This window comes from Thunnus thynnus, chromosome 11 (genome assembly GCF_963924715.1).
Source record: "Thunnus thynnus chromosome 11, fThuThy2.1, whole genome shotgun sequence".
Classification (NCBI taxonomy): Eukaryota; Metazoa; Chordata; class Actinopteri; order Scombriformes; family Scombridae; genus Thunnus; species Thunnus thynnus.
The window spans coordinates 1,786,139-1,858,227 of record NC_089527.1 but is presented as its reverse complement, the minus strand read 5'-3'; the positions used below and the strand labels follow the sequence as shown (position 1 = coordinate 1,858,227).

The 72,089-nt window shown below is 39.5% G+C and overlaps 4 protein-coding genes across 6 annotated transcripts in view; all 4 read left to right on the top strand.

Moving 5' to 3' along the window:
* The window catches only part of mylka (myosin, light chain kinase a), a 95,553-nt gene extending 91,636 nt beyond the window's left edge, over nucleotides 1-3,917 (top strand). Inside the window, exons 38-39 of one of the 2 annotated variants that reach the window (XM_067602777.1) lie at nucleotides 1-2,688; nucleotides 2,724-3,917. The exon at nucleotides 1-2,688 is cut by the window's left edge and continues 2,583 nt beyond it. The gene's annotated coding sequence lies outside the window, so the exon portion shown is untranslated. The other variant, XM_067602776.1, reaches the window with a different exon arrangement.
* Nucleotides 3,918-8,979: 5,062 nt separating this feature from the next.
* On the top strand, nucleotides 8,980-10,760 carry LOC137192072 (olfactory receptor 11A1-like). Its single transcript, XM_067602606.1, has one exon. The coding sequence runs from the start codon at nucleotides 9,692-9,694 to the stop codon at nucleotides 10,640-10,642; it is 951 nt and encodes a 316-aa protein (XP_067458707.1). The 5' UTR covers nucleotides 8,980-9,691; the 3' UTR covers nucleotides 10,643-10,760.
* A 2,711-nt stretch (nucleotides 10,761-13,471) lies between these two features.
* On the top strand, nucleotides 13,472-25,143 carry ube2g2 (ubiquitin-conjugating enzyme E2G 2 (UBC7 homolog, yeast)). Of its 2 annotated transcripts, none has more exons than XM_067602771.1 (6): nucleotides 13,472-13,652; nucleotides 14,682-14,717; nucleotides 15,359-15,404; nucleotides 21,071-21,189; nucleotides 23,014-23,154; nucleotides 23,265-25,143. In XM_067602771.1, exons 1-6 carry the CDS (start codon nucleotides 13,610-13,612, stop codon nucleotides 23,375-23,377), a joined length of 498 nt encoding a protein of 165 aa, XP_067458872.1. In that variant the 5' UTR covers nucleotides 13,472-13,609; the 3' UTR covers nucleotides 23,378-25,143. The 2 variants fall into 2 exon arrangements, with proteins under 2 accessions (XP_067458872.1, XP_067458873.1); XM_067602772.1 differs by lacking the exon at nucleotides 13,472-13,652 and adding an exon at nucleotides 14,373-14,391.
* A 13,132-nt stretch (nucleotides 25,144-38,275) lies between these two features.
* Nucleotides 38,276-71,208, top strand: LOC137192237 (thrombospondin-type laminin G domain and EAR repeat-containing protein-like). Its single transcript, XM_067602770.1, has 15 exons — nucleotides 38,276-39,063; nucleotides 42,977-43,041; nucleotides 43,376-43,537; nucleotides 44,019-44,251; nucleotides 44,369-44,459; nucleotides 45,496-45,649; nucleotides 51,461-51,592; nucleotides 54,179-54,296; nucleotides 54,405-54,519; nucleotides 58,462-58,642; nucleotides 60,089-60,147; nucleotides 62,752-62,928; nucleotides 67,090-67,268; nucleotides 67,742-67,843; nucleotides 67,960-71,208. The coding sequence occupies exons 1-15, from the start codon at nucleotides 38,982-38,984 to the stop codon at nucleotides 68,111-68,113; spliced, it is 2,004 nt and encodes a 667-aa protein (XP_067458871.1). The 5' UTR covers nucleotides 38,276-38,981; the 3' UTR covers nucleotides 68,114-71,208.
* The last annotated feature ends 881 nt before the right edge of the window (nucleotides 71,209-72,089 follow it).

Below are 72,089 nucleotides of genomic sequence, written 5' to 3'. Positions count from 1 at the left end.
TTTATGAGAAAGGAAATGCATTCTACATGTTAATTATGATTATAATTATTATTTATTAATAATTATAATTATTAATGAGTTTTGGTGAGAAACTCTGAATTTAAACAGAACTTTGTTTACAAGAAAAACTCCACAGGAAGCTTTAACAAGTTGGCATTTAACAACTACAGATCCCATGATGCTCTACGACATGTGGGAGTTGTAGTTGTTGAATACCAACAAAATAACGAGGTGTTAAAACGTTGTCAGAATATTAACTAAGAACCCCAAATTAACGTTTCATCTCTGCAGAAACACTATGACACAAACCTTCTGTGAGAAAATAACTTGAGAAACTTTTCAAAATTTAAATAAAAATACCGTTCAGGTACAGGTCACATGAGCCTCTTCCTCAAAGAATCATGGGAGCTGTAGTTGTTGTCGGTAGGATGTGCTGACAGACAGGAAGTAACCCAGACCTGCTTCCTGTGTGAGTCCAGGGTGAGGAGGAAGATGGTACGATGGAAGAATGATGAAGGCAGAGTCGGTCAGAGCCCGATATTCACAGAGTTCGGTCACCTGACAGTAAAGTGTCTTACTGTGATCAGACGTAGTTTATTAGTTATTTCCTGTTTTTCATCCTCTGACCCGGTTTGCTTGTTAGCTAACAAGTATTGAAGAAATTACAGATAACCAATCAACAATTAGTTATTGACTGAAAATGAATTAATGACTGTGATTATGTGTTAATCACAGTCACAAGTAAATATCACTATTTGCATTTTTTAGACCATAAAGATATTTGTCATTTTTTACATGTTGCAATCTGAATGACTTGATTCAAAGCAGTCAGTAAAAAAAAAATTAAAACTGAAGCTAATGTCATCAGAACATTAAATGACTCAATTTAGTTACTAACTGGATTAATCAGTAACTAAAAATAATATGGATGCAACCCTGAGGCTAAATTCAAATAGAGAGCAAACTGTTTGTTAGCTAACATCAACCTGACTCATGTTAGCTTGATAGCTAATCAATATCAGCTCAGTAGCAGTGGAGGGTGTGGCTGTAAGAAGTGGATTAAAACTAAGCTTTGGTCATCAAAGTACATGTTAAACTAATGTTTGTTAGCTAATGTCGTCCAACTGATTTAGTCAGTGGTGGAAGGTGAACCAGTACAACAATGTAAAAATGCTCCATTACAAGTAAAAGTCCTAGTAGTGGTTTGGTTCCTCTGACTGATATATTATTATATATGACATCATTAGATTATTAATAGTGAAGCATCAGTGTTAGAGCAGCATGTTACTGTTGTAGCTGCTGGAGGTGGAGCTAGTTTACACTACTTTATATACAGTTAGCTAGTTTAGTCCCGTGGTTCCCAACCTAGGGGTCTCATACAACAACTCATGGACATCTGAAATGTGACCCCGACTACACGCTGTTACCTTCCACCACTGCTTTAACGCAGTAGCTAACAAACATGAACTCAGTGAGGAGAGAATTAGAAGTTTAGAACCATCAGAATAAACTGTTTACTTTCCCTGAGATCAAACCACAGAAACAGTAGCAACATGCTAACGAAGCCTTAATGCTAATGTGACCCGACTGTCAATATCAGGCTCAGACCGGGAACCAGAGTGATGACCGTGGTGATAAATTATAAAGATAACCCATTTGTTTTCAGTCGATAACGTAGCTGCTCCCCATTTGCATCTGATGTGTTCAGCTGATGTTGAATCTGTCGGCTAATCTCTTCTCTTCTGTTTGAGCACTTTTCTTTTCTGTCTTGTTTGTATTTTTGACTTTGACAGCAGATTCACCCCGAAAATGTTTTACAGCCAGCATTCACCTGTGCCTCACATTGTTAGCCTTAAAGCAACACGCTATCATTTTTCTACCAGACATTTTCACTCTGTGGGGCCAAAATCATTTCCAGTTCTTCCTCTGTCTGCCCTGAAAACATTTTAGTAGCAGAGTTTGCACTTAAAGACGCTTGTTTAAAATGTCCTCCCAGCTCACTGTTGAAGTTTTTAAACTAAAAACAGTCCGACAGTTGATTTGTGAAACTTCAACAGTCACCTGAGACATTTTTGAGATTTTAAGAAAATCAGATCGTCTCTAAAAGTCAGTGTGGAAACATTTAATGTTGATATGGAAGCGGACTGCATTCATCAAAGACAGATTTTCTTATAATTACGAGATACAGATCTCGTAATTATAAGATAGTTTTTTATAGTTATGGCAGAATATCTCATAATTACGAGTTTTTATCTCATAGTTACGAGATACAGATGTTGTAATTATCAGATCTTTTCTAGAAATTGCGGGATCCACATCTTGTATTTACGAAACACAATCTCGTAATAGTTTGAGATACTACAATTTCTTAATTATAAGATTGTTTTATTTTAATAATGACTTTGCATCTTATAATTATGAGATTCAAATCTATAAAATTATCTTTTTTCAAAAGTACAAAAGATTCTTACTTGTAATTACAAGATAAAAATATCTCAGAATTATGAGATATCCGTATTTCATAATTACAACATAGTTATGAATTACGGATCTTGTAATTAAGACAATATTATAATTGTTGTATATTATATAATATGTATCTCATCATTATGAAATACTGTGTCATAAAGCAGAGATCTTTATCTCTTATTTAAAATATACATATCTTGTAATTTTTAGATAATTATTGTTATATTTCATAATTTTCATTTTATAAATACAAGATATTCATATCAATTATAGAATCTGATCTCATAGTAATGAAACAATCTTATTATTATTAAGCATCTTGAACTGTTAAGAGATCATATTTCATATCTTGTAATTTTGAGAAAAGTTCAGATAATTACAAGATAAATATGTTATAAATACTTTTTATAAAACTGGTGAATGCAGTTCACAAATAATACAAATCATTAGAAGTTGTTTGTGCTCTAATATTAAATGTTACGTCCCATGAAGAAGGAAACTCTTTTAGGAATTTCAGCAAACATCACGTTTGACAAAGAAAATCAGTTTAATTAATTATATTCAGTTTATTTCTCTTTGAGCTTTCAGCACAACTGACAGGGAGGGAGTTGAAATATTTGTGTCCATATTGACAATACTGGGCTCAACGTTCCAGAGAAACATCAGCGATCAATCATGTCTTGTTTTGTTAAAAATAGTTTTAAATGAAACTGGCGGCAGATTCAGGCGTGAGAACAGTGCGTGTCCCCTCGGTGCGTCAGGTAGAAACCAGATGTCAACATGTTCATGACAGCCGGGAATCTGCACTGATGTCGAAGTCTTTAAACTGTTTTTTTTTTTTTTTTTTTTTTTTTTTTTTTTGCCACATTCCAGCTGTTTGTTTGTGCTTTAAACCATTTATTTAAAGGCTTTGAGGGCTGATTCAGTTTTCAACCAAAAAAACCAAAGAAACCATCTTTATAGTTCACAGGTGTGTGTTTGTGTGTGATCCATCTGCATTACGCCTTGTTGTTGTTGTTTCAACTTTACCTGGGCCTGTTTGTGTGTTTGGTGGTTGTTTGTTTTTAAGAATGTTTTATTTTTAGACTTATTTAATGCACAGATTCATAATTATAATATTATCATTTGAGCATCCGTCTTCTTGGAGTTCTTCTCGCCAGCACTTCATTTGTCACAGTTATTATGACTCCCCGATAATAAACCAACCAGCGGACTCACACTAGACTGTTTTGTTTTTGTATTAGATGTATGTAGATTATATTTCTCTAATTTTTATAAATATATATCAGTTTGATGAACTGCAGATGACATGTATGAGAACACTACGACTGTAGTTACTCACAGATACCAAATAAATTTTTATCACAAAACCAAAGACGTGCTGTGTGATGTAACATGATCACATTTTACTGTTGTTCGAATATTAAAGACACAAATACACTTTCTGACCAACTGGTTTTGAATTTGTGAGGCCAATATTGATTCATCAGCTGATATTAGTTTTTAAACACAAACATTTTTGATAAGACCCTAAAATTTGTTTCTTAAAGAACATATATCAGAGGTGGAGGAAGTATTCAGATACTTAACTGCAGTAAAAGTACCAATACAACAATGTAAAAATACTCCATTACAAGTACAAGTCCTGCATGAAAAATCCTACTACAGTAAAAGTACATAAGTATTATGAGTTTGATGTAGTTAAAGTATTGCAGTAAAAGTACATAAGTATTATGAGCTTGATGTAGTTAAAGTATTGCAGTAAAAGTACATAAGTATTATGAGCTTGATGTAGTTAAAGTATTGCAGTAAAAGTAGTGGTTTGGTCCCTCTGACTGATATATTATTATATATGACATCATTAGATTATTAATAGTGAAGCATCAGTGTTAGAGCAGCATGTTACTGTTGTAGCTGCTGGAGGTGGAGCTAGTTTACACTACTTTATATACAGTTAGCTAGTTTAGTCCAGTGGTTCCCAACCTAGGGGTCGGGCCCCTCCAAAGGGTCAGCAGATAAATCTGAGGGGTGGTGAGATGATTAATGGGAGAGGAAAGAAGAAAAAACAAAGTTCTGATACACAAATCTGTTTTGGACTTTTTCCCTAATCTTTGATTTTTGCTGAAATATTGGATCATTTGAACATTTATTGAAATGAAAGCATGTGAGAAGTTTAGAGGGAAAAATCACTATTTGGTGGAGCTGTTAACAACTCATAGACATGTGAAATGTGACCCCGACTACACACTGCTTTTTGTAAGACGTCAAAAGACAAAAAGGTTGGAAACCACTGGTTTCATCTTTAACAATGTGTTGTATTTTAAAAGCTTGTTATATTATCCATTGTGTCAAATCTTCATCTGAAAAGTAACTAAAGCTGTCAAATAAATGTAGTGGAGTAGAAAGTACAATATTTCCCTCTGAAATGTAGAAAGTAGCATCACATGGAAATACTCAAGTAAAGTACAAGTACCTCAAAATTGCATGTAAGTACAGTACTTGAGTAAATGTACTTGGATACTTTCCACTGCTGCTTTTAGAATGTCCAAGAGTCCAAGCTGACATATTTGAAGGTCTTGTTTTGTCCAAAAAATATTCAGTTTATCAGAGAAAACTCAGAAAACCGACTGACCATCACATTTTCGAAGGTGAAATCAGAGAATTTTTGGGCATTTTTAATTAAAAAATGTCTTAAATGTTGCTGATTCATTTTCTGTCATTTAACTTATTGATTAAATGACTGGACTAATGTCTCCAGCAAAGAAAATTATTAATACAGAACTGATCAGTTGTACACACTGATTTTATACAAGAGCCTAGAAGACAAATTTTTAAACAAAGAATGAAACGTGTAGTAGAGACAGTGAGTTGTTTGTGCAGCTGTCGGTGACGGACAGCAGCAGAGTTAATGAGGTCACCTGAGAGCAGCTTGTTAATCAGCTCTCATTAACAGCAGCAGCTCGTTAGTCCACAACGTCCACAATAACTGGCTCTCCGGACACACAGCTCATTACACACAACATGAACATCATTACATCATCTACAGTTTGTTTGTCAAACTCTCTGTGACCTCTGACCCTTGACATTACAGCTCATGTTCACTCAGAGTAGACGGTGTTCAGACTGGTGGATGTTTGAGTGCACTGTGCTCCCACAATGCATTGCACGGGGGAAATGGAGATAAAAAATAAGATAAAGGCAGAATCCAAGTGTCCACCCTCTTTGGTCGTATGTACCAGGACATGTTCACCATCATCACATCAAGTGTGCGCTGGGACGCGAGGGGTTAATATGTGCTACGAGACGGACTTCAGACCTCAGTTGTTATCTTCACAATAAATATAATAATGAGAGTAATTAATAATTATTTAATTATTTATTGGCACATTTACATTTTGTCATTACGCAGACAGGGATAAAGGGAATAAAGTGTTCAGGCATTTCTTGAATGCACCGGGAGAGCCAGCACACAATGCATGCTGGGAGTCCAACCAGGAGCGAGTTGCAGTCGTCTGATCGTGAGATGACCAGCGTTTGGACACGTACGATCAAATCGTCCTGATGTTGTACAAAGTGAACCTGCATGACCGGGAGATGTGTTCAGCAGCTGATCATCAACTATAACCCCAAGATTAATAACAAGGCTGAACTGAGCTGTACAGTCAGCTGAGCCTGCAGGACTAGAAGCTCCGTCTTGGACAGGTTCAGCTGGAGGTGCCAATCTGTCGTCCAAGCAGAGATGTGGGCTCGACAAGCTGAGATGAATGCTGGGACGGTGGTATCCTCTGGGGGGGAAGGACAGGAACAGCGGGGTGTCGTCAGCTTAGTGGTGTTATGAGAAGTCATGTAACTTCATGATGGAGCCCAGAGACTGAACAGAAAGTTCTGTTCTGTTTAACAAAGAGATGTTAAACCTGAGTTAACTGATGTTTAGTTTTTATCAGAAACATGTAGTGAACACGACACTGACACATCATCACTTTCTCAGTTGATATGTTGAACTTATTAGCAAACAGTTGTTTATTTCCACATCCAGCAGTTACGGAAAAACATCATCATTCATGTGGAGTCGTGTTTCTGTCCACCTGGTGAATGTAAGTCCAATATTCACTCTCTTTTAGCTCTTTTCTTGCTCTCTACCAACTCCTGAGGGAAATATCTGGCTCTTTAGCTGCTAAATGCTCCACTATGTTCACCAGCTAGTCTACAGCTAACTGTGTCTGTTTGCCGTTTGGTGCTGAGCAGGTAGTGTACGGCGGCTTTTTACAGCTTTTCCTCTGAAAACAGCTGCCTGCCCCCAAAACGACACTATGAGAGCGCTGAGAGTGAACCAGAACAGTAAAGTTGCAGCCGGACAGATAAACAATGAGCTGAAACTCACTATAAAGCTCCGTAAAGCCGAGAGGAGCTGCAGAGTCTCTGATAATTCTCTTCATCACTACGAGCCACGACCAACACATCACACACTGTATAGATCAGACTGGTATTTCAGAAAATATCGATTATAGCTGCATTAAAGAAAGCAGAGTGTGTTCAGGGTGACGGCGACTCTACATCCTCAGCTTCACATTTCATCTTCTGCTTCAGTTTTTAGAGTCACATCATCAAAAACTCTCGATTTCACTGACAGAGAACATAAACCTACTCTGGACCCAAAACCTAGACTCCTCCAAATTTCACATTATTTACACATTTATACATTTATACTTGTTTTGTATTTATTTGATGTTTTTATATTTATATGTTGTGTCCATGTGCTTTGTGTGACTCTGCTGATCAACCAGTTTCTCTCTGAGGACAAATAAAATAAATGATTGATAAATCCTCGACTGAGGAGCGTCACATTGAAGATGGACAAAACCAACCTTTGCCTGACTCGTTTATCAGATTATAATAAACAAATGTGAATATTCTGTGTTACAAACTTCTACAATAAAACTAACAAGAGTGATAAATGATCCTCTACTTACTGTGGATTCAGATTCCACCTCTGTGCTTCTATTACTGGATCCCAGTGCAGCCTCTGACACCATTGATCACTGTTTACCATTAGACAGACTAAATTGTAATTTTGGTGTCTCTGGTCTGATCCTCTCTTGGCTTAAGTCCTACTGTCTGTTATAATAATATTACATCTAAATTCTCTGATGTTAAATGTGGAGTACCTCAGGGCTCGGTTCTTGGCCCTCTGCTTTTTTATTATTATTTTATACATAGTCATGGAATAAACTTCCATTGTTACGCTGATGATACTCAGCTGTATGTGTCTATAAGGGCTGACGATCAGATGACTGAATTAGAGGCCTGCTTGGCTGCTGGTAAAAATGGAACGTCATCAAATTTCCTGCTTCTAAATTTGGATGAAACTGAGATGCCGGTCGTAACAGTAACACTCGACAACTGTTTGATTTCACAGCGTGGCAGCCAAGAATCTTGGTGTGACGTTTGATCCCCAACCTTTCCTTTGATAGGCACATTAAAGAAATCACTAAGACGGCCTCTTTCCACTTACGTAACGCAGCTGAAATTCTGTCTTTTCTTCCCATGACTGACAGAGACTCTGATACATGTGTTTCATCCAGACTTGATTACTGTAATGTTCTGTTCAGGTCTGCCGTGTGCTAGTATTAAATACTTTCCACCACTGTATGAAACAATATCAAACACCTGCAGGAGAATTTGGTTAAAGCGACAGCAACAAGTGATGAAATGTAAACAACATAATCACATGACTACAATAGAAGATGTAGAAACACTAGAGATAATTCCCAAATATTAAAAAGAAAGTAAAAGATTATAAATGTCTCTATTACTGAATATGTGACGCACATAAAAAGTTTTTAACTGGACTTTTGTCCATGTTGGGATCCCGTAGGAATGATGACTCTGTTTTCCCAGTGATCTGATTGGTCAGCGGTCACACAGACGTATGATATATGACTGAGCACTTTATTATGTCCACCTTATTAACATACATGAGGGTGGACAAAATATTAGAAACACGTTTCAACATGAGGCGACCACGACCACCTCAATAATAAACATAAAGTAGAATTATCACCTTTCCGACAACATAAACAAAAACTGAAAACGTAGAAGCTTCATAAAAGTAGAATTCATGGCAGAGATGTTGTGTTGGATTGTAGGTAATATAAATACGCCAACAGATGTTCAGGGTCCAGATTTGAGTCAGAATCAGCTGTTTGCTCTTTGAAGATACTTCAGGGGTCTGATGTATAAAACTCTGTAGATTCATTCTATATGATAGATTATGTGTGTCATCCTGGTTCTGTTTTATAAATCTCTATGTAATCATCAGCACTGATTCGCTACTCTGAACAGGAAGTGCAGCGACAGACACGTTCACAGCTGATGAAACCTTTCACACGTGTATGTTTGATGATGAGATGATGTCACTGTAAATGTCAACCTGCTGCATCTTAACATAATGAATTTCATTCATTGGATTCTGAGCGTAAAAGGACTTTAATCTTTCAATTAAGGTGCAAATTTAAAGGAGTTCACCTCAAATTTAGAGTTAATGAATGAATACATGAATTCTTGTAATAAGTGAAATGTTTTAATGTTTTTTTTCTGCAGTTTAAGGTATTTTAAGTGGTTAATTTTAATCTTTAATGGCCTTTTTATTTATAAATCTATTTATTATTAATTATGGTCAGTTTTGAGAAGTCTTAAAAAGACCTTAAACCCAGCAGACAAACCTGTAAAATACTTTCATTTATCTGTTAACACCCCTAAATATACTTCTATCCATTCATTGACCTGCAGTCTAAAATCCTTCAGTCTGCACCTGAAAACCAACTAATGTGAACCAAAATCCCTTCATGAATGGATTTGTCAATTAATTGGATGTTTTTCATTTTATTTGGTGAAATTTAATACGTTTTTACCCTTAAAAAGCCCCGAAACCAGGAAATCATTCATGTTTTATAATCCAGTGATTCTCCTGAACACAGCTGGACTGCAGGTGAGTCCTGCTGCTGATTAATGAGCTCCGCAGAGACGAAGCAGCTCTGATAAAAGCAGCGGACATGTTTCAGGATGAAGGAGCTGCTGTGTCACCTGTTGACCATGATGAGTGTGTGTGATGTTCATGATGATGAATTTCACTGTAATGATGTTCATGTCATGTTTACACTGAGTTCTCCTGTGTGATGTGTTAGACCACAGCAGGTAAACTCAGGTGTTGTTCTCTGTCCTCATGACGTCAGTGGTGTTGAACGTGACCTCTGTGACCTCTGTGACTCTGGACGGTTTCCTGCAGCTGTCTGATCACAGGTTGCTGTTCTTCTTCGTGTGTCTGGCGGCCTTTGTGTTCGTGTTGTTCAGTGACTTCCTGGTTGTGTACCTCGTGGTGTCTCGGCGGAGCCTCCATAGACCCATGTACATGTTCGTGGCGGCGGTGCTGCTGAACTCTGTTGCCGCGAGCGTCACTGTTTATCCCAAACTGCTGAGCGACCTGAGCGGCGGCGGTGTCGCGCATGTGTCGCGCTCGGCGTGTCTGTGTCAGGCCTTCGTACTGTACTCTCTGGGCAGCTCCAGTTTCATGCTGCTGGCCGCTATGGCCTTCGACCGCTACTTGTCTATCTGCCGCCCGCTGCGCTACGCCGCACTCGCGTCTCCGTCCGCGGTGGCTGCGCTGCTGCTGCTCTGCTGGCTGCTGCCCGCCTGTCTGGTGGGCGGCGCGGCGCTGCTGGCAAGCCGCTTGCCGCTCTGCCGCTCGCGGCTCGACAGGATACACTGCGACATCTACAGCTTCGTCAGGCTGAGCTGCGGCGGCGGCGCGGCGCTGCTGAGCGAAGTGTACGGGCTGCTGTGCGCCGCTGCCACCGTCTTCCTGCCGGCCGCCTTCGTGCTCTTCTCGTACGGCAGGATCCTCACCATCTGTCTGCGCCGCTCGCGAACCTTCAGCAGCAAAGCGCTGCACACCTGTCTGCCTCACCTGCTCGTCTTCCTCAACTACTGTCTGTGCACCGCCTTCGACTTGCTGCACCGCCGCCTGCACACCGCAAGCGACCCCGCCGCGTCCGTCGTCACCTCCGTGCTGGTGGTGCTGGTTCCCACCGTGCTGAACCCGGTGGTTTACGGACTGAAGGTGAAGGAGATCTTCACACAGGTGAAGAAGCTGCTGCGCTGCCAGACACAAGGTTAACCCTCTGTATCGATCAGCTGATGCTCAGTAATGATTGATCATCAGCTGGTTAAATAATAATAAATCAATCACATCATAAATGTCTGACAGAGAAGACTCATGTTGGAGTTCAGCTTTCAGTCAGATGTACGGAAGCTCAGTTGTGCCACAACAACAAAAAGAAATAAAAAGTTTAGTCTACAAACATAAAATATTCATGTTTGGTTAAAATCATAAATATACGTCCAAACTTCTATTTTTGATTTTTTTCTAATTTTTCATCTGTTTTTCTTACAGTTTGAGTCAGAAAATCTTCCAGAGAAGATATATATATATATATATATATATATATATATATATATATATATATATATATATATAGTAAATACTATTATTATTATTAGTAGAAGTAGTAATAGTGTAATTGAAGTGTCCTCTAACACCTGAAATCACCTTAAATGATGTTAAACTACAAACATTTTCAGGAGTAAAACGTCTGACTTGTTTCTGATGAGAAGATGTTTTTATGCCTTTTATTTATTTAATCTTTATTTCGATATGAAGCGACGCTGCGTAGCTCATTTGCATCGACTCATCTCACCTGCTTTAGTGGAAATAAAATAAAAAAACAACTATTAACATCTAATTTCAATAAATATCAGCTGTCAGTATTAGTTTTAGAAAAATGTTTATTTTAATCTCTTGTCTTCTTTATAAGTTATAGTGACATAAACGTTATGACACTATAAAATATTGTGATACTAATAATAAAACAACTGATCGTGCAGGTTTAAATACACAAACACACAAGAAACTTCTGTAATTTTGGATATTTGTAATAAAATATAATTTATATTGTTTTTTTTTATGCATTTACATTTTGTTATTTTATATATCGAAACCTCATCTATCAGCATAATAATAACAACAATAATAACAACAACAACAACAACAACAATAATAATAATAATAACAATAATAATAACAATAATAATAACAATAATAACAATAATGAATAATAAAAATACAGAACATTGGGAAAGAAAAGAAGCAGTGGATTTATTTATTAACTTATTTCTTTTTATTTGTTTGCAGCAGTTTGTGAAAATTATCTGTAAAAACAGATCAAAGAAGAGAAAAGATGCACAAAAATAAAAAACTTGTTTCTAAGTGAAGTGATGACAAAATTTAACTAAATATTACAATATTACTGTGATGGTACATTTATGAAATATGAAGAATTGTGACACGAAATGAAAACACTGATCAGCAACTTAATAATCTAATGATGTCATATATAATAATACCAAACCACTACTTTTACTGCAATACTTTAACTACATCAAGCTCATAATACTTATGTACTTTTACTGCAATACTTTAACTACATCAAGCTCATAATACTTATGTACTTTTACTGCAATACTTTAACTACATCAAGCTCATAATACTTATGTACTTTTACTGCAATACTTTAACTACATCAAGCTCATAATACTTATGTACTTTTACTGCAATACTTTAACTACATCAAGCTCATAATACTTATGTACTTTTACTGCAATACTTTAACTACATCAAGCTCATAATACTTATGTACTTTTACTGCAATACTTTAACTACATCAAGCTCATAATACTTATGTACTTTTACTGCAATACTTTAACTACATCAAGCTCATAATACTTATGTACTTTTACTGCAATACTTTAACTACATCAAGCTCATAATACTTATGTACTTTTACTGCAGTAAAGGACCTGAATACTTTTTCCACAGCTGGTCTGGTTCATGTATACGACACATGAAGAAAGATTTTAAATGATTCAGTTTTTTTTTGTTTTCCAAATAAAATTGAGATTCATGATTCATTAATTTGAGTTATTAAATTACAGGGATAAATTACTTTGTAACCAGGTTTATATACATGTTCTTACACATTGGACACATCTGTAATGTGACTGTATTTGGTTATAAAAACTCCTTAATATGGTACTTTATTCAGCATCATCAGTCTCTTTTACGTCGTTACAGAAGTCCTCATCATCAGTCTGGAAAATGTGCGTTCTGATGTTGCAACTGTCTGAGATCTCAGGTGAAATTCAGGTTTCATCTTTGAAACTTTGAGGCTGATGGCAAAAATAAAACCTTTTCTTTCTTCTGGTGATCTGGAGGCGGTTTTACATGAGTTTATCACCTCACATCTCAATTACTGCAGCTCCTTTTATGTGGGAGTCTGTCAGTTCTCCATTTCTCATCTGCAAAAGACATGACATCACCCCAGTACTGGCCTCCCTCCACTGGTTTCAGCTCTGGATGGTTAGACACCAGCCTCAGTCCATATTCTACATCCAGACCCCTGAGATCCTCCCATCAGTTACTTCTCTCTGCTCCACCTTGCCAGTTAAAATCAAAAGCTATTCCCATCGCTGCTCCCAGACTGTGGAACGGAAATTATGGCTTACTATCTCATAATTACAAGATCTTTTCTTGTAGTTTTAAGTAAGTGATAATTATGAGATAAGGACTCTGATTCTTTTTTTCATTTTTTGAATGCAATGTGCTTCCATATTTACTGAGCTTTTCCCATCGCTGCTCCAGAAGGTCTCCCCGTCTATCACCACTTTTAAATCCAGCTAAAGATCCACCTTAAGTTTTTTATAACATAATAAAATTGTTAACTTTGCCTGTTTCAGTTTACTTATCAATTTATTTTGTATTGTTTTAATTATTTAACGGTATGTGACATGTTTGTTTGTTGTTTTTAATGTGCCCGGTAAATAAACTGGAGCCGTTGTTCCGCCAGCAGGAGGCGCTGTGAGCAAACACACACACGTACACTGAAACAGGAAACCCCGGTCTGAGCATGCGCACTGGATCAGCTGTGGCAACAGAGTCGTTGCGGAGTTAAAAAGTGAAAACTCGGAGCTCGTCTTTGTTCTCCGGTAGTTCTGCGGTGGTTCTCCGGTGGTTCTCCGTTGGCTCGCGATGGCCGGCACCGCGCTGAAGAGACTCATGGCGGAGTATAAACGTGAGTGTCGTCACACCGCCGGCAGCCAATCGGAGCACTTGTAGCGTTAGCATTCAGGCTAAGCTAACAGTCCCGTAAACTGCTTACACCAAACTCCGTTTAAGAATCTGCTTATTTAGTGTTTAATTTGATCCATTTAGGACTTGTGGAAACGCGAGACGGTCAGTCGGCGGAGTTTTCTCACTCAGCCGCCTTCAATGTGATGAAATATCAGTTTATAACGTCCGTGTGTCTGCGGCACGACGCTGAATCAGCTTCATAAACACTGATATTTAACGGCTGATTGTCCGTTTTTTCACCGTTTACAAGGCGATTTAACTACTTCCATCCAGATCAAAAACCACGATTATAATCTCCAAATCTGACTAGATTATTATTATTATTATTATTATTACGGTTGGACAGGTCTACTTACAGTGTTTTAATGAGGTCTGGAAGAGAAAAAGCAGTCAAGTCGCCCTTTTTTGTTTTCATAAGCAAAATTTGACACATCAGAAACTGTTTAAACAGCTTTAAAACTTCAGCTGTGACGTTTTAACTGTTTCTCACCAGAGTCAGTGGTGAAAAAACAGTATTAATGTTTGATTAACTTCCCCTTTAATGATGTAACTGAAATAACAGACGACCTGCTCTGAAACTGAGATTCATATATCTCTGTATTAATCCAGATGAATATCAGACAGCCCCGTTAGTGCAGAACAGCGACTGTTGACTGTTAGTTACTGTCTGAAAATATAAAGTAAGTAGTTTTTCAGATGGAGTTTGGTGTCTCTATCAGGATTATATTAATATTCAGGCCAGTTTACACAGTTCTGAGTTAGTTTAACTTTAATGAGACGAAAATGTGCTCAGGATTGATGTTGTTGTGATGCTAGCTTGTCAGTGTTACTGTTAGCATGTTAGCACAAACATTTAGTCATGTTTATGGTGTAATTTAACATTATTTATTATTATTTCATTCAGAAAGATTTACAGTGAGTGTGACAACATGCTAACCTGTGTGTGTGTGTGTGTGTGTGTGTGTTACAGAGCTGACTCTGAACCCACCTGAGGGGATCGTTGCAGGTGAGACATTTTGAGTCACGTGTTTGTGGTGGAAAATAACTTAAATACATTTACTGGAGTACTTTACCTGAAGGACCAGTGTCTAAGGGAAATGACTCGACAGAAATGGAATATAATATTCATAAGTATGTTTTAATTAGTGTGTAATCACCTGAAAATGAGAAAAATTTGACAAAAAAAAAAAAAATCACTCCAGAAATGTCTTTAATTTCCAGATAATAACATCTGTATGTTTATCCTCTGTGTGAAACTGATACAGATGTTTTCAGTAAAACTGATGTTACTCATAGGTTTAATAACTTTTTTACTTTATCAGGAAAATTCTTTATTCACAAACACAGTTTTAGTGTCCTAACCTTGTTTCTTTAATTGTGTTTAGCTCAAAGCTTCACTCTCTCGCTCTTACAAACAATAAAAATAAAGAATATAACAGAAACATATTTGATGAAACCCCCTGAGGTCAAATTAATCGCCCCTTTCTCATGTCTTTCCTTATTTTAAATATTTTTTATTCTGATAATTATATAATTTTTAATTTATTTTGAATATTTTTGTCTCATTTCATTGATTTATTAATATTATTTTTGTTGTTGTTGTTGTTGTTATGAGTGCTCCTCTATTGTGTTGTTCACTTTGTGCAGGTCCGGCCAACGAGGAGAACTTCTTTGAATGGGAGGCTCTCATCATGTGAGTACACAGCTCCGTTCTTTATAATCTGGATTAATCTGTTATTGACAATTTACATGAGTCTGGATTTTTGGGTTTTTTCAAAGCCGTCTAAAAATTAATCTGGAACTGTTGTCATAGCAACAAGTCTGTAAACCCAAACCTGCTTTAGTGCAGGTTATTGACTCTTTCAGATACGAACGTCTGTTTGTTTTTTATAATGAAAAAATGTCGTCATTATAAACATTATAAAGCTTTTTCTTTCTTTCTTCACCTTGTCAACACAAACTGCTCTGCATGTGAATAATACAAGCAGCTGGTTGTCTCCATATTTGTTTTGGGACAAGATAAAGGGCGTTCTGGCAGGATTTGCAGGTCGTCCACCTGCAGAACTCCAGATGTTACAGAGCAGTGGTTCAGTGTGATCACTCAGTCAGAAGGTTTCTGCCAGTAGGAAACAATCTCCAGTTATTCAGGTTTGTCTCCAGCTTTAGTTCAGTGTACATAGTAAACCAGACACTGAGTGTCCACATACTTTTGGCCGGTTAGTGTGTTATTGTCAGTGTGACCAGCAGGTGTCACTGCTGCCAAACTAACAGCTGAGCTCCGTCTGAACAAACCAGTGACTCAGCAGGAGAACAAGTTCAGATCCTTTAACGTCCTCTGAGCTCAGGTCACATGCTGGTCCTGATACAGTCCTGAGTCCAAACACAACTCTGACAAACATAAACACATTTTCTACATTTTAAATTAAACAAAAGAAGCCAAAGTTCTTGGTCTTGTCATACGTGATGATAAACTGGATATCTTTGAGTTTTGGACGTTGATCAGACATTTTGAAGACGTCACCTTTGACTCTGAGAGTGATGTAATGAGCCTTTTCTGCCTTTATACAGACAAAACAATCAATGGAGGAAATAATCATTGATGAAAATGTTGTATAATATCATAATAATTGTTAGTTGCAGCCGTACAGATGTGATTCAGCTTAACTGTAGTTTCTGCTGTAGTTGAGATGTATTGGGCTGCAACATTATCCATTAATCTGCTGATTATTTTCTCAATTAAAATGTCAGAAAATAGTAAAAATTGTCTGTTTATAATCTCTTAAAAACCACAGTCATGTCTTCAAATGTCTTGTTTTGTCCGATCTGTCTGTCTGAGCCGTCCTAAATCCAGAGATACTCAGATTATGACGATCTTAAGACGACTAAATTGCCAAATCAAGTAATTCTCCTCCTACTGGGCATGTGCGGAGGACAGAAAACCAGTGAAGAAGAAACAAACTGTTTCCATTTCTGTGGCGACTTCCTGACGTTTCTTAAGTGTTAAACACAAGCAGCCGTTCAAGAGCTTTAAACAAAGTCAGTCTAATTATGAATCCAACCAAACACTCTGGATAAAATATCCACAGTGAAGCCGAATGTGAAGAGATTTAGTTTCTAATGTTATGAAACAAAGATGTGACCGTTGTGAGTCCGATCTTCCTCCAGAATAATGTGCAAAACTCTCAGATTATTTTAACATTTTCTTCAGTCACATGCAGTTTTAAATCCCTCTCTGAACTAACAGGCTTACAGCAACAGTATACAGAATAATTTTACTACTTCCTCATCAAATGTCATTGTATTTCAGCCAAATTTATAAAGGCCGGAGATGCAGAGTAAGCATCATTTTCCAGTGTAAACATCAACTCGTCAGTGCTCTCTGCTGGACAAACTGTAACAGAGAATTTTCCATTTCTGTCCTGACATTTCTTGGTCTTTATCAGCTGATATGTATGCCGATACTGGTTTATCCACAATAACAGAGTGTCCAGGTTATAAATAAAAACCTTTTGTTTGGAGTGAAATGATTATTGGATTATCAAAATATCCATTAATGTTCTTCTCATTGACTGATCGCGCAGTTTTCTGTATTTCTGATATCCAGTTTGTCTTATATGTTTGGTTGTACATCCGCTTTGGTTTGGACGAGTCTGTCTCATGTGAGACTCGAAGCTGCCGTGAACGTGATGTCAGTGAAGGCAGCAGCTGGGTGTCATCATCATTAGTTGTAATTGAGCCTCTTGTTGTTGTTGTCGTTAGCGTGCCAGCAGCTTCGGTCTGCCCTTCAATTTAACCTGCAGCTCATTCAGATTCAAACGGTCCACATTCCTGCTGCCGCTGCCCGCCCGATGACATCACTGTCACCACATCCCATCATTACCTGGGACAGTCCTCAGGTGTAACTGCTCTCAAGCACTCGCTCCCCTGCTGCAGGGCTTTCCTGTTCTGTCCCACCAACAGTCCAAAACCCAAACATATTCAGTTAATCATGATAAAGAGCTGTAACAATTGAGTAAGCAATTAGTTGGTCAACAGAAATCAATTATAGTATTAAGTATTTTCTGAAGCGATTCAATCGGTTTAGTCACTTTTGCTTGAAACAGATGAAAACATTTTATTGGTTTACTTCATCTCGGATATGAAGATCTGATGTTTTTCTTTCTTTCTACCGTATGATAACCAGTGGTTTTCACTCTACTGACTTTTAATAGTATTATTTTTTTATTTCTTGATTAATAAATATTAATCAAGAAAATAATCGTCAGGTTAATCAATAATGAAGATAATCATTAGCTGTGTTCCTATAAAGATGTTAAACAGAAAAGCCGAAAATCCTCAAATTGAAGAAGCTGACAGCAGAAAATTAAATTAACAATTAATTACAGTTTGGAGAAGAAGTGCTGCTCCTCCTAAAGGATGGTTGTGGTGGTGAGTGCTGTACTAATAGGTTGTTCTGAAATGTCTCATAGATGCCCAGCCACCTAAAGGCCCACTAGAATCTTCTAATGGACAACTAGAACCTCCACACCGACCACTAGAACAACTCACTCACTAGAACCACTAACAGGATTACTTTGGTTAGCACTAGTACCTCTTAAAGAGCTACTAGAATCAGTGACAAGAATAACCACCATAAGGTACGCTAGAACCTCCTCAAGGACCCCCATCCTCCTCAGTGATCATTAGAACCACCTAAAGGAACCCTGAAGTCTACTAAAATCCCTAGAACCACCTAAAAGACACCTAGAACCTCTCCAATGACAACCAACACCTCATAAAGTACCACAAGAACCACATACAGATTTACCTCCTCGGTTACCACTAGTGCCTCTTAAACCACTACAACTTCCTCAGTGATAATTATAACCACCTAAAGGGCTGCTGCAACTTCCTCAATGATCACTAGAACCACCTAAAGGAATCCTAAAGTCTATTAAAATCCCTAGAACCACCCCAATGACCACTAGCACCACCTTAAGGATGACGGTGATTGAGTGCGCTGTCTAACAGGTTGTTCTAAAATGTCTCATAGATGTCCAACCACCTAAAGGTCCATTAGAATCTTCTCACCGACACCTAGAACCTCCCTAATGACCACCTCCACCTCCTGTACGAACCACATAACATGAAAACTTCATTAGTTACCACGAGTACCTCTTAAAGAAAACTCTAAACTCCTCAGAGATAATTATAAAATACCCCTACAACCTTGTAAAGGGACACTAGAACCTCCCAAAGAATGTTCTCAAAGATCACTATAATCCCCTAAAACACCTTTTTTGCTCCTCCTTTATGATCACAAGAACCATTTAAAGGAGTGCTGGAACCATCTAAAGGACCATTAAAACAACTTCAGGAACCACTAGAACCTCCTCTGTGACCAAAGTAACCTCCTGACAAACTAAACTGTTTCAGTGCTGAGGTGAACACTACAGCCTCTATCAGACTCTCAGTGAACTCTGCATTCTGGTTTTGATGTCATCAGTTTGTTGTTTTCCCGACAGACTGATAAAACACCCGCCTCACCTGCCTCAGAAATACGTAGACCCTCCTCTGATTGGCAGTGCAGATAACCAATCAGAGTGTGTGTGTGTGTGGTTATTTCATTCTGCGGTCAGTGTAACTGATGGTGGAGGAGGTGAAGCAGAGTCGGAGATGATCAGATCAGATCAGTTTCAACAGGAAGGAAGACAGACTGTGAGTCCAGATAACTGATAGATTCAGATATTCAAACATCCACCTGAACACTGATAATCAATCACCAAACCGCTGCGTGACACTCAATGATAAAACACTTTTTACCGACACTTTAATGATGCTTCTAAACGCTTTGATTCCTGCAGCTGTGATCAGAGCTCATGATGCAGTACGACATCAGTGATGTTCTACTTGTTGTTTCCTACTTTATAAATTTAATTATTGAAACAGGTTGTCTCACTTATATCAAAACCGGTTTTTCAACAGAGACCAGTGTGCAGACAAAGAGTAGACAAGCAAAACCCAGAAATTTACACAAAATTTGAGAAAGAAATGAGAAATTTTGATTTCAGAATGTGTTTAGAGTTCTGTTTGAACCAGAGATGTAGATAAAGGGTTGTGTGTCAGTCGACTGTTGTTCTACCCCGAACAGCTTCAGTGCTGTGAGTGCTTGAATAACAAGGTTGTTCTAAAATCTTCTGTTGGTATTCAGCCACTTAAAGAACCACTAGAACCTCTTAAAGGACTGGTAGAATATCCTAAAGGAATCCCATAAAGGACTGCTAGAACCATTTAAAGGAACCTGAGAACTTTCAGAAGGACAGCTAGAATCTCTTCAAGAACAGCTAGAATTGCCTAAAGGACTGCTAAGACCTCCTACAACCTCCACAAGGACCACTAGAACCACTTATATTACTCTTAGAACCTCCCGGATCCTCCCTGAAGGAACATTGGTGGTGGAGAACTCCATAATCTACCACAGGTTGTCAACTACCTAAGGACCTCAAAAAATATCCTATAAGCCCATTAGAATCTTTTAAAGAACCCTGAGAACAACAGAAAAGACCCGCCTCAATGACCACTGGGACCACTTACAGGATGACCCCCTCGGTTACCACCAGAACCTCTTAAAGAAGCACTTGAAACACATCGCAGTCACTGCTTTAACCACCTAAAGTACCATTACAGCTGCCTACGAGACCACTAGAGAACATCATCTGTGACCTAAAGAACCTCACCAGTGATCACCAGAACCTCTTGCAGGATCCCTAGAACTTCCTCAGTGACCACTAGAACCTCCCAAAGCAACCCCATTACCCCCTCTGTATCCTCAGTGATCATATGTACCCTCTAAATGACCTTTAGAACCTCCTCAATGATCTGTAGCACCTCCTACTTGAAGTATTTCAGTGTCTGTTTGCCTCAAATAAACTTTTTTCTACTTCGATAAACGTGTCTTTGCCCCAGTTTGCGCTGCTCAGGGTGAATTTGGGCTACGTTTGGGTCTTTACATTGACTGAATGTGCTTTTGTGCCACCTTGAAACGAGTTGCATTCAGTCTTAACACACCTAAAGGACTTCAGTACTTCTCTGTTTTTAAATGATTCACTGAGAAGTGAAAGGAGGCACAAGTTGTATAAAAATAAGAGTAAAAATATTTAGCTCTTCATCTGATTTAAACTCATTTTTATTCCACTTTTCAAAACACTCACAGGATCTATTAAAATGTTCTTGATTTTTGACAGATTTGACGTGATTTGTCTTGTTTTCTCATCGTTCAGCTCATCTGTCTTTCCCTGTTCTTCAGGTTCTGTTGTGGTGTAAACGAAGCTGTGGTGCCACATTAAAGCAGCTAACACTGTCTCTCTCTCTGTGTCTCAGGGGTCCTCAGGACACCTGTTTTGAAGGTGGAGTGTTTCCAGCCGTCCTCAGTTTCCCGTCTGATTATCCTCTCAGTCCTCCCAAGATGAGGTTCACCTGCGACATGTTTCACCCCAACAGTAAGTCCGCAGCTCACAGTCCCAGATAATCTGACCCGACCGGTCACGTGACCGTCTGAAACAGCTGAAACCTGCTGACGCTGAGTTTGACTATAAACCCGTCATTTGACCCGTCAGAACACGCCGTCATTAGCGCCGTGATTAGTGGACTGCAGTCTGGGCGGTGATGTCATAGCAGGGAGACGGTCTGAGCACGCTCCGTACTGATTAGAGGACGGGATGCTCGCCGCTGACCCTTCATCATGACACATGTTTGTACTCCTCACCGATAGCCTGAACCCTCAAACTACCCTTTAAAAGGTTTGTTCCTAAAGTGAACAAACCAACAATGTCCTCACTTTGAAGATAGAATACAGGAGACGACACACACACACACACACACACACACACACACACACACACACACACACACCAGCATAGCCCTCAGCTGAACTTCCTGCTGTAACTGTATCGTCTGATCCTCCATCAACAACCAGCAGCAGAGGAAGATAAAACCTGTGAAGAAGAAAACAGAGAGCGTCTCAGGAGTCTTCGCTTATATAACGAAAAGCTTTAATTACAGATGCACTTCTATTTCATGCAGGTGAACCAGGTGTGTTTGTTTAGAGACATTTCAGCCTTCACATCAAGCAGATTTGTTATTTTCAACACACGTGTTTTGTCGGAATTTAAGAAAATAGACTTTAAAAGATCACAAAGTCATTTTAAACAGGTGAGGAATCACTTCACCTGTAGTGTCTTGACATCACTTCCTGTCTAGCTTCTGTATCTCAACAGTCTCTCATTGGTAGTTTCTTTCATTTCGCTCTTTGTGAAAACATGAATCGTGTTCTTGGAGTCAGACCGTCGGCTCCACCGCAGCAGAAACAAACTACAGCAGTACAGGTCCTCTCCAGAAAGCTCCTCTGTGTTTGGTGCTGCAGTCGTTGTTGCTGTTTGCAGCTGTAATCTGAGCTGAGTAAAAGCTTCTCTCTGCGCTGCTGTTATTACAGACGTGTCTGAACTCGCCGCCGTCCCTCGTCTCCTCTGTCGAACCGTGACGTTTCAGCCCGCAAACCTCTAGGACTCATGGGAAGCGATGTTTGTTACAGGCTGCTAAAAAACATGAGTATTGAATAAACAACGATATTAGATGGTTTTTCATAAAACTCGTATCACTTATCAGAGTCACACGTTGATTTTAACGAAGTTTTCTTACTTCTGGAGGCTTCGGCTCTATATAATCATAAAAATAAACTTTATGTCGACACTAAAAAGAAGTAAAATAAACTGTAAAACAGTCGTCGGTGATATAACAGCATCGTGATCTTAATCACTGCGATGCCGTGAGATTAAACATAACGAGGAAACGACAGCAGAGTCGTAACAACAGATTCTAGATAAAAACATAAAAAGCTGAAAAGTGAGTCGGTGGATCTGAGACGACGTGAGCTGCTGCTGATTTATTATTATTCTCCTCTCGAGGAGACGTGAACACGAGGCTGTTTTGTAATGAAAAGCATCTCCGACCTCCCTCCTGTCACACCTGCAGCTGTCAGAGAGCATGAAGTGCCTGCATGACAGGAAGCCAACAGGAAACACAAATCAGACACACACTCCGGTGTTTGACGGCAGCTGAGCTACGTTCATCTGATAATCTCAGCTGAGACACGCACACACACGCACACACTTATACCGCTGACCCCGTTCCCTCCCTCAGACTGAGTCAAACTATCACATCAAGTTGAGTTGAATCAATATAATCAAATAAAGAATCAGCATTGAGTTGCAGTGTGATGAATTATTAATGTTGTCTTCTCTAAACTGTCTGTGGTGGTCCTGCAGTCTACCCGGACGGGCGGGTGTGTATCTCCATCCTTCACGCTCCGGGCGACGATCCGATGGGATACGAGAGCAGCGCGGAGAGGTGGAGTCCGGTCCAGAGTGTGGAGAAGATCCTGCTGTCTGTGGTCAGCATGTTAGCAGGTACGCCGCCGCCGCCGCCGCCGTCTCATTACATCATCCATTACATCACAGCGATCAGATCTGATAACGGCTGCCGCTCTCTCTCTCTCTCTCTCTCTCTCTCTCGTCAGAGCCGAACGATGAAAGCGGAGCGAACGTCGACGCCTCTAAGATGTGGCGGGAGGACAGAGAGCAGTTCTACAAACTCGCCCAGAAGATCGTACGCAAGTCGCTCGGCCTCTAGAGGAGAAACGTCAGAAACGCTCGTCCTCTCTCCCTCTGTTCCCTTTTTCATCAGCAGACGGACACTCGGAGAACAAAATCAAGCAACGTTAATGACTATTTCTCATCACCATGGAAACACACACGCATACACGCACGCACACACACGCACGCACACACACGCAGAGAGTGAGAGACGGACAGATCAATAAACTGATGGACGGGCGACTGGAGGACAAACACACAGCAGCAGGATTCATTTCAGTCTGTTTTCCATCTTAAATGTTTCTTCTAATCACATCTAATGAGACGTCAGCGGAGAGGAAGGGTCATGTGACATCATCGCGGACCGTTTCTCACCGTTTCAGCGGGACGTTCCGACATGCAGAACTCTGCCTGAGAATCATCACATTTTACAAGTAATCCAGAGATAGTTGTCTGTATATTGATTAAAGGAGCCGCTAACAGCTGATTCACACGACTTTTAATTGACTCAATGTAAACAAATATAGTCTATTAGTTCACAAATACGCCTATAAGCAGCGGTGGAAGAACTCAGAGTCTTTACTTAACTACAAGTACTACTACAACAATGAAAAATACTCCATTACAAGTAAAAATCCTATTGCAGTAAAAGTACATAAGTATTATGAGCTTGATGTAGTTAAAGTATTGCAGTAAAAGTACATAAGTATTATGAGCTTGATGTAGTTAAAGTATTGCAGTAAAAGTAGTGGTTTGGTCCCTCTGACTGATATATTATTATATATGACATCATTAGATTATTAATAGTGAAGCATCAGTGTTAGAGCAGCATGTTACTGTTGTAGCTGCTGGAGGTGGAGCTAGTTTACACTGCTTTATATACAGTTAGCTAGTTTAGTCCAGTGGTTCCCAACCTAGGGGTCGGGCCCCTCCAAAGGGTCAGCAGATAAATCTGAGGGGTGGTGAGATGATTAATGGGAGAGGAAAGAAGAAAAAACAAAGTTCTGATACACAAATCTGTTTTCAGTTTTTGGACTTTTTCTCTAATCTTTGATTTTTGCTGAAATATTGGATCATTTGAACATTTATTGAAATGAAAGCATGTGAGAAGTTTAGAGGGAAAAATCACTATTTGGTGGAGCTGTTAACAACTCATAGACATGTGAAATGTGACCCCGACTACACACTGCTTTTTGTAAGACGTCAAAAGCCAAAAAGGTTGGAAACCACTGGTTTCATCTTTAACAATGTGTTGTATTTTAAAAGCTTGTTATATTATCCATTGTGTCAAATCTTCATCTGAAAAGTAACTAAAGCTGTCAAATAAATGTAGTGGAGTAGAAAGTACAATATTTTCCTCTGAAATGTAGAAAGTAGCATCACATGGAAATACTCAAGTAAAGTACAAGTACCTCTAAACTGTACTTAAGTCTAGTAATTGAGTAAAAGTACTTAGTAACTTTCCACCGCTGCTTCTATGTCGTTAGCTTGTTTCTCTGCTGTCTCCTGCTGACCTGACGATGTTTCACAGCTCTTTCATTCTCCGTGACGTTTGGTTCCTTCATCGTCTCGGCTTCTCTCAGTTGGACTTTATGCACTTTATCTTCCTGCAGGAGGTTTTTTTTTTTTACCTTCGTGCTCCTGCACTCTGACACATGAAGCTCCGCCTGGACTGAAAGTGGAGGAGCGGCTCCAGCTGACGATGCAGAGTGAAGTTTTAGTGTGAAGAGTTTCTTTTAATTTGTCTGTTGATTGAGAAAAAAAAAAAAAAAAAAGAAGAAGTTGTTCATTAAAATACACAGAGAAGAAGAACGAGTGTGGTGGTCTGATTTGAACCTCGTCAGTTCATGTGTTACTTTATATAATTGATCTATATAAATATAATATATATTCAGCACTGTGCAAATGTTTTAGGCGGTGAGAGTAAAGGGAGGATGCTTTCAGAAATAATTACATCAATAGTGTGTATTGATCAGTTCAAGTTGAATAAACAGCAGAAATGTAAAGGAAATCAATATTTGCTGTGAGCAGCTTTGCCTTTAAAACAGCAGCAGTTCACCTGCACACTTATTATTATTATTATTATTATTATAGCAACATATTAACATCACTGAACAGTGTAAACTCAGTAAATAGTATATTAATTAGTAGTGAAAAAAGTACTCTTCTACCATTAAGTATTATAGTTGGTGGTTATTGTATATAATTTAGTTTTATATGTATATGTCCTATATGAGGTATGGTGAATACAGGTGGGGTTCCTCAGGGCTCTGTGCTGGGCCCAGTACTCTTCCATCTTTTTCTTTGTCAAAACCTGGAGCCTACATTACCCACAATGCAGTGGCAGCTAATGTAGCCCAGAGCTAATTAATTAGTAGTGAAAAAAGTACTCTTCTACCAGTAAGTATTATAGTTGGTGGTTACTGTATGTCATTTAGTCTTATATGTATTTGTTTGTCATTGTGTTTGTATTGTGACGTCTGTTCAGTGGCTGCTGTAACTGTTTCCTTTAGGATTAATAAAGTATCGATCAGTGTTTCAGGAACTCAGCAGGTCGGTTGTTCCTGCATCTTGGAGAAGTTGCCGCAGTTCTTCTTCTGCTGCTTCTGTCTCTTCATGTTAATCCCAGACTGACTCCATGATGTTGAGGTTCTTTATGAGTCCGGCTGCAGACGATCAGACGCCTCCCTGATGCTGCTGCATTATGGAGAAGATCATAAACATCTGAAGACTATTCTGCTAACATGCTTTAGTGGGCAGGTGTCAGTGGCAAAGCTCTGGCTCTACCTGGTAGACGAGTCTTTTTATGTTAGTTATGGTGAATACAGGTGGGGTTCCTCAGGGTTCTGTACTGGGCCCAGTACTCTTTCTTTTAAAAGACATCGGTTGGATGAAAACAGAAGCAGAGATGTTTTTATTCCTCATATTCTTTTTCTTTGTCAAAACCTGGAGCCTACATTACCCACAATGCAGTAGCAGCTAATGTAGCCCGGAGCTGCTAGCCTCCAGCAGACTCTGACTCTTCAAACTACCCAACCGGCGCTGACTCAAGTGACATCATCAGTGACGTCATCAAAAGGCTTTATATTACTTTTTTAAGGCGACTGTTGTTTTAGCTGATGTTCAGGTCCTGTCTTGTAGAATCAAAACCTAATATCTGAGTGGATTTTTTATACCTGAGACCTGGTTGAGGTCATGTGACCCGCTGCAGCAGACCGAGCGCCGGGACTGACCTCAGAGAAACGAACACGATGAGCTAGAAAAGCAGGGAGATGAGAAGGTGAGCGAGTCAGGTGACGTCAGGTGTGTTCCTGTCTGGACCTGCTTCTGAAACACCTCCATCAGTTACTGTCACACTGTTATTACTGCTGTGTGTGTGTGTGTGTGTGTGGGGGGGGGGGGGGTTTAAAGACATTAGCTGCAGTAATGGTGAGTGGAAGGCGTAGTCTCAGTTTTGTCTTGTGTTTATTTTGTAAATAAAGATTATACAAAGATAAATGAGTTTCTCATCCAAAACAGTTTAAACTGGATTAAAGTCAAAGTATGACGAGTAGAAACACTCAGATCACAACTTACAGCTCATCAATGACTTGTGATGTCACAGGATGGTTTATGTTAACTAAGTACATTATATATTATTATTCATATGTTTTATTATACATGTTATATTACATTTATTCTGTCTTCCACTGCTGTGTTGGTAACGTTAACGCTACAGAATAGTTAATCTGTCTCTTATTGATTAGAGGTCGCTAATGCTAATAAACTATTCAACTAATTAGCAGTGTGAGGATGTTGATTGACAGCGTGCAGCATCTGTTTGTGTCTTCAGTCACAAAGATGTCATTTAAACAAAGTCATGAAACATCTTCAGGCAGCAAACTGATGCTGATGAGTTTACAACATATCGTTCAGACTGATTACAGGAAGCTTTGTGTGAAAAACTAATTAACATCTGATTGTGTTTTATGTCCAAAACACTGCAGGCTGAACATCAGAGTCAAGATCACAACAAAAACTCCTCAACAAAGTAAACTGTCGGATCAAACCAACTGACTGAAGATGTTCTCAGTTTGTGTTAATAATAAACACAAACACTGACATGAACATTAATGTGTGTTGATCTGAATGTGAACCGAGACTGAAACTAAACACCAAAGTTTCTCCTGCAGGTAAAAAACATCCAAACAGCAGTTAGTGTGACAGCTGATAAGATCTCACAAAGTGTTTCTGAAGGAAAATCCTCCAAACAGCTGCGTTCTGTCACACTCAGCAGGTGTGTGTGTGTGTGATGATAGAGGGAAACTATAATAAAAGACACTTACTTACATTTGTGTGGAAATATTCTGATTATGATTCTACAGCTGGAGCTAAAAGTTCACTTAAAATATGAAGAATAAAGTCGATTAAAAACTGTAAAACTCAGATGGACTTTTGATCTCATGTTAAAGGTTTTTAACTGAGAGGGTTTAAAACGCTGCACTGACAAAACAACATGGTGTCCGTTAAATCTGAGCTTAATGACATTGATGTTGGTTGTTCTGAGGCGTCCATGTTTGTTCAGTTTCAGTCTTAAAACAACAGTCAGGAGCCTGAATGAACATTAAACCTGTTTTTCTTCCTGTTCATACTGACCAGTAGAAGATCCCTTCATAAAGCACAAAATCCAGACTTCAACATTTAAGAAACATTTTAAAAACAACAACAAAAAAAAAAAAGATCAAATTAAAGGTTTAAAAAGTTACCGTCAGCACTGTGATGTGTTTACTCAGACATGAAAAGCTGGATCAGCTCTGATGTTTGTGAATCCAGCAGAGAGCAGCTAAAGCCCAAATAATCCAGATGTAATCTAAACCTGGATCCAGTCCAGCAGGCAGAGACACTCCCTCCGAGAGCCGTCTGATGTTTCTGCTCCTCAGAAAAACAGTCCACCAAACCTTCACCCTGAGCTGCAAAGACTCTGATCATTTTATTAACCATCCTCAGTGTTTAGGAGCTGGAGGGACGTTTAAAGCTCTGCAACAACAAGAAGGAAGGAAATGATGAAATGTTGGTTTAAATAGAATCAACTTTATAACAAACACTGTGGTTTTATATGAGTAAACACACTAAACAACTCTGGAGAGTTGTCAACTAAACAAAGATAAAACTGAAGGATTTGTTTGTTTTTGAAGACAAAGTCAGTCTGAACATTAAAAACCACAAACTGAGTAGAAACGTTGTTGCTGAATCAACATTAAGATCATTACAGAGTCTCATCTTCTCATTCAAGGCTTTTTCTTTGTTTTTACTTGATTTGTTATGAAAAATGAACTTGATCGACATTATTATGTATGAAATGCTAATCAGATTTATTTACTTATTAATTGAAGGTGTTCTGGATCGTTCTGGATCACTTTAACTCCTGTATATCACCAACAGTGTCATCAAGGCCAACAGCGGCTACTTTGAGGAAACATCTTAGTTTGTTTAACACGTTTCTGTTTACTTCTCGGTTCCGTATGTGTTATTTTATAGTTCTGATGTCTTCAGTTTTGTTCTACAATGTAGAAAATAGTAAAAATAAAGATAAACCCTGTAAATGTTTGACTGCTGTGTGTCTCAGCAGGATTTATTAAAACTTGTCTGTGTTTCTCTTCAGTATACTCAGCTACAGTAACGGTGTGTTTACGGGTCAACAGACCTGCAGATGGTTCCAGTGATGTCCTGATTTTCAGGACTCGGACTCGGACTCGAGCACTGACTGCATTCGGACTCGGAAGTTGAAGACGAGGACTCGAACTTGTTAATTGATGAAGAAGTAATATTTTAGAGGTCAAATTTTCACAAAACCACACTATGGTTCACATCATGCTGCGGCACAGACACTACAGCCACACACTCATTGTTGGTACGGAAGTTCTTTAGCGTGAGTGAAAAAGACACAAAGCTGCAATTTGTACCTTAAAGTCCAAAAAAAATCGTATTTGAATCTTATAAAGAAAATCAGAATCGCCAAAAATCCAAGGAAATTGCAATCGAAGCATCATTAATATTAACATGAAATCACAGCTGTGTCATTTAATGTAACATTAGACCTTTTTATGTGTATGTTGGTTCTTTGACCGTGTCAGAGAGGATCCTGGAACTCGACTCAGACTGAACCTTAATGACTTGGACTCAGGTAACGGGGACTCGATTCAGACTCGACTCGCACTTGACTCTTCTTTGGTGACTCAGACTTGGACTCAGACTCAATCAGACTCGAGGGACTCGAGACTCGACTCGGATTTGAGACTTAGTGACTCGACTACAACACTGACTGATTCACAGTCCTCACTAAGACCAGCAGAGAGGATCACATCAGTCCACTTCTCAGATCTTTGCACCAGTTTCATGTCTGTCAAACAACTGCTGCTGCGTTACGAAGCATCCAGACCTGTCAGGTGGTCTGGATCAGGTCTGGTTTCTGTCTCCAGAGTCCAGAAGCAGCGTTCAGTTTTTATGCTCCACATATCTGAACAGCAGATCTTTCACATGAAGGTTCGAGTCTTTTCTGTTTGACTTTTATTGTTGAAGCTTTTGCTGCAGTAACTCTTATTCTCCTGTTTTATTGATCTTATTTTATTTTCTGTTTAACTTTTTAATTGTATTTAAATGTCTTTTTATGTTTCTTTGACATTTTGTCTTGATGCTTTTTATGTTTTATGTTGAAATGTGCTGTAGAAATAAACTGTACAAAGAAATTATTTTTTATAAACTTAGCACAAAAAGTAAGGAAATTTGTGTTTGGTAGATTATTTCTTTGTTGTAACGAAGCTTCTTGGCAATAAATCTTATACTGTTGGAAAGCCTGTTTATTTCCCTTTTAAATGGTGCCACATTTGTAAGGAACATGCATTTGTGGGATGAGCAGCAGAGCTGAGTATGTCGGTTGCGCCCATGAAAAATTTGCCAAGATCTTCTCTGCCGATGCCAAACAGCTTATTCTGCCATTGACTCTTGTTTGGTGTTCGGCTGATTGGATGATTGAAGTTTGAAGAAACAAGACATATTGGCAATTTAACAATTTATTCATTTAACAAACAGGAGCCTCAGTAGCGTGTGGAAGAACCATTGTGCCCATGAAAATCTTCTCTGCCAATGCCAAACAGCTTATTTTGCTGTGGCTATTGACTCTTGTTTTGAGCCTCTGGTACCCCCAGGTGCTGCCTGATTAGCAGCACAGATATGGAGATTAGATTCTGCAACCAGTGGCAATCCCATATCTCCACAGTCTGGGACCGAACTCTATCCTCCAAAATGACAACGCCTGCCCCTACCGAGCGGGGTTTATCAGAGACTACCTCCAGAGTTTGGGAGTGGAGAGGATGGAACGGCCTGCCAGCAGTCCTGACCTCAACCCCATTGAACACTTGTGGGATCAGCTTGGGCATGCTGTTCATGCCAGAGTGACCAACACAACCACGTTGTCTGACTTGTGACAAATGCTGGTTGAAGAATGGGACGCCATCCCACAGCAGTGTGTGACCAGGTTGGTGACCAGCATGAGGAGGAGGTGCCAGGCTGTTGTGGCTGTGTATGGTTCTTCCACACGCTACTGAGGCTCCTGTTTGTTAAATGAATAAATTGTTAAATTGCCAATATGTCTTGTTTCTTCAAACTTCAATCATCCAATCAGCCGAACACCAAACAAGAGTCAATGGCAGAATAAGCTGTTTGGCATCGGCAGAGAAGATCTTGGCAAATTTTTCATGGGCGCAACCGACATACTCAGCTCTGCTGCTCATCCCACAAATGCATGTTCCTTACAAATGTGGCACCATTTAAAAGGGAAATAAACAGGCTTTCCAACGGTATAAGATTTATTGCCAAGAAGCATCGTTACAACAAGGAAATAATCTACCAAACACACATGTCCTCACTTTTTGTGCTAAGTTTATATATTATAGAATATTTGGTGTTTTTGCTTGAAAAATTAGATTATTTTATAGTTGATGGACTAATCAATGAATCAATCTCCTGGATCATGTATCAATCATGTATCGATCATGTGTTTGTATTCTGACCATCACATTGAATTATTCACATTCTTCCCGTCACTTTGTTGGATGCCTGTAAACACTACAATACCCATGAGCCTCTGCTTGTTGCTATGGAAAAGAGGGCAGATGGAGCTGTTGCACCCGTCGCCATGGTGACTGTATTTATCTGAAATGGACCCAGAATCTGAAATGTGCAGATTGTAAAATCAGCTTCCTCAGCAGGATGTGAAGCTCTGTGATTGGATGTTTTTTTTGGCTGAAATGCATCATGGGAATTGTAGTTAACATCTCTCCTTCAGTTTTTGTGTCCGCAGGCTATGATAACAGGTATATGTGAAGACGTTTGGCAGGTTTGTTTGGCGCTCTGATGTGGATAACGTGAAGAATGTGTGTGTCTGAGCATGTGAGGAGGGGGGCGGGGCAGACAGGTTAGGGGGAGGAGCTCCGGCTCACCTGGGGAATTCCTCACTTCACTGATCATCAACACACCTTAGAGAGGACGGAGATCAGTCGCTCCTTGTTCTCTTTATCTTTTCATCTTCCCTCCACTTCTGATTCATGTCTGTGAGTTCAGCTTCAGATCTGATGTTTCCTGCGACAGGTGAAGCTCACTCACTTGTGACATCAAATAAATCAACACACCTATAAAACCAGTTCAGTAGTTTAAAGAGCAACAGAGCACAGTTTCTAACATTTACTGAATAACTCTGAAAAGGTTTCAAGGTTTTATTGTCATTCCAACATATTGTTCATATAAATCAATAAAATTAACATTATTCAGATAATAATGAGTATAAATCTTTAAAAAAACTTTTGAAAGTAGCAGCAGTGACGAGATTATTCTGCAGATATTCAGTCTGCACCATCAGGTCCATTTAGTAGCTGCTGGAGAAGCTTCTGGAGCTTTCAATCATATCACACAGTCTTCTTCAGCACGCCGTCATGAAACTGTTGATGTTCGCTTCAAAGTTGAGACTGAAAGTTTATTCATCTTAAAAAAAATCAAACAGCAATGATGATAATTAGACGGTAAATGGACTTAACATTCACACACACACACACACAAACATTCACACACACACACACACACACACACACAAACATTCACACACACACACACACACACACACACACACACAAACATTCACACACACACACACACACACACACACACACAAACACACAAACATTCACACACACACACACACACAAACATTCACACACACACACACACACACACACACACACACACACACACAAACATTCACACACACACACACACACACATACACACATACACATTAACACACACACACAAACATTCACACACACACACACACACACACACACACACACACACAAACACACAAACATTCACACACACACACACACACACAAACACACACACAAACATTCACACACACACACACACACACACACACACACACACACACAAACATTCACACACACACAAACACACACACACAAACATTCACACACACACACACACACACACACACACACACAAACATTCACACACACACACAAACACACACACACACACACACAAACACACACACACAAACATTCACACACACACACACAAACACACACACACAAACATTCACACACACACACACACACACACACACACACAAACACACACACACACAAACATTCAGACACACACACACACAAACACACACACACACACACACACAAACACACACACAAACACACACACACACAAACATTCACACACACACACACACACATTTACACACACACACACACACACAAACACACACACACAAACATTCACACACACACACACACATTCATACAACACAATCCATGTTGCAGTGGATTGTGGGTCGTTTTCTGACTGGTCTCTGGTGGTCTCTGGAGGTCTCTGGAGGTCTCTGGATTGAGGGTTTGGACCTCAGTGTGGTGAAGTCTGGACACTGATGCACACTTCTCCTCCGTCAGACTGATATCCCAGAATGCATCACCAGTTCAGTCGTTGGTGCGAACAATAATCTACAGAAAAGAAGCTGAAGTTTATTAAAGTGTGAATATTGTTAAAATCATAATAAAGATAAAGTTCTCTGTGATTCGCTGTTTTTATCTGACTGACGGTTTGTTCATCCAGAAGAAGAAAAGCAGATTCGTCCAGTTTTCTGTCTGAATGATAGAAAACGAGTTCTATTTAGTTTCCTTCTGTTATTTATTGATAATCTCTGAGCCCATCGGCCGTCTGTCTGATGATGATTTATCCTCTGGAGACATTCGGGACTCCCAGTGTCGACAGCAGATATCTTGATAACAGATAACGGATATCAGGGCCGAGACTTCCTCCTCCGGTCGTTGTTTACAGTCCGATCAGCAACTTGAGACGTCCAGACAACATTTCTGCTGATCTCTATAAACAGATATATGATATGAATGCAGATACATTTTCTAAAAAGCCGTAGTCAGATGACAGCTGACCACACGGACTGCTCGCTCACGTGTGATTGGTCAAAACTACTCAAACTACAAACAGAAACCAGGAAGCTTCTGCTACTAAAACCTTGTCCTGTTGCTACAGATTGATATGCTGATATCTGTTTATAGAGATGATTTTATTGGGAACTGCAACACTTTGTAAAACTGTACGATGCAGAAAGACTGAGATGATGAAACATATAAATGAGTCGGTTAGCTGGAGGAAGCCTGTGAGAGGAGAAAAAAGCTCATCTGTAGACATGTAACAGGTCTTCATGTGAACGGTTCATTTGTTTGTTTCTTCTCTTCTGTATTTGCTGTGTGTTACCGACCCAGTCGCCAGAACAAAACATCGGCATGGAATGTTTCTGCAAACCACAGAAACGTTGAATATCTACGTTTCAACACGTGAATTACGTATCATATCAACAAACGTAGCATATTAACATTTCTACCCGTTGAGTAATGATGTTTTATGGTGTGACAACGCTGTGGTTAAGCTCTGGTTACCCCTGGTTACCCCTGGTTACCCCTGGGACACACTGGATGCGTGAACCTCAGCAGTGCGTCGCTGAACTGCTGCGTCTCTCAGCTTGAAGCGTCCACACAGGAAGCGTGTCTGCTGCGGCGCTTCTGCCACCGGCGGCCCTATCTCTCTATCGTGTTCCCCGTCTATTTCTGCTGAGAACCGCACGCGTCACGCGGAGAAAATATGGCGAGACCTCGGATCTCTAGATGAAGCGACACAGCAGCCTCGCGTCTCACGCTGGGCTGTGTGGCCGCTCTAACCTGTTAACATGGCCGCCGAAATGAAAAGCAAGAGGTTCCGCGACGCAGGGGTTATGTTTAGGCACAAAGACCACTTGGTTAGAGTTAGGGGAAAGATCATGGTTTGGGTTAAAATAAAAATAAAAAATAAAATAAAGATGGCCGATGTCTCACTAAAGAAAGACGGTTTTCTCGCCAGAAAAACGGCTGCAAACGTCCCGACGTCTCGCTAAAAACACCCGCTTTTATCGGTTGAAACGGGAAGTGGACGTTGGTTTCGGTTTCGAGGTCTTGAACCGTGTTCTCTTCCAACTTGCTGCCAACAAACTTACTAACCGTCCACCGACCCGTCGTCCTCCTATATAGGAAAGATCAGCTGATATAGATCACATGTGAACTACGTCACTGTAGAAATGTTAATATGCAACATATTTCACGTGTTGAAACGTAGATACAGTGCCAGCGTTTTATTCTGGCGAGCAGGCTGGTGTTACAGGAAGAAGCAGGTCTAATAGTGGTGTAATAACTTTAATCCCATGTGTGATGTGCCAGATGTTCAACATGACACAGAAATAGAAATAAAAACTAATATCCAAACATTATGACTAATATTTTACTGTGTTTGGTGATAAAGAACAAAGGCTGTAAGTTGTGTCTCATCTTTCTTCAAAGTCCAAAAATCAAATCAGTAATCTCGGTGTAATTATTGACTCAGATCTAAATTTTAACACCCACATCAAGTCAATAACTATTATCATCTTAAAATATAGTAAGAATTAGAGAACACGTGTCCAAACAAGCTAGAAAAACTACTGGAACTGGTCTCAGACAGGCTGCTCAGCTGCTGCTGGAGCTCCAACAACAGCTAAGAACATATCACACCAGTTCCAGTTCTCAGGTCTGTGCACTGGTTACCAGTGTGTCATAGAACTGTTACTGGTCTATAAATCACTGAATGGTTCAGGGCCATCCTGTAACAGACTTCTGCTAATTATTCACTGTGACTTTACTTTAGTCTGTGGAGAGCAGTTCTGTGTTAGACGCCACTGAGCATGTGCAGGAACGCAGCATGTTAGCTTGTTGTGCTACAGATCACAACACAAGACCAAACTCTCCATGATGGAGGAACATGTGACCAGAGCAGCGGCGTTTTAATCAGATATATCAGCTTTGATACACACAGAGTAACTAGTTAGTAGATCAGTTCATTGATGGTTTGGATCCAAACATGAAGACAAATAAAGAAAATCAGCAGAAAGACTTTAAAGTATTTAATGATGAGACTATTAAAGGAAACACTGAGTTTCCTCTGAAGCTTCACACAGCTGATCTACAGGTGAACATGTTGATCTCTCTCTCTCTCTCTCTCTCTCTCTCTCTCTCTCTGTCTCTCTCTCTCTCTCTCTCTCTCTCTCTCTCTCTCTGTCACTCTGTCTCTCTCTCTGTCTCTCTCTCTCTCTCTCTCTCTCTCTGTCTCTCTCTCTCTCTCTCTCTCTCTGTCTCTCTCTCTCTGTCTCTGTCTCTCTCTCTCTCTGTCTCTCTCTCTCTCTCTCTCTCTCTGTCTCTCTCTCTCTCTCTCTAGCTCCTCCCAGTCTTTTATATGAAAATGCAGGTCGAGCGAGCTCTCTCACCTGCAGGTAACCTCTCTCTCTCTCTCTCTCTCTCCTCAGTGAGTCTCACCTGAGTGTGTAAATCACATCCAGTCAGAGTTCAGTCAGCAGGACAGTCAAGAGTCTCTGAAGGTTTTTAACGGTGTGACGACTGCTGGACAAAATCAAAAGTTTCTCTTGAACATCTTGAAGAAAGGAAAGAAAGAAGTTTGAGGGAGTAAATGTGGACGACAGGTGGATGTTTGAAGAAAGAAGGAGTTAAAAAATAAAAAGAATGACAGGTACAGAGAATGAAAAGGACTTTTGTTAAAAATCTTTTCTTTTTGAAAAGTAAAAATGTTTGAAATTCATTTTTTTTTCTGGATCATTTTGAAGGAAGATGATTGAACGTCTCTGAGATGTTTTATTCTTGAACAGTTTGAAGACAGAAGAACAGGAGACGGACGGATTTCTCTGAAATCTTATTTTTGTTTCATTTTGAGACTGTTTGAAAGAGTCTGAGAGGATTTAAAGGACGACGACGTCTCGGAGGTTTTTTTTTCTTTAGAAGAAGAAAATGTGACGACTTTTCCTTCAGAGATGTTTCTGGATGTCTGATGAGTCGTCTTCATGTCAGACCATCCGACCTCTGACCTCTGACCTCTGACAGGTGTGATTGATTTTCCTTTTTTTTAACTAAACAGAACTGTTGATGAAGATGAGTAAATGTTCTTCAGATCCTGAAACGACATCTCAATAAACTCTAATTAACGGACACCTGAGATTTTCTTCTTCTTCTCCTTTATTTACAGACGTCTGAGTCAGAAATTGTGACAAATAAATAAATAAATGAAGAAATTTGATATAAAAGTTACCTGATACTTTATGAAAAATAATGTTCCTTCATCTCTGACGTTCAGTGTTTTTAATTCTTATGATTATAATAATTATAGGAACCATTATAGTCGTTCTATCTGCAGCCTCAGTGCTGATCAGTCCTTTAATATTGATTATCTACCAACACCAAGTCTGATCTGATATTTATATCTACTTACATATTGATTAAATATGTATCTGACTCATTAAAGTAACAGCTTCATGTTGATGTTCAGGATCTACTTGATCCAAACCCTGAAAGTTATTGATTGATCAGAATAAATGAAGTGATCCTCTACAGAGACGACGTCTCACTCTGTTGCAACTACAGAAACACTCTGATTGTGTTACAGAGTGAAGCTTCTTCCCTCACAGATGATCTTTGTTTGAGTACAGAAACACAAACAGACCATCACTTCCATTAAAGAACATCTGAAGCATCTTTTAATATCCAGTATGAACTGGAGGAATGATTACAGCGAGGAAAAACCTCTTTCACTGTTCGCACGGACACCCGATCACATCTCAATATGCTAATTAGATGAATTAGAGAATGGTCATTTAGAGCAAACAGTCATTTAAAAGTGTGTGTGAAGCTTCTATTCAGCTTCAGCAGTCTGAGTTAGTCATATCAAGTGGATATCTGACACATTTACAGTCTTTTTAGCATCAAATTCCCTCTTTGTGTTTCCTTGGACAGTGTTTCCCTGTTGAGCTGCAGGTGGAAGTATAGTAACAAAAAGAGGAACTTTGGCACTAAAAAGACTGTAACGTTGAAAGATATCTACTTAATTTGACTCATTTGGACGCTGAAGCTTCATATTAGCTTCAGATAAACTTTTAAATACATGTTTGCACAGAAGGAGGACTGTGGATTTTGTCCTCCATCACTTCCATTGTAAGTCAAACAGGCTGTGAAAGCTCCTCTCAGACGACCACAGACTGTAACTTTATGAAACAGATCAATAAACACGACCACTTTGCTCTCTGATTGGTCGGGTGTGTGCAGAGTGGGCGGGGTTTCTTTTCCAAACTACTTCATACTTACTGTTAATTTGTCATGTGAACATTTTTTTCCAGTGACGACGTCAACAACAGACAAACAACTGATCAGTTGTATATTAGTAATAATAGTAATGTTCACTTGATGAGACATTAGTTTAGTTGTTTAATCAATTAGTTGGTCAACATTTACAACACTTTTAAATAAAAAAAATTCTGATTCCAGCTTCAAAAATTTGATGATTTTTAGGTTTTGAGTCTTTCTGGAGGCTTTAAATTAAGTCAACTTGAACTCTGGGAAATTGTAACAGTCATATTTCACTTTCTGACATCTGAGAGACCAAACACAGATAAATCGTTAATGTACAGCTCAGACACACAAACTCAAATCAAATCCTGTTTAATATCATTTCATCAACCTCAGAAACAAACTGTAATCACCCCTAACATCAAACTCTTCTAAAAGTTTAAAAGTGATTTTTGTTGTTTGTTTCTTGAATTTTTACCTTTTTATTTTATTTTTAGGTTCAAGATTCTCACACAAAAGTCTCTCCTGGACGCCGTCGTTGAACTCTGAAGGATCATTTTCATGGTAACGTAGTTTTTAATGCTTGATTCAGTCAGTTTGATTTAAAAAGAACAAACTGCTGATGTGTTAAAGATTCGCTTCAAAAGGTGTGAGACAGGAAATGACATCTACATTCTAATTAACGCTGCTGTAACAAACTGAGAACTTAACTTTGTTTTCTTCAACACAGACGTGTGATTAAATAAACAAGAAGAAGAGTCTGAGTTACGAATCCGACCGACAGGAAAATGGCGGTGAGCGACGCAGGTCAAGAAGCAGACCGCTGAGGTGGAATCGAACCGACGTTGCTGGCGGTACGCAGGCGTGATGTTGGCGCGTCGCTCTCTGCTGCTCACCTGGGTGCTGCTCGCCCTCACAGTCCGGAGCCAGAGCTGGAAATCCTGCACAGGTACGAGCATCTTAGAAAAACACATGATGTAATACACACACGTTTAGCCTAGCTTAGCACAAAGACTGGAAGCAAAGGGAAACTGCTAGCATCACAGTCCAAAATCTACAGGGTGTTTCCACTAAACCTCCTGGTGGTGGCGGTATGTACAAGTTCAGATTTGATTAAATATGATTGGTGACATCACACAAGCAGAATTCATCAAAACATTATTATTTTTCTGAAGTAAGTTTTCACCAAAAGGCAAGAAAGAAGCTAGAAGTCAGATCTGGAAGAGTTCTGCCGGCTTTGAGAACAGAAAGACAAACTGACTTCTGTTTAGCGTAGCTTAGCACAAACACCAGACACAAAGGGAAACTGCTAGCGTAGCTCCATCAAAGAGAGAAAGTCAGTCTGACTTACATGTGGTATGTTGTTAGCTAGTCTGCGTGTCCCCGACGGTCTCTGAGCTGGACGGACTGTTTCATGTGTCTCAGACGTCTCTGCGCTGCTTTGTGGCTGTTTTTTTTTTGTGTCTTTGAAATGTGAGATCTGTTTCTGTTCATAACGTCCCCTCCCTCCATTCATCCTCCATTCATCCTCCATTCATCCTCCATTCATCCTGCATTGATCCTGCTGCAGCAACTAAACACACAGACAGGCCTCAGAGGAGCTTAAAGGGGAATTCCAGCTAAAAGCTAATATGGATCTGCTGCTGCTCAGTGAAGAAACACAGACTGAAACTCCCACAGCCTCTCTGCTTACATCTCATCTGTCTTCTTTTACATTTGGTCTCAGTTTGTGTCCAACAGTGAAAGAAGAAGCACTCAGCACCCTTTACTGCAGCAAAAATACCAATATAGCAATGTACAAATCCTCCATTACAAGTAAAAGTCCTGCATGAAAAACCCTACTACAGTAAAAGTACATAAGTATTATGAGCTTGATGTAGTTAAAGTATTGCAGTAAAAGTACATAAGTATTATGAGCTTGATGTAGTTAAAGTATTGCAGTAAAAGTACATAAGTATTATGAGCTTGATGTAGTTAAAGTATTGCAGTAAAAGTACATAAGTATTATGAGCTTGATGTAGTTAAAGTATTGCAGTAAAAGTACATAAGTATTATGAGCTTGATGTAGTTAAAGTATTGCAGTAAAAGTACATAAGTATTATGAGCTTGATGTAGTTAAAGTATTGCAGTAAAAGTAGTGGTTTGGTCCCTCTGACTGATATATTATTATATATGACATCATTAGATTATTAATAGTGAAGCATCAGTGTTAGAGCAGCATGTTACTGTTGTAGCTGCTGGAGGTGGAGCTAGTTTACACTACTTTATATACAGTTAGCTAGTTTAGTCCAGTGGTTCCCAACCTAGGGGTCGGGGCCCCTCCAAAGGGTCAGCAGATAAATCTGAGGGGTGGTGAGATGATTAATGGGAGAGGAAAGAAGAAAAAACAAAGTTCTGATACACAAATCTGTTTTCAGTTTTTGGACTTTTTCTCTAATCTTTGATTTTTGCTGAAATATTGGATCATTTGAACATTTATTGAAATGAAAGCATGTGAGAAGTTTAGAGGGAAAAATCACTATTTGGTGGAGCTGTTAACAACTCATAGACATGTGAAATGTGACCCGACTACACACTGCTTTTTGTAAGACGTCAAAAGCCAAAAAGGTTGGAAACCACTGGTTTCATCTTTAACAATGTGTTGTATTTTAAAAGCTTGTTATATTATCCATTGTGTCAAATCTTCATCTGAAAAGTAACTAAAGCTGTCAAATAAATGTAGTGGAGTAGAAAGTACAATATTTCCCTCTGAAATGTAGAAAGTAGCATCACATGGAAATACTCAAGTAAAGTACAAGTACTTCAATATTGTACTCAAGTACAGTAATTGAGTAAATGGACTTTCCATCACTGGTCTCTAACTGTGTGTGTCTACTGGGTACTGTGGGATATGATCAGTGCTGCCAAAACAGTGATATCATTAAACCATCACAGGAACCTGAGCTGCCAAAAGATGATTTTATTTTTAGATCGCCGCTGAAGCCGCAGACGGAGGAATCTAAAGATCTCTGCGGCGATAATGTGATAAAAATAAACCCTGTCCAGAGCTGAAGCGTTTATCTGTCACTGATCTGATCAGAGAGCAGCTCATTTACATCTGAGAGCTGATAATAATTAACATCCAGCTGACCACATGACAGACGGCAAACACACTTATCAATCGCACCTATCAATCACACTTATCAGAGGGAAACGTCCTGTTAGAAAGAGATCCTGATAAACACACACACACACACATACATACATACACACAATGTTTTCTGTCACCAAGGCCGTCATTTAATCAGATTACCGTTTGTTATGAGTGGCAGTTATTGCCAAATAATGTACATGTATCACTACAACTATAACCTGCATTGTAAGAATCACACAGACACCAATGAAGAGTTCATGTCAAATAAATAAATCTTTAACGTAACATAAACATAAATACTGAAAGGGAAAATCAGCATCATCTGCATTACATTTATAACAAATATAATAATTAAATTAATACTTAAACTAACCAGAGCCTGCCAGCGTTCATTTACCCAGAGGAGAGTCTTCAGTGTGTTGATACATTATTGATTTGCTGCTAATTTCTTAATGAATGAAAGTGTGGATGATGGATCATTGTATTATCTTCTGGGATCGTCTAGAACTGCAGGGAGCACAAAATCATCATTATCATGGATATCCTATTAGATCCTGTATATTTTATACTCTGGAGTTCCTAAACAGATACCCAACAAAGACCAGATGTGCTAACTGCTAAATAAGCAAGTTAATTTATCAAAAAAGTCCATGTGGGTCTTACAGGCTTCAGGCTGGAATTGAAATGTTTTGTCTCATTTTGCAACCCAAGTTACGTCCAACTCCCTTATTCCAAAAGGAAAAGAAACACATGTTTCCATGTGTGTCTCTGCTGGGTCACTGGACCGTCCTCAGGTCTCACATGGACCCCCCTCTGAATCCACACACAGAACCTGGACTAATCCAGCCAAGGTCATCTGCAGGTGGAGTCCATATGGGTGAGGACTCCAGTTGGCCCAGTTGGAGAGGTTTTGGGTACCATGTGGGTCAAACATGGGACCAGATGGGTTCAATTATGTGCCATAGAGAGCCACAGGAATCTAGTCCACAAGAAACCAAAACAACCCCTTCAAACTGTCTCAGCCAGTCACCACGACGGGGCCCGAAGGACCACGTTGGGTCGGTTCTCCAGATCAACGTGATCATGTGATTTGAATCAGACTGAAATATCTCCACAGTTTCGATGGATCGACATAAACATTCATGTCTCCCAGAGGATTAAAGTGATTTTAGTGCCACCAGCAGGATCAAATACCTGCAACACTAATGACGTTCCCATCAGCCTCTGCTGTACTTTGTGTTTACTGCTGATTAGTAAATATGATCTGAAACATCCCAGAAGAGTAAAGTTGAACTCTGTTGATGATGGAAGAGGTTTGACAGTCAGACAAGACACAATTGATCTGGATCATTTTCATGCTAATATGTAGTTTTTAACGCAGCCATCTTGATTGAAGGTGGAAAAAGTCCTCTGTGACATAATTTTAGTTTGGATCAGAGACCAATTTGAGAAACAGTTCAGTCAGTTTGATTTAAAAAGAACAAACTGCTGATGTGTTTTTGTTCAAGATTAGCTTCAATTTGAAAGGCATGAAACAGGAAACAGGAAGGTTTTTACACTTAAATGTTAAATTCTTATTAACGCCGCTGTAACAGATCAAAACTGAGACTTTTATTTAGTTTTTAAAGTCATTTTCTTGTTGATATATATTTTCTCAACACATACTGCTGATGAGAAGAGGAAGGAAACCTGTAAAACATATATTTTGTGTGATGTGTCGCCTCCTCAGACCTGCTGCCTCTGGACCTGCTGGCCAGAGCTCTGCCGCGCCCAGGACAAGCCCCGCCCACACAGGTAGGACGCAGCAGGTATGGAGGGAGGAGCAACGGGTGAAAACATGAGGGGTGAAAGAATGAACAAATAGTGGATAAAAATCACTGCACCCTGTACTGCACTATAGACATATATGACATTATGTTATTACTCCATATATATGTGTGATGTATGTATGCGTGTATATATATATATATATATATATATATATATATATACACACATACATTAGTGTGTTATACGCTATGTGTGCTGATGTTGAGCTGAAAGTTTATTTAATAAAAGCTTATAAATGGAACTAAAGTACAGTTGAAGCTGTACACATGATCACATGATCCATTAACTGACCAATCAGGTGCAGATGGTTCAGTCTGGAGGGTCCAGAGGGCTCCGATTGGCCGGCGCCGTGGCGACAGCGCTGAGTTTTCCTGCCTCCCAAATCTTCACCAACTGTGACTACTTCCCTGCTGAGTTCTCATTGGTCGCCACCATCAAGATACCAAGACTGAGACAGAAGGTGAGCCAGCAGGAGAGAGTAGAACCTGGTCTGGTCTGGTCCAACCTGGTGCAGTTCGGTCTAACCTGGTCTGGTCAGATCTAACCTGGTCCGTCTGGTCTAACCTGGTCCAGATGGTCTAACCTGGCCTGGTCCGGTCCAATCTGGTGTAGTTCACTCTAACCTGGTCCGGTCTGATCTAACCAGGTCTGGTCTGGTCTAACCTGGTCCAAATGGTCTAACCTGGCCTGGTCCAGTCCAATCTGGTCCAGACGGTCTAACCTGGTCTGGTCCGGTCCAACCTGGTGCAGTTTGGTCTAACCTGGTCCGGTCCGGTCTAACCTGGTCTGGTCTGATCTAACCTGGTCCGGTCTGGTCTAACCTGGTCCAGTCTGATCTAACCTGGTCCAGACGGTCTAACCTGGTCTGGTCTGGTCCAACCTGGTGCAGTTTAGTCTAACCTGGTCCACATGGTCTGACTTGTTCCTCCTCTCTGTTCCAGAGGAATGAGTACATCTTCTCTGTGGTGGAGGAGGAAGCCGATTCGCTGTTGCTGGGGTTACGTGTTTCGGAGAACCGCCTCCACTTACTGTCCACGCCCCCTGATGGAGGGGGGCGGAGTCGGCTGAGCTTCAAGGAGGTGGAACTAGACGACAACCGCTGGCACACCGTGGTGCTGGCCGTCACCGGACCGTACGCCACGCTGACCATCGACTGTGGACTACCACTGGAGCTGTGAGTCACCTTCAGACCAGTTCAGACTGGTGTAGTTCAGTTCAGCTTTGCTCACTTTCATTTAGACAGATTCACTCTAGTTCATCTGGTCTGCTCAACTGGTTTCCTGTCTCCCAGTAAACAGGTCCGGTCCTTCCCCAGCACTCTGAGCACCAGAGGATCCAGGTTCTTCATCGGCAGCAGGAGGAGGTGGAGGGGACGCTTCTCTGTGAGTCTGCATTCAGGATCAGGACTCAGCCGAGACCTTCAGGGTCCTGCTGGATATTCATTCTGTGTAGAATAAGTGTGAAGTAAAGTAAATATATGAATACAAGTCAGTAACTTGCTGCTCAATTCTAAAACGCTGTTTGAGCTAAATCGAAGCTCGTTTCTGCTGCTCCGTCCACATTAAAACGCCAAAACAGGTAATTCTCCTCCTACTGGGCACGTGCAGAGGACAGACAACTAGTAAGCCACAGAAAACCAGCGAAGAAGAAACAGTATATGGTTTCTGTTTCCGCGGTGACCTCCTGACATTTAGTTTATTGCAGCAGATTGAGCAGAGAAAGGTGGTAGATAACTATGTTTAACTCTGAGCAAGCTGTCAAAGTAGACAATAAAGAGAACAGCACTCACCGTCTGCCATCGTTGTTGTTGTTGTTATTGTTGTGTTTCTTCTTCCTCCTCTTCCAATGAAATGCTGTGCTACTGCCATCATCTGCTCCGAACACACTGCAACACCAAGCCAGAGTTTTCACATTTAGACACTCTGGAGGCCATTTTGGAAAAGCTCCGTTTCAGCGGAAGAAAAACGCTGCTTTAGTCTGGACGGAGGAACAAAACGGAGAGAAGAAGCTGCGTTTACTAATTTAACCTGCTTGGTGTGGACATGGTCCCAGTCCGGTTCAGACTGGTCCCCACTTTGACCCCAAATATTGGTTCATTTAATCACTGATGAACAAAGGTCAACAAATTATTCCCTACAAACCACATTTACAGCAGAAGCATCGATAAAGTGGAGGACCCGTTCATATGGTTCCATATCTTGAGTTTTTAACAGCAAGAACTCTTCTAAAAACCCTAAAACATCCTGACAGGGAGCAGTTTACTGTACTGAACCTCACTGATTGGTCAAACACCTTTAACGATTATTCTCAGTACACTAGTGGACCCAGTACATCGTTCAGCCCGTCGTTCCCTCAGAATGAGCTGATTATCACTTGTTGGCCAGGCAGCCTCCAGTTAACCCATCTGTCTGTGTTCAGGGTTTACTGCGTCAGCTGGTTCTACTTCCTGGTTCAGACGCCACGCCCAGAGTGTGTCCGAACTCTGACCCCAGTCTGGCCGAGCTGTCCGTCCCCCAGGTCCTCAAGTCCATCCCCCTCCAGCCAGACCACAACGGACCAGATTATCCGTACGGTGAGGAGGGACGACCAGTGTCCAACTCTGAGAGCAGATACTTTACTGCAGTACAAGTACCAATAATGTAAAAATACTCCATTACAAGTAAAAGTCCTGCATGAAAAATCCTACGACAGTAAAAGTACATACGTATTATGAGCTTGATGTAGTTAAAGTATTGCAGTAAAAGTACATAAGTATTATGAGCTTGATGTAGTTAAAGTATTGCAGTAAAAGTAGTGGTTTGGTCCCTCTGACTGATATATTATTATATATGACATCATTAGATTATTAATAGTGAAGCATCAGTGTTAGAGCAGCATGTTACTGTTGTAGCTGCTGGAGGTGGAGCTAGTTAACACTACTTTATATACAGTTAACTAGTTTAGTCCAGTGGTTCCCAACCTAGGGGTGGGGCCCCTCCAAAGGGTCAGCAGATAAATCTGATGCTTGACACTTGGTCTTGTTTTTTGGTTGAATATAGATGTATTTCAGTGTGGTTATGATCTGTATGAATACGTTAGAGGATGTAAACATGTCAAATGTTTTGTTGCTTGTTTGTGTTTGAGTGAGAAAAGTATTGAGGACATTTGAAGGCTGTAGCCACTGAACGCTTCCTGTGTGAAAACAATACAAATGTGTCACAGTTTGCTCCATAACTGATGCTGTTGTGTCGACTGTGTGAAGAGTTTCAACTCGTCGACTCAGTATTGATCCATGCAGGTAACCAATCAGAAACATCTCTAATTTGAGGAAGGTTACAGACTCCTCATCATCGCTCCACACAGATCTGATGTTTTCGTCTCTTCAGTGACGTTTAAGTCACATGATTCATGTACGTCAGTGGTAGGCAAATAGCAGCCTGGGGGCCGAGATATCTGCCTCCCTGACGAAAGCTGAAGTTTAGACTTTCATAATTCACAAATCTACTGTAGATAACAAAATGAACTCTAGAATCGTGTAAATCCCAGTGAATATAACCTTGTTACATCTAATACAGGAGAGGCATCAACGCCATGGTTGCATCCTGCTGTTTGAACAGTGGATGGTGCTGAAACTCTCATAAATATACTACAAATTAAATTGAAATATGTGAATTCTAACTGTTTTAATTCCACAACTCTAACTTATTGGACCAGAATTTATTTATAGGAGGCAGTCTCATAGAATTTGTGTGTTGATGCCATTTTTTTCTAAGGCAACAACAGAACTTTTAATCAACCGTAAATAAAACAGGCTGCTGTTTATCTTGTGTGGATAACTAATAAAGTCTCTATTCTCAAAGTGCAACACAGATCATATATTCACATATTTTTAGCCAAATGAGTATTAAATAAGTAATTTACTAAAGTGAAACATGACATCTGCCCTCAGATACAATCCAGAACAGTGTTATAAATCGATTTTACTCTAAAATGTGAGTTTCCTCTGCACTTGTCCCACTGATGAAAAATCCTGTAGAAACTGTCCAATGGTTGATCTTAATTTCTACGTCATCATTGATTCAGTAAGTCTGTTGACATTTGACTCTTATCAACTAAACTTTTACACCTCAGGAAAACAGGAAACACTTTTTTTTTTGTAATATTTCAACTTTCTTTTCACATTTCTTGTCTTTACATTCCGATTTTTTATGCACTAATTGAAAATGTGCATAACAATAGGCAGATAGGCGTTAAAAAACGTCTCTGGGACGTTCTTAGTTTCAGTGTTGGTGGTTTTGGTTTGATAAATTCTATGTGTTACATCATGCGTGTGTGTGTGTGTGTGTTTGGGCTGTAAACTGCCGGTTGTGATGGTATCAGTGATTCAGTAACACGAGCTACAAACTGACTGAGACGATGGAAGAGCTGCTTCGTGTGTGTGATTGTCAGTCCATTATAGCTACTGGTTTTATGTTTCACTATGTGTGTGTGTGTGTGTGTGTGTGTGTGTGTGTGTGTGGCCAGCAGTTTGATTGACAGTTGGGTTCTGTCCTACTGTTTGATGAGTGTTTCCATGACAACAGTGTGAGGTCAGACTGGTGCTGAAGTGACCGACAGGGACTGAGTTTCATTTCAGTTTTCAGAACATCAACATTGTTCAGGTGTGTTCATGTCATGATGTCAACAATGAGGACAGTAATGCAAACATTAGCTTGAAAACTAATGACATTTTTTGAGCAGGTTTTATGTTAAATTGGCTGTTTAATACCATTCCTATAATCCTAAAACCACAGATTTTTGTTGATAATGATCAAACATTGGTTTGTTAGAAAGCTACATTATCAAACTGACATGTTAGCATGATAGCTAACAAATAACCACAGAGAATAATAATATCTAGTACTGTAAATCCTACTCAGATCTCTGTGGGATATCATTAGCCTAGCTTAGCACCAAAACTGTTAGCATGGAAATAGACAGTGATAGATAGAGCTCGCATTTGGAGCTAAATGTAGTTGAATACTCTGAAGGCTACTATGTGGACATATGACCTTATTTCATTTTGTAGTGCTACCTGTTTGTAGCTAACTGATGCAATGGTAGCATATCTAACATTAGCATTATAGTAGTTGTTTGTAGCTAACCATGTTTAGCCTAGCTTTGCACAAACTTTGTCCCTTCTTTCTTTCTTTACTTATTTGCTATGAAAGCAGCAGGAGGAGGTGGACCCAAATGCAGAACGCTGGAGGCAGCAGGTACTCGAGAATACTCTTTACTCCAGACAATATAGCTGGCGAAGCAGAACTTAACTGAACAGATGACTGAGCAGACAGAACAGAGGATCCAACAAAGACTGACTCCAAACCAAGGCTTAAATATTAACTGAACTAATAAAGGGAATGGGGAACAGGTGACTAGACACAAGGGCAGGCTGGGAGTGACACTGGTAGCAAGGTAGGGCTAGCAAGGACGAATGCAGGGCAGGTATGAGGAGGAGTACATGAACACTGGAGGAGTGAAGAACACACAAGGGAAACACAGAACAAACCAAAACCCAGAAAACACCACTCAACAGCCCAGCATAAATCAAACTGTCTCTGAATAAATAAACCTAGATACACAACACTTTAAGCTAACCAATAATCTAACAGTCTTTCCAAGATACAACTCAAATAACATGAATGAGCAAAACCAAATGACCAAAATGACTGAAAAACAGAAGTGCAACACAGGAAACCAAAAGAACAAAGAGTCCCAAAACCATGAGTCCGTTCCTTTTTGTATTTTCCTTCTTGCTGTCCCTCTTTCTCCTCATCATGTATTTCTTTTTCTTTTTCCTTTCCTTTTTTTTCATTTTACACCAAACTTTCCTTCATTCATTCACTCTTTCTGTCTTTATTTCATCCTTTCTCTTTTGTTTTACGTCCTTATTTAATTCTTTATATGCTGAATCAATTGGCTATCAGATTGTTAGACAAGATGTTGTACTTGTTAGCTGTTTAGCTAATATTTTAGTTGGCTAACAATCAGCAACCAAAGTCTGTGGTTTGGGGATTTAGGAATGAATTACAATAGCCTATTTTAAATTAACATTAGCATGCTTGCTAATGCTCGCATAACTTTCCCCCAGTGTTAATAATGGTAGAGATTTTTGTGATTATTATGGCTGAAAATTATTAAATTTACAGTGGATTTTCAGATAGTTGTGTCTTTTGACGGAGTTTGTGATCAGTTGTGCTCAGCTAGGCTAAACACTTATTTTTTTTTTTTACTTTTTATTTTTCCTTTATTTAACCTGGTAAAGTGATCTGATGCAGAGAGCAGCATGAACACTGTTACAACAATAAATAAAAACAACATAAACAGACAAATACAAGTGTCACACACTACAACTGAGTGAACACAATATCCAGTTAAAATGCATAAACAGGTGCGGTTTTCGAAAACTATCTCAAGTTAAAAGAGGGAAAAAGTTATCATTATTTAGAAGTGACAGTGAGTCAATTTTATTTGTAATGCAGCTTTTGAAACAAGTTACAAAGCGTTGTAAAATAAAAAACATTAAAGAAATAAAAATAGAAAGTTAAAAACAGAAAACAACAATGCAAAGACATTAAAACTTCACAGAAGGCAAACACACATTATAAAACACAGTGCTTATGAAACAAGTTAGTTTTTAACAGCTTCTTAAAATTATCCACTGACTCTGCGTTTTTTTATTGCTAAGGGACGACGGTTCCAGAGAGTTGGAGCTACAACTGCTAAAGCTCGATCACTATTAGTTTTTATAGTTTTTAGTCGAGATTTCAGGACAACCAGAAGGCTCTGACAGTTTCAATCCCTCTGCACATTATTCCAGGAAGCTTTTTTGCTGACTCGTCCTGACTCGGGAAACCAACATCTGTAGAAAATCATGAGAGCAGGTACAGTAGAGTACAGTGATGTACAAGATACAGCCAGTAATGAAACATAAAGCACAGCAGTGAACAGTATCCAACCTATTTAAGCTCTGCTCAGGTACATTCATAAAGAGCAGATCACATTGTTTACTTGAGGCACAGAGAAGAAACTGATATCCATCTTCTGACTCTGAAGAAGACAGAAAACAAAATAAATGAGTATTTTAAAGTAAACATGTGAGCAGCCTGAGGCTCGGAGGGTTAATAAAGTTCAGCAGATTGAACTCTTCAATCAGATCTGACTCTTTATGACTCAGAGTTTATGTAAACCTGCGTCAGGTGAGCAGTCTGTGGTGTGTTTGATTTCAGTACCTGTTCACAGCTGAGTGCTCCATAAACTACAAAGTCACTTTAAACTTGTGTTCAGACTCATTTGAAGTCACTGACATCAGAGCGTTTCTGCTTCCAGGTGATTATTTATTTGGTTGATGAGACTTGAGAAATCAACTTGTAAATTCATGACATTTAATCCCAACCTCTAAAAAAACAGATTTCCTGCTCAGTGACCATGTCTCAGAGACAGTCAGACTCAACAGGCTTTTATAAAGAACAAACAAACATGTTTTTCATGTTTTTAAAAGACAAGTTTTTCTGGCTTTGAAAACAAAATGAGAAACAGAAATTTATCTTAACTTGGCACAAAGACTGGAAGCAGAGGAAACTGCTACCCTGCAAATAATAATCATAAAATTAGTTCTATATATTCTACAATTCTAGTGTCAAGACATTATTAAGAATAAACTTATGCAAACATTAGCTTGCAAACCAATGTTAGAAACAACAACACGTCTTCAGGAATGATGTGTTTTGTGGCGGTTGACCCTGAACTTGAAATAAACCAACATGATGTTAAATAACAGCAGTGAAGAAACATAGTTGAAAAAACAAATATCTCGATCATATTTGGGAATTTAGATCATTTGGGAAGACCTCAATGGTGGCCAGAGAGACAGTATTCCCTCAAGTATTCCAGGTTTGGCCTGTTAAGTAGACATAGAAAGCAGCATCAGATGGAAATACTCAAGTAAAGCACAAGTACCTCAAAACTGTACTGAAGCGCAGTACTTGAATAAATATACTGATCAAACACATAATTATTCATGTTTCCTAAGTAACTGATTTAGTAATTCCTCACTCAGCCATCGGAAGTCTCTGGTGTGCATCATGCTGAAGCTGTGCAGAAGATCTGGGTACTTCTACACCTGGAAGTTGACCTGAGCAACTTTCATAGGAATGAACGGGGCTCCGCCTCCAACGCTGCATCCAGTTCTCTTAGTAATCGCCGTGTCAGAAGCTAATGGGGATCCAAATAAATAAACAAAGACGTTGTTGATTGTTTGTATATTTGGTTGATTGATAAAGAAAGGGATACATTAACCTGCCCATTGTACAGTTAAACTGTCATAAAACAATATTTAATTTGTGGTTTTGTTGTTGATTTTTAGAGGCCGAGGCCAGAGTGACTCTGGGAAATCCGCCTCCGTGTTCCAGAGCTGAACAAGGCCAGCTGTGGTTCAACGCTCGCAGGAAAGGCCTGTTCATCTGTGACGGACTCACATGGAAGACTCTCCTAATGAGTGAGTCTGAGAGTATTTAATATTATATATACTAAATGTTCACATTGCAGAAATGTTCACTTCTCAGTAGCCTTTAGGGGTTTTTACTTTGGAATTTCACTGTTTTGAAATAAAAAAGATTTTGAGAAAAAAGTTGTTATATTACAAGAATGTCAAGTCACAATTTTATGTGTTTAAGTCCCATTATAAGGTAAAATAAGAATTTTATGAGAACAGTGTTTTATTACTAATAAACTTTACAAGAAAAAGTCACATTATGAAACAAATTTAGATTTTTTTGAGGAAAAGTCAGAATACTATGAGAATAAGTCTTAATTATACAAGAAAAAGTCATTATACTACGAAAAAAGAGGTGACAATTTATATAAAAAGTCATGATGAAATGAAGTCATGAGGAAAAAGTCTTACTATTAGAAAAACAAAGTTAAAATTGTATGAAGAAAAATAATTGAGGATTAATTTTCAATTTTATGGGAAAAAGTTACGAGATAGAGACATAATTTGATGAAAAAAGGGCATTACGTTATGAGAATAACATTGTAGTTTATGGAAAAAGTCAATGTTGTAGTTTTATGACAAAGAATAAAGCTTCAATGAGAAAGTCGTATTACCAGATGAAGTTGTAATTTTATGAGAAAAACTTACGAGAATGAAGATACAGTTTTACAGTTAAGTTATATTTTGAGTTAAAATCACTTTTTGAGAAAAACGTCATAACCTGAATGAGTTGTAATAAAAAAGTTGTGTTGGGAATAAAGTCGCAATTTGAGAAATTCATCATTAGATAATGTTTTATTTTATAAAAAAAGTACTTAAAAAGTAATTAAAAAGTCAGACTATTACAACTATACAAGTTTTAAAATGATTAATTATGAGATGAAGTTGTAATTCTATGAGAAAAACTTGTAATATTAGAAGAATTGAATTGCAGTTTTCTGACTAACTGTCATATATGACAATGAGATAAATTGGCAATTTATGAGAAAAAAAAAATCACATTTTGATGTAGTTGTAATATTTCAAGAATTAAGTTGTATATTACAAAATCTTTATATTTTGGCAAAGCGTTTTTTTTTATTTTTAATTGTTTTTTTTTTTTAATTTAGTATTAAAACGTTGAGAACGAGCTAACGTTTGTCGTAGTAAACAGGTGGGATCACTCAGTTTATGTGTCACAACGAGGGATGTGAAGGATTTTCGGGGCTCCATCAGAGGATCATATAATACAGAACATAGTTTTCTACATTTCTCATATTGTCACAGCGGGCTAATTGACATTTTCAATGAAGATAATGTTGAAATAAGAAAAGGTAAATAATCAGTTCTGTTAAACGCGTTAATATTGTGGTTGTAATGAACACTACAGCCTCTAGAGGAGACACACAGATTATTAGTTTTATTCAGAATACACTGAAGAGATTTCCTCTGTAATTTACTGGAGTCACAATTTTTTTCCGACTTAGTTTTCTTCTTTGCTCAAAGCAGTTTGCAAAAACGATCTTAGCAACACAATCTGAAAAAGAGGAAATGAGACAGTAAACAAATAAACAAAAAACAAGATGCACAAAAAAGAGAAAAACATCAAAAATTAAGCAAGGGACAACTAAACAATGCAGACAAACCAGTATAAAGTCAGTAAATACGACAGCATTGACATTCATTGATCTGTTTCATTTTGTTAGTTTTATGGGCTAAAAGATAGTGTTTCTGATGAGCAGTGCTTTTCCACTTCCTTTAATCTGTGTCACGGAGCGTAGCACGAATGGACCCAAACGCAGAGACCGACATGCAGTATTGACAAAAACCTTCTTTATTCTAGCGATGGTCAGGACAGCACAGGGCAAAACAGACCAATGACCCAACAAAGACTGCTTCCCAAACCAAGACTTAAATACTGACTGAACTAATAAGGGAATGGGGAACAGGTGACTAGACACAAGGGCAGGCTGGGAGTGATTGGCTGGGAAAGACACTAGGAGTAAGGCAGGGCTAACGGAGGATAATGCCAGGCAGGTGTGAAGGGACAGCAGACTGGGGAAGAACACTAAGACAACGGCAGGGCTAACGAGGGTGACTGCAGGGCAGGTGTGAGGAGGAGTACATGAACACGCAAAGGAAACAGAGTAACAGAAAACCAAAACCCAGAAAACACAAAACTCTAAATCACAACCCAGCATAAATCATACCGTCCCAGAATTACATAAACTTAAGCACACAACACTACAAGCTAACTAATAATGCAGTGCAAACAAAACCATATGACCAGAAGGTCTTAACGTGTCGCACAGGAAACCCCAAAGAACACAAAAACACAAAGAGTCCAAAACATATACAAAGTCCAGGCAGGATGTGACAATCTGCTTTTCCATTTCAGCTCTACATTTCTTTGCTGTACCCAAAATAATATTTAATAAATATGATATCTACAAACTTTGGGGATTACTTTTGACACGACCAAAAGACATCTGCAGATTCTTCTCCTTATTAAAACCATTAAAAGTTTAGAAACTCTGCTGTATTTGTGTTTTATCTGTACTACAAGTTGAAGCACTGCGTCATTCCTCTACTGTCTCATGATCTCTGCAGATCAGGAGCGTTTGGATTACGTGGAGGACTACCAGGATCTGTACACCAGCTCAGAAACCTTTGACGTCGAGGTCTTCTCCATCCCGTCTGAAGGCCTGTTCATGGCTGCAGCCAACAGGTAAACTGACAAACCTCTGGAGAAGCAGAGAAATAGATCATATGTATAGAACATATATATATATAAATAGGACATGAAGGACTGTCCTGTCTGTGTCTCGTCCTGCAGGGACTCGCGACCCGGTTCAGGTATCTACAAATGGACCGACGGCTCGTTCAAGCTTTACCAGAACATCAGCACTCAAGAGGCTCGAGCCTGGAAACATTTCACCATCGACGACAAGGTGAGAGCTCACAACAGACGATTCACATGTGACTGTAAAGACACGGATTTAAAGACAAGACGAGATTTACTTTATTGTCACATTAGGGAATATTTTCATCCTTTCAACCATTCATACATAAAAATACATTTAAGAAAAGCAGATGTTCATACATTCAACAGAAACAAACAAAAAACTAATAAAATAATTATTTTAGTAGTAGTTTTGCACAAAGAACTGTCATTTTTAAAGGTTTATTGGAGTTTGTCCTTATTTGAATTGAGGGTTTAGAGGATGTTGTACAGATTGTAAAATTTGGCTGATTTGTGATATTGGGCTATATAAATACAAGTTACCATAGACTGGTGTCTGTAGAGGATTAAAGGAGCAGTTCAGCATTTTGGGAAATGTTTGATGATCTGATGGATATTAATCTCATGTCTTGGTGTTGAAGGACACACAGAGTTTTAAAACAACAGTCAGGTGTTCATATGAACATTGAAAGAGGTTTTTCTTGTTGTAATCATTCTTCCTGTTCATACTAGACATTCAAAGATCATTCAACAACATACGTAATATAGGAGAAAATCCACAGTCCTCATGGGAATATATTCCACTCTTCAACTGAAGTTAATGTGAGGTTTGTCCAAAATAGTTATTGTCCTGTGTGGGACAATAATAGTTGCCCAAAAGTTGTCCAGAATACTGAGATCAAGTCATAAATCTCCTGAAGCCTTTTAAACTCTCTATTTATTCTTCACTGTAGCTGCAGTGGAGAGATTTTGCTCAAGTGTTTATCTTTATTGAATATAAGTACCTGATTTGACTGATTTGGACGTCTGACGCCTCATATTAACTTCAGAAACACACGTGACCTCCGGTTGACCTCTGACCATGTGACATCTGGCCTGTAGCTGAACCATGACGGCTTTAATGTGAACACAGTAGAAACTGTGTTTACACGGAGAGAGACGAGAGTCAAAGGAGAAGAACAAAAACAGTTGACTTTGTTTGAAGTTTTCTCCTCACTTTGTGTTGTTGTGTTTGTTCAGTGCAGGAGGTTCATGTGTAGCAGCACACACACACACACACACACACACACACACACACACACACACACTAACAGGTGTTCACATAAAGGTATTCAGTGTTACAGGCTGATACACTCAGTCATGTAGTGATGCAACTTAATATTCAAAATAATTTAATTCAAACTCTGACTTACATCAACTGCTGGGACTGCTTCGCTGAAATTTTGTAGGGGGCACTATTCAGCCAGTCTGCATCACTGATGGAATATTGTCATGTAGACGCGTTCAGGCCAGGAGAAGTTTGACAGACTGGAGCATTTACAATAAAGTTATAGCAACTTCCTCTGTCATGGCGAAGCATTAAATCTCAACGGTGTTCTGCAGGGTGAGACATGTCTGTCTTGCAAGTTTTGGGCCCATTCACTTGAATTTCAATTAGTAAATTGAAAACTCTTGATGAGTTTGTGTGTAAAACAAATTAATTTCCTAATTTTCATTAAGTCTACTTTTAGAAAAGTAAAGACTTTTAACCCACATGACCTGGTGAAAGTTTGATTGACATGTGTACTGTCAGGTGTGTAGAGACAATAAGTAACTGCAGCTGGACACAGAAAATACTCATATATTTGAATGGAGAGTGTGAGCGAACCGCTAGGTGCTCGGGCCCTAATAAAGGAAAAACTGCAGTACAGAGCTACAAATTTTAGTTTTGATGGTATTTTTCTACAGCACTTTATCACTAAACTGTCACCCTCACTCTGTTTTTTAACACCAAACTTCATACAAAGTTTGTATATAATGTACTGTATGTATATAGGCCTTTCTGCTGTATCCTGCAAAAATGAGCTGCATTCAACCCCCACACCAGTGGTGGCTGGTGACTCAAAAAATTGGGGAGGACAGGAGGAAAACCAACATACTGCATCAAACTATATCATTGTCCCCCATCTGATGAAATCGGAGGGGTGGGGGGCAATTTTATATGCCAATAATTTATAGTATTTCAAATGTATAGTATTGTTTTATTGTGACAACAGATTTATGTTCTCATCAAAAACAGACAAGATATCACATGATTTACACTTGTGTGTCCTATGTATTTTCTTAGTATACAGAAATATATAAAGTACCACAGAGCTTATAATGTGATACAGGAACAGATCAGTGCTGAATACTAGAAAGACTGAACACTAAAAACATTCACAGATCTAAAAGTGAAGGTTCACATCAGAAAGTATGAATGCATGTATCAAATACATGACTTACACACTCTTAGCTATGTGCACGACATACAAAATATAGTCTACAAAGCTGACATGTTAACACTAGGGGTGCACTGAATCACAAAACTCACGGTTCGGATTGTATCACGGATTTGAGTGAAACACTTTGTTTTCCATTTATTCTATAACACACTTACAGCAAGAAACAGCAATGAACTTTTGCCCATGGTCTTAAATAAAAACAACAGACAGACTTATAGTTCAGACGTCTGTTTGACACAAAGTTCATGCCTCCCCATTGCTTTACAGTGTAAGGGTGATGTGGCACTGCAACTTTCAGGGCTTATAAAATCCAAACCGTTCGAGTTATTACAAAGTTTTTAACAACGTTTTTTCAGCACAGTGTCATAAGTCATGTATTAAAGTTTGAAGTCGATACCATTAACGCCCTCGGGGGAGATAACGTTTGTTCAGGAGCCAAAACTGAGAACAAAAAAAAGTCTCTTTTGAAAGACTAATTGCGGATCTCTGGTTGGATTTAGGTCAGAGGTGTCAGTGTATGATTTGTAGGTCTTGATGAGACGAATAAGTCGGTTTTGGTTTGATCTCTCTACGACATTCCTACGGGCCGTGGCGGCCATTTTAGTTACATAGGTGACGCAAGAGAGCACATTCTGGCACTTTGGGGGTTAATTTTTACATTTTATCAAATTTTTCACCAGACCTGATGTGCGCGCCAAATTTGGTGAGTTTTCCAGCATGTTTGGGGCTGATGTCCTGTAATAAGAAAGAAAGAAAGAAAGAAAGAAAGAAACAAACAAACACATAAAATACAATTCACCCTTTGGCCCTAATTATCAACTTACTGACAATGTCAACAGAAACTGAAAATGTAGAAGCTTCATAAAGTCGAATTTATGGCAGAACTGTTGTGTTGGATTAGACTAATAAAGAGTTTGCTGAGTGTAGATACAGAAGTTTAATGTATAAAAAAAGATGATAGAAGAAAGTATATTTGTTGTTAAGAAGCATCATTGTGTAAAAAACAACATTAAACAGAAAGCTTTGTAGTTTACAGGGAAAACGGAGGCACATTTACCTTCAAAATTCATATCAATTTAAAAAACAATTAGAGAAACGAGCTCTGTTCAGCTACAAGTATCCAACATGAGTTTTATAGAACAATCTACTGTCCAACCAAAAAGATCCCAAGTATTTATGTTGCTGTAGTGTCAGTCAGCATGGACAGGTATGGGAACCATACCAACCATAGTTCTGATCCAGAACTTTAAGATCACATTTATATAAAAGTCTTCAGTGCAGATTTGTTAAAAGTGTTTTTGTAACTTCACACAGTCGATCATTTCATGTCGAATCAAATGTTACTGAACGTAGTCTGAACATTGTGAACAACACTTTTTCTAGTTATATAAAGTTTTGCACATTAATCCGAAATGTTTTTATGGATATAATCAAAAACAAGTTAGATATTTTTTTGTGTAATTTTGTTTGTTTCCTGCTGCTGTTGTATTTCTGTGTGTTGATGTGTGTCACGCTACTGATTGTGAACACACGTTACCGTTACGACTTACCGTGTTGAAAATACAAACTCCCAGATCTGATGATCGTGTCATTATCGTACAGAGACGGAGGGTCAGTTGTTGATATGATGTTAAAGTAGATGAATAATCATATTTTTTCACCGTCAGATTTTCCTGGTGGTGGCTAACTCCAGGGAGGCGGAGCCCGAGCTGTCAGTCATCTACCGGTGGAATCGGCGGCGACGGCGTTTCCTCCGACATCAGACTCTGGAGACTCACGCCGCTCTGGACTGGGAGGCCTTTCACATCCACAACAACAGCTTCCTGGTCGTAGCCAATCACAGACGAGGTAAACAGGAAGTGAGCGCACAGATGACAGAATATAAGAGTGAAGAGGAGTCAAAGTCTCAAGTCTTCATCAGAACATTTTTAAGTCGTTGAGCATGCTCAGTAACAACACTGCACATTTTCTATTTAAAGCTGTATTGACAGTGTTTATTAAAGGAATATTCCAAATACCTGATGTCTTGACAGGTGAGTCTGAACAGATTGTTTTTTGATCTTGTGTGGTGGACGGCAGCTGTCAGCTCATATATATCAATATGTTTTGAACAATCATTGCTTCACCAATATGTTGCTGACGTTCGCTTTTAGCTGAAGAGGAAGAGTGAAGCTGTGAGGAAGCACCAGATTTAGATCTACTGTGGAGAAATGAATTAATCATTCAACATGGCTTACACCACTTTTAGTTTTTTGTCAAGGAAAACTCTCGTCTGTGTGTCTGCCTCCTCAACCGAACATCAAACACCTGCTTTGATTGTGTGTGTGTGTGTGTGTGTGTATGTGTGTGTGTGTGTGTGTGTGTGTGTGTGTCCTGTGAAGACAAAACACACTCACTGATCTGAGCTGAAAAGAAAAAAGATTGTTTATGATCTGACCATCTGAAAGAAAAAGACAGAAAGAAAGAAAGAAAGAAAGGCAGCTGATGCAGCAGGTGTACTGTGGTTAGATCACACACACACACACACACACACACACACACACAGTCTGTACAGGCCGTTGATGTTAAAGTCATTTCAGTTTTACTTTACTAGTTATGTGAATAATGATTGACTTTTATCACACAAGACAAATTTACCAAAACACAAAACTGCTTCATAAAAATGTGTCAAGTTTTAGTTTCTGAGTTTTCAGCAATTAGCAAAGAAGAAACTAATTTGACAGATTTAGTGGGTGGAGTTGAGTGGAATTTTGTCTTTTTTTAGCCAGCAAATTCATTTTAGAGCACTCGATATGTCTAATTGTATTTTGGCCATTCAAAATATTTTAATTAATTCCAAAGATCCAAATACAAACTTAATGTGTTAATGAGCTATCATTTATTAGCTTGAAAGCTAATGTTATTCAGCTGACACATTTGATTTCTACCTAACAAGAAACCAAGTTGTATATTAAAGTAACACTCCAACATGACAGTAAATCCAGAGTCACATGTTTCAGATCAGTATCTCCGTGTGTCCCATTCTGAGACTGGACCTGGATGTGATTAGCATAGCTTAGCACAAAGACTGGAAGCAGGGAGAAACTGCTAGCTTGCTTTTCAATTCAAGAAAACATTTGTTTACCTGAATTGTTTCTTGATCTACAATCAGAATATTAATAGATCTTTATTAGATCAACAGGTTAAAATTATTTAAATTATTATTACATAATAAAAACAGTAGATTTGTTCTCACGTTCAGGTTGTTTTTATTCAAGTTTAAAATGATCAAAACGTGTCCCTGTTTGTCCTCAGCCAGAGACTCCAACCACAACATCCACAGTGTGATCTACAGGTGGAACCCAAACACAAAGGTGCTGCTGTCCTCACAAACCTGCTGCTGTCCTCACAAACCTGCTGCTGTCCTCACAAACCTGCTGTCCTCACAAACCACCTGCTGTCTTCACAAACCTGCTGCTGTCCTCACAAACCTGCTGCTGTCCTCACAAACCACCTGCTGTCCTCACAAACCTGCTGCTGTCCTCACAAACCTGCTGCTGTCCTCACAAACCACCTGCTGTCTTCACAAACCTGCTGCTGTCCTCACAAACCTGCTGCTGTCCTCACAAACCTGCTGCTGTCCTCACAAACCTGCTGCTGTCCTCGCAAACCTGCTGTCCTCACAAACCTGCTGCTGTCCTCACAAACCTGCTGCTGTCCTCACACACCTGCTGCTGTCCACACAAACCTGCTGCTGTCCTCACAAACCTGCTGCTGTCCTCACACACCTGCTGCTGTCCACACAAACCTGCTGCTGTCCTCACAAACCTGCTGCTGTCCTCGCAAACCTGCTGCTGTCCTCACACACCTGCTGCTGTCCACACAAACCTGCTGCTGTCCTCACAAACCTGCTGCTGTCCTCGCAAACCTGCTGCTGTCCTCACACACCTGCTGCTGTCCACACAAACCTGCTGCTGTCCACACAAACCTGCTGCTGTCTTCACAAACCTGCTGCTGTCCTCACACACCTGCTGCTGTCCACACAAACCTGCTGCTGTCTTCACAAACCTGCTGCTGTCCTCACACACCTGCTGCTGTCCACACAAACCTGCTGCTGTCCTCACAAACCTGCTGCTGTCCTCGCAAACCTGCTGCTGTCCTCGCAAACCTGCTGCTGTCCTCACAAACCACCTGCTGTCCTCGCAAACCTGCTGCTGTCCTCACAAACCACCTGCTGTCCTCACAAACCTGCTGCTGTCCTCACGAACCACCTGCTGTCCTCACAAACTTGCTGCTGTCCTCACGAACCACCTGCTGTCCTCACAAACCTGCTGCTGTCCTTGCAAACCTGCTGCTGTCCTCACAAACCTGCTGCTGTCCTCACAAACCTGCTGCTGTCCTCGCAAACCTGCTGTCCTCACAAACCACCTGCTGTCCTCACAAACCTGCTGCTGTCCTCACAAACCTGCTGCTGTCCTCACAAACCTGCTGCTGTCCTCACACACCTGCTGTCCTCACAAACCTGCTGCTGTCCTCACAAACCTGCTGCTGTCCTCACAAACCTGCTGTCCTCACAAACCTGCTGCTGTCCTCGCAAACCTGCTGTCCTCACACACCTGCTGCTGTCCTCACAAACCTGCTGCTGTCCTCACACACCTGCTGCTGTCCTCACAAACCTGCTGCTGTCCTCACACACCTGCTGTCCTCACAAACCTGCTGCTGTCCTCACAAACCTGCTGCTGTCCTCACAAACCTGCTGCTGTCCTCACACACCTGCTGTCCTCACAAACCTGCTGCTGTCCTCACAAACCTGCTGCTGTCCTCACAAACCTGCTGTCCTCACAAACCTGCTGCTGTCCTCACACACCTGCTGCTGTCCTCACAAACCTGCTGCTGTCCTCACAAACCTGCTGCTGTCCTCACACACCTGCTGTCCTCACAAACCTGCTGCTGTCCTCACAAACCTGCTGCTGTCCTCACAAACCTGCTGTCCTCACAAACCTGCTGCTGTCCTCGCAAACCTGCTGTCCTCACACACCTGCTGCTGTCCTCACAAACCTGCTGCTGTCCTCACACACCTGCTGCTGTCCTCACAAACTAGCTGCTGTCCTCACAAAGCTGCTGTCCTCACAAACCTGCTGCTGTCTTCACAAACCTGCTGCTGTCCTCAAAAACCTGCTGCTGTCCTCACACACCTGCTGCTGTCCTCACAAACCTGCTGCTGTCCTCACACACCTGCTGCTGTCCTCACAAACCTTCTGCTGTCCTCACAAACCAGCTGCTGTCCTCACACACCTGCTGCTGTCCTCACAAACCAGCTGCTGTCCTCACACACCTGCTGCTGTCCTCACAAACCTGCTGTCCTCACAAACCTGCTGCTGTCCTCGCAAACCTGCTGTCCTCACACACCTGCTGCTGTCCTCACAAACCTGCTGCTGTCCTCACACACCTGCTGCTGTCCTCACAAACTAGCTGCTGTCCTCACAAAGCTGCTGTCCTCACAAACCTGCTGCTGTCTTCACAAACCTGCTGCTGTCCTCAAAAACCTGCTGCTGTCCTCACACACCTGCTGCTGTCCTCACAAACCTGCTGCTGTCCTCACACACCTGCTGCTGTCCTCACACACCTGCTGCTGTCCTCACAAACCTTCCTATGTTGTCCTCTGCCACCCCTTCCTGTCTTGTCCTTTTCTCTTCCATCCCATATTTTCTTGTCCTCTCCTGACTCGTCCTCTCCTTTCTTATTCTCTCCTGTTTTGTCTTTTGTTGTGGTATCCTCATCTTTTCTTGAGATCTTGTCCTGTTCTGTCCTGTCCTGTTGCATCCTTTCCTGTCTTCTTCTTACCAGTCCTCCTTTATCCTCTCCTTTCCTGTCCTTTACTTCCCTTCCTGTCCTCATCCTCACCCATCCTCCCCTGTTCAACCCTGTCCTTCCTCTTTCTGACCTCTCCCGTCTAATTGTTTCTTGTCCTCTCTCAGCTGTTTGAGGTGAACCAGACTCTGTCCACATCCGGGGCATATGACTGGGAGTTCTTCACCGTTGGACCGTACCACTTCCTGGTGGTTGCTAACACCTTCGACGGCCAGACCACCACCATCAGCTCCACTGTCTACGTCTGGCTGGATGGATGCTTCCAGACCTTCCAGAGCATCCCGGTCAGTCTTTGTTGTCTTTGTGTCAGAGACCTCGTAGCAGCAGGTTTTGGTTCAGGATCTTGGCCCCGTTTCCCAAAAGCTTCTTAAGAGTAAGATGATCGTAAAATCCATCTTACAAAAGCAATGCAACTGAAGACTCTTAGAAATGATCGTAGATTAACGAGTGACTCCTGAACGCTCAACGGAGGTTCAGCGCTCTTAAAAAGCTGCAAGAGGAACCAAAACAAAAGAAAACTGATGTTTTATTTTAAGTTGTCACTGTTTTTTTTACATTTTATACTTTTCTCATGAACACTGATGTTCTTTGTTCAGTGATGTTTCATGTAAAATAAGTGATAACAATGTAAATTGGAAAGTAAAACTAAACCAACACACACACAACATTAATTGAACAATTGATCTGCCATTTTGTGTCATCCTCCTCCTCCTCTCTTCCTCTTCATCATATCTTCATCTCTTCTGGCTGAAACTCCCCCGGTGGGATATTTACAGATTCTGTATCTACTCTTTTCTTTTAATTTATGAAGTGTATGTTGTTTGTCTCACACTTACATACAGACAGTCTGAGACTTACAGGAAGCTCCACTTGTTTACAACATTTATGCTTTTGATGTATTTTCATTACCTCTATTGTGCAACTTACAGATAGTTAAATATGCAGAGTTACTTCAAAATGTATTCATCATCACCTTCATCACCACAGACAGCAAACGTTAAGAAGCTCTTAAACATTCTTAACTTCTAAGATCGATCGATCGATCGCTGTGATCTTTATGTCCATCTTCGAAAACGTTGTTCAATTTAATTCAATTCAATGTGTTGTTGTTACATTTCCATCCAGCCAACTGGTTGAATCCACAAAGCGTAGAATTAGAAAATATCCAACTTTGATATCCTCCAAAATCATATTATATGAAAAATATTGATGTGGAAATCTGAACAGATCGATTATCAAGAGAACGGAGTAATAAACTGTAAAGGAAACAACATTTGGAAGCAATAAATAATGTTACAGTAATGCTATTATTTATTTTAAAGCACAGATTAATTAACTATAAAACATGTCATCTACACATATAAGAAAGACCATCAACCAATCAGAGCAGAGTATAAATCGGACACTGAGCGTCCTGTGTGATAATTACATACAAATTATATAATTTATATGTAGTGTGAGAAAGTAACTAAGTACATTTACTCAAGTACTGTACCTAAGTAAAATTCTTAGGCACTTGTTTATTAGATAATTATAAGATATTTTTCTCATAATTATAAGATACAGATCTTGTAATCAATTGTCTTTTATCATAATTACAAGAACTTTTCTTCATAATTACACATTACACATTTTTAAAATCATAATTACATGATATTTTTGATATTTTTCTCTAATTATGTGATACGGAGCCCATAATTATAAGATCTTTTTTATGTTAATTATGATTTTTGGGAGGATTTATGAGATATTTCTCTTATAGCATCTTTCTCTTGTAACTGTGAAATCACATATAATCATAATGCCTTTTTTTAAAACTGAATTATGAGACTTTTTTATTGAAATTGTAAGATATTTGTAATCAATTGTGTTTTTTATTGTAATATAAGAATCATTCATTCTGTCCTCACACATATCTCAACAACTACTGATAAGATTTACATGAGACTTGCTGTAGATAATCATTGTCCCACAATGACCCTAACCCTATGACCCCATGACCTTTCCTCCAGCGCCACCTTCAGGACAAACTTTCTTCTTCTTCTCTTGTTTTATTCAAACTACCTGGAAAGGTGAGTCCTGTCAGACAGCAGAGTCGAGAGCAGACAGACATGATGAGGAGGATTATCACAATTATTGTTGTGAATCAGACGTGACAACATCCAACCACAAATCACACACGGATAGTAATAAACCTGCCGACTCACCGCTGCAGGGAAACACTGTGTGTGTGTGTGTGTGTGTGTTGTCATGGATTAAAGGAGTCAAACTATTCAGTGTTTCACGAGAAGTCAGAAAAAAATACATTTAATTTTGTAGAAATATGTTCTTCTTGTTGAAGGGTATTTCAGGTTCATTACATCCTGTGTCTTATTTCTGTAGTTTTGTTACTATTTATTATTTCTATCAGTAATAGTTAATTCAATACTTGCTGAGATCTGGAGACATTTGGGGGAGGGAGGGATGTTTTGTTTTGGTTTTGTGTGTGACTTGGACTTTTCTCGGTGTCATTATGATTTGGATTTATTGTATTCTCGTGAACTTTTTGCCTCGGACTTGTCTCAGTTTCTGCGTCTTGACTTGGACTTTTTCATTTGAATCTGGACTCATTATGGTCTTGGTGGGAGATTTGACTCCAACTTGTCTCAGTCTCATGGATGTTTTGACTCGGACTGCAGCTCTTATTCATTTATTTTAAAAAGTTCATAATCAAGTGATAAAATTAATAATAAAAAAACTGGAGTCAAGACCCACATAATAGCTTTTTCTGGAGATTTCAACCACATCTCACCGTCTGCCTCAGCGGATTGAGTTTAATCTTTTCTAGCAGCTGTAATGTAACACAGCAGCAGCCTCTGTGTGTTTACTGCTTCTTCACTCATCAGCAGGAAAAGGTCAAACAGCAGTAAAACAGCAACATGATGACAGACGTTCACATGAAAGAACATCCATCAAATCAGTGTCAGATTTATGAAAATGTGTTTTCATTTCTGCATAGTTACGTAGTTCATGATAAAAAGGAAATGAAACCTTCCAATTAAAACACAGGAAACTAAAAGGAGTGTAATTAATGAAACACACACACACCTGCAGGTGACCTGTGTGTGTGTGTGTGTGTGTGTGTGTGTGTGTGTGTGTGTGTGTGTGTGTGTGTGAGGGGGTTTCCAGTAGCAGACTGTTTGGACTCGTCAGTCGGGGCAGATCATCTGACTGAAGACTTTTATTGGATTTTAAAACCACAAAAAACATGTTAAAGCTTCATGAAAACCAACTGAACCTTTAATTCAACTTCTGACAGCGAGTCACAGCCAGGAGAGAAAACATTCAACTTGTTTACACAAATACATACGTAACACATCTACAAATACGTTTCAGCAGCTTTGATGCCAGAAACACAGAGCCTGCTGGCGTCCTCTAGAGGCTGCAGGAGTCATTACACCCAGAACAAAAAACACACGGATGAAATCTGTTTGTTAAACTGAACATTACATTTAGAGACGTGTGTAGGAAGAGGTGATATATGTTACAGATTAAGGGATTTTATAATATATTAATGAAAATCTGTATTTCCTTGCTTGTCTGTTAGATGTTTGGGAAACTAATGATGATATGTTAAGTTTAGTATTTGCAACAGTGTCAATTTCTTATTTACTAGCAATAAAACTAAAGAAGCTTATTTCCGATTCATTCATAAATAAATCAGGATTCACAAGCTCTAAAAATAAAAAAAAAAACCCACAAAAGACGTCAGAAGGCACAAAAGGCACTTTTTGGAAATCGATACATAACTTCACAAAATTAATGCAAGATACTGAAATTCAATTCAATTCTTGTTTATTTTTTATTAAATTATTCCACATCAGATCAGAACTTAGATAAATTAAAAATAAAGATACTTATTATCGTTGCTTATTTTGTGTTGGACAGACTATTCTGCTGTTTTAAAAAATAAAAAATATTGTTTAATGGACTTTTGGTAACAACATAATTTTAGCTCATTGTATATAACTGAAGTGCAGTTTTTTGTTTGTTTGTTTGTGGGGACGGGGTGATGAAAAGTGTGGACTGTATTACTTTTTGTTTGTTGGGATTAATTAATTAATTTCTGGGCTGATCTTTTATTACAGCTTTAGCAGTGGCGGAGCTAAAAATGTTTCTTCCTGACGGTGGCGCTAGAGGAAAGGTCAGGGTGTCATGATAATAAATTGGGTTTTTCCTCACTGGAGCATCAATTTTCACAGTAAATTTGATGAAAATCTGACTTGTAGTTGTTGAGATATGTGACTCTGGAACAAAATGCTGGACTGACCTTCATCAACATGAAAACCAACAACACCAGGTCACGTTCAGACTTGTGTCACATCGTGTTTTAAACAGTAACTGTACCTCGATAAGACTTTCTTCCAGTCGGAGCTTCAGATCTGAGTGTTTTCTTCTGGCTGCAGACGGTGGGAGCGACGGACTGGGAGACGTTCCAGATCGACGGCAGGTTCTTCCTCGCCGTCGCCAACAGTCAGAAGGTTTCAGAGCGCGGCCCGAGTCTCTACAGCATCAACTCCACCGTGTATGAACTCAACACGCTAACCCAGACCTTCATCCGCTTCCAGGACATCCTCACACACAGGTGACCAACCCGCTCATCACACAGCAGGTTCAAATCCAGAACAGATTAATGACCAAACATCTTCAAATGTTTGTTAAAAATGAAAAAGTAACTAACAAAACAATATGTTGTCTGCCAGGAGGTGGTTTGTGGAGTTGTTGGATTTTCTTCTCTCTGATGGAGCTCAGCTAACAGTTTCCTCCTGCTTCCAGTCTTTGTGCTAAGCTAAGCTAAACATGTCCTGGACCTGTTGAAACAGCTACTGATGATGTATTTTACACTTCTGGCAGCATTTAGGAGTTTATTGTACTGAATACCAGATATATGTGTCCTTATCAGGGAATATGAGAGACCTGAACTCAGCAGAGAGAAATAAAACAAACAAACACACATTCAGCATCAGAAACACTCACAGACACTAAATAGACTTGAGGTGAACACTAGAACTGAGGTTAAACACACGTTAAAAGCTGTTGTTGTGTTGCTGTGTTCAGTGCTGTGGACTGGGAGTTCTTCACCATCGGAGAGGAGAAGTTCTTGGTGGTGGCCAACTCTCATGATGGCAGCTCCTACTCTCTGAACAGCGTCGTCTACAGGTACGTACATGCTGTTGAAGGTTGGAGACGAGTCTGACGGTGACATCAGCTGTTGCCGGGTGGTAGATGATAGGTGGTATAGGTGGTATTATTATTTCTGTTCTTTGTGTTTACAGGTGGCAGGGCTACGAGGGCTTCGTTCCAGTTCACAGTCTACCAACGTTCGGATGCAGAGACTGGGAACACTTCAGCACCGACGAAGGTTCCTTCCTCATCTACTCCAGCGCCACCTCCAGGCTCAGCAAGGTCTTCAAACTCAGGACCTATTGAATCACAGATCCTCACACTCCGCTGCGGACAGATTTCATCGACTTTAAAACCTGCCAAAACACTGAAAACCTGCAAGACTTGACCGTCATCATCACCTCAGTTTCTCAGGTCTTCAAACTTCATTTACAACTTACCACTTTTCACCAATGTCCACTTCAGGGCTTGTTTCAGGGCCTGTTGAGATTTTGTTCAAGCTACTTCCTCTTCAGGCTTTACAAGTACTACAAATAATAATAAACATTATTTATATATTTTCTCAAAGATGAAAGTTGAGTCATGTCAAGCTCTGCTGATAAGGACAGCGCCCTCCAGTGGAAGATAAACTCCCCAAAAATGATTAAATGAGAAGAAACGTTGGGAAGAATCTCACAAGATGTGACTCTTCAGAGCTGGAAGGTTTCTAACATTAACAACACACAGGTCCATCACAAAGGCCAGTCCATGTGGCACTTTCCCATACAGGTGTACAACCTTTAAAACCTGCTGAAATGCTTCAACACATATTTGTAAAACCAAGATTTAATGGATTCAGACTGAGGATTTAAACTCTAAACAACAACTTCAGCCTCTGTGAGGAGCTGATCAACGAGTAAAGCCATCAGACTGCTGAAGAGATTCAGATTCATGACGGACTGAAACACAATCTCTTTGCTTTGTAATTGTTGGTGAAAGTGAAGTTTTGGATTTGAAGTTTAAACCGGACTGTAAAACATGAAGCTTACCTTAGTTTTTATTCTCATTTTTCAAAGTGATTTCTCACCAAAACTACGAAGTCAGCATTCGACCTATAGATGCTCGTTTTGTCCATTTGTCCAAAACCAAAAGATATTTATTTGAATCGTAGACAAAAAAGTTGATGTAAGAGAATTATTTGCTTTAACAAGAATAAGAGTCAACAGACATGTTAGCAGCTCTGTGAGGCTTTAATTAGGCACAGTGGTGCTTTAAGCTAAATGCTAACATCAGCAAACATAATGTTTAACCTTCACCATCTTAGTTTAATGTGCTAGCATGCTAATGTTTTTCAGTTATATACAAAAGTAAATTATAATTAATATATAACATAATATATATATATAACATAAATGTCTGAACCAGATTTCATGAGAATCCATGAAATAGTTATTTCAGTCTGGACCAAAGTGGTGGACTAACAGACCGACATCGGCTTCCACAGAGCTACGTTGCTAGCATGGCTAAACACAGTGATATAACGACAACATCAGTTAGTGTTTTAGAGGGAAGCTGTTTGTCTTTATCATGTGTTATCGACTTAATTTAAGCTTCAGATTCAAAGATGATAAATCTGCAGTCTTCCAATACTCACAAATCAAGTTATAAAAGCCTTTTGATAAAAACATGTTCAGACCATCTGAAGCAGAATTTATCATCCTGCTGTGATGCAGCAGTAAAACCAGAGACACGGCTGCCAACTCTCACGGCACACGTCCATTTTCTGTGATCACAAGTGTTCAGCTGACACCTTGGAGACGCCTGATAGACACAGGTGTGAATGGCGATGTGTCCATTTGTGAAACGCATTTTAAAACTAAGTGTAAACAGCCTCAAAGACGTTGGACTTTCATTTTGAAACACATATAACACAGTTTGTACTGTTTAAACCAACAGAGCTCAGGGTTTATGTTTGTGTCCTTCACACACTTTAAAACATGTGATCAGTGGACAGAAAGACTCTCAGGTGTCCTCACAGGGACAATAATGGACTCAGAGGAGGACATGTCACCTCATGATGGACTGTTTATCTGGACTGAAGGTTTTTACTTCCTGAGGAAGCTGGAACGCAGCACAAGACTCCGTTTTTGTCTTTTTTAATATTATTCTGTAGCTGAACTGTAATTTATTATTTTAATGTTGTTGGTCAGAATGATTCTCAAACTTCAGGAAAACGTACTGTTTAAAATAATAATATGTTTATAAAGCATCTTTTAAACCATACACACATATATATAATATTACACTTATTTATTATAATTATAAGACAAGGAAAGTTTAACTTTTGTGTAAAATTGGGACCAAAAATGATTTCATATTGTTTAACTGTACAGATAATTTTCTGTTATTCTGCAACAAACAACTCTTATAATATTCTTTCCAACATGTCTCAGTCATAGTCATACCTGTACTGAAATCTGATGGACAGCACCTGCTGTGAAATCACAGCAACAGCTGCAGTCTGCTGCCCTCTGCTGCCTCAATGTGGAATTACACTTTAAAATCTTTACTGTAAGTCCTCCTACATAGTATTAATAATCAGTATATAAAGAGTTAATAAATGGTTTGTAGCATACTATAATGCTGTTATAAGCAGATATTTTAAGTGTTTATTAATGTTCAGTATCTATTATAACTTCTCATATGAAGACATATTTTATATTATTACGGCTTTGTTTTATTATATTGTTGTTCATAATCTGTTTATACAGCAGCAAACGCTTGTGTGTGTCCACAGGAGGAGTTATAGTTGTTGACTGATAAATTAATAAACACTTATATCTGCTTACAGCTGCATTATAGTGGGTTATAAACCATTTATTAACTGGTTATAGATTGATTATTAATGATAAATTGAGTGAATAAATCCTCTCTTGTACAGTGATGGCTGCTGAAAAGAAACCAAACTTCAGTTTTTTTCATTTTACTTACAAAGTAGAGACAGTTACAGTCAATAAAAACATGACGGGGGTTAATGTTCATACTAATCTTCATCTTTAGAACTATCACAGGTCAGAAAAGGTGTGGTCACATTTTGGTTTTTCATTTTTTGTTCTTTTCATGTTTCATGTGGGATGAAACTACTTCAATAACACTCAGACACAGAAAACTAAGTGACCTTCATCATCATCATCAGTTTTCTGTCTACACTCTAACAAACACATGAAGGTGTAAATCAGAGCTGTTAATGTGTTTCTGTGTCATATAAGATACTGTCATCATTAACATCATCATCATCTTAATAAAGCACTTTTACTACACAGATAATCTTAAATCTCTGCATGTGATGTACAGATTCAAATGTCAGTCCTGACTGGTTCGGCTTCGTGTTCATCATTAAAATAAAAACGTTTACATTTTCAGTTCACTTGTTGTTCTGTGCTGCTTTTGGACACTTTAGACGCAGATGCATTTAAACCAGTGGCGTTGTTTCCTCTCAGATATTTGAGATTGGATGCCTTCAGAAATTGTTTTATTATTTTATTTTCACAATATTTATTTTAAATTTGCCTTATCAATATAATCAATATAAACAGAAGTCACTTTTCTGTGTGTTTTTACTGCCATCTTCAATCAGAGATGGAATAAATACTCAGATCCTTTACTGCAGTGAAAGCACTAATACAGCAATGTAAAAATACTCCATTACAAGTAAAAGTCTTGCGTGACAATTCCAACTTAGGTACACACTGATGCTTCAGTATTAATAATCTAATGATGTCATATATAATATAATATCAGTCAGAGGGACCAAACCACTACTTTTAATGTGCAATGCCAAGACTATATGTCAGATGTGTATCAAGATTGCATTGGCAGTAGCAGATCTATGGACTTAGTCTAACTTACCTATGTTACACCTGACCTCACACCTGACTTAGTATCTAAGGCATGCAAAGGTTATGGGGGAAACAGACTACAAACTGACTATGGTACCAGATGGAGTGAGTAAGCAGTAGTGCATGCTGAGGTTGTGGGTACCGTACACTACGCTGATACTACCACGGTGGCTCCTCCCCGCTTCGGTGTGGAGGCTGCTCCACCCAGGGTGTAGAAACGGCTGAAAGCTTGGCCAGGGGGATGGTTCGGTCATCACCGCTGTGGTTTCGTTTCCCATCCTGCTGGCGAGGTAGTGGGCACCTGGGAGGTCCTGTTCTGCCGTCCATCCTGGCGCGAGGCATCTTGTTACCTTCCAGCACTAGGTTGGCGTCTCCTGAGGTGTGGATCCACAGGACTTTGTGCC

Bases quoted from the DNA above. Each gene is read 5' to 3' on its own strand.
- LOC137192072 (XM_067602606.1), top strand. From the start codon at position 9,692: ATGACGTCAGTGGTGTTGAACGTGACCTCTGTGACCTCTGTGACTCTG.
- ube2g2 (XM_067602771.1), top strand. From the start codon at position 13,610: ATGGCCGGCACCGCGCTGAAGAGACTCATGGCGGAGTATAAAC. The intron at 14,718-15,358 runs GTGAGACATTTT...CACTTTGTGCAG, and splicing joins ACCTGAGGGGATCGTTGCAG to GTCCGGCCAACGAGGAGAAC. The intron at 23,155-23,264 runs GTACGCCGCCGC...CTCTCTCGTCAG, and splicing joins TGTGGTCAGCATGTTAGCAG to AGCCGAACGATGAAAGCGGA.
- LOC137192237 (XM_067602770.1), top strand. From the start codon at position 38,982: ATGTTGGCGCGTCGCTCTCTGCTGCTCACCTGGGTGCTGCTCGCCCTC. The intron at 44,252-44,368 runs GTGAGTCACCTT...CCTGTCTCCCAG, and splicing joins TGTGGACTACCACTGGAGCT to TAAACAGGTCCGGTCCTTCC. The intron at 45,650-51,460 runs GTGAGGAGGGAC...GTTGATTTTTAG, and splicing joins CGGACCAGATTATCCGTACG to AGGCCGAGGCCAGAGTGACT.